The 72,089-nt window shown below is 37.7% G+C and overlaps 2 protein-coding genes across 4 annotated transcripts; both read left to right on the top strand.

The window, feature by feature from the left end:
* The first annotated feature begins 6,590 nt into the window (after nucleotides 1–6,590).
* On the top strand, nucleotides 6,591–8,215 carry LOC131538617 (uncharacterized). Of its 2 annotated transcripts, none has more exons than XM_058772558.1 (4): nucleotides 6,591–6,754; nucleotides 6,851–7,141; nucleotides 7,234–7,467; nucleotides 7,544–8,215. In XM_058772558.1, exons 1-4 carry the CDS (start codon nucleotides 6,721–6,723, stop codon nucleotides 7,552–7,554), a joined length of 570 nt encoding a protein of 189 aa, XP_058628541.1. In that variant the 5' UTR covers nucleotides 6,591–6,720; the 3' UTR covers nucleotides 7,555–8,215. The 2 variants fall into 2 exon arrangements, with proteins under 2 accessions (XP_058628541.1, XP_058628540.1); XM_058772557.1 differs by having other exon boundaries at nucleotides 6,833–7,141.
* Nucleotides 8,216–37,060: 28,845 nt separating this feature from the next.
* LOC131538593 (uncharacterized) lies at nucleotides 37,061–70,703 on the top strand. 2 transcript variants are annotated; one of them, XM_058772511.1, is made up of 9 exons: nucleotides 37,061–37,236; nucleotides 37,366–37,495; nucleotides 38,024–38,243; nucleotides 44,990–50,193; nucleotides 53,021–54,092; nucleotides 54,242–54,397; nucleotides 55,437–55,523; nucleotides 59,097–59,408; nucleotides 70,417–70,703. In XM_058772511.1, the coding sequence occupies exons 5-8, from the start codon at nucleotides 53,049–53,051 to the stop codon at nucleotides 59,394–59,396; spliced, it is 1,587 nt and encodes a 528-aa protein (XP_058628494.1). In that variant the 5' UTR covers nucleotides 37,061–37,236; nucleotides 37,366–37,495; nucleotides 38,024–38,243; nucleotides 44,990–50,193; nucleotides 53,021–53,048; the 3' UTR covers nucleotides 59,397–59,408; nucleotides 70,417–70,703. The 2 variants fall into 2 exon arrangements, with proteins under 2 accessions (XP_058628494.1, XP_058628493.1); XM_058772510.1 differs by having other exon boundaries at nucleotides 44,990–52,885.
* The last annotated feature ends 1,386 nt before the right edge of the window (nucleotides 70,704–72,089 follow it).

Genomic DNA, 72,089 nt, shown 5'->3' with positions numbered 1-72,089 from the left:
AGATGCAGTGTGCCTTTCTACCCAATAGATGGTTAGCTTCTTGCTGCTAAAATGCAGTCAGTGTAAGTTAAAAAAAAAAGAACTGAAAAGATATTAATGTTGTGAATCATCAGACAGATCGGGATCCATTTGCAGCTTTTTTATTAGAATAGTCAGACAGAACAGGGTAACTGACCAGCAATGGGAAAAGAGTAGGCAAGGCAGAGACGTGGTCGGGAGAACAGGCAGAATAATCAAGGCAGGCGGCTTACAATCAGAGTCCAGAGAAACAGTCCAAATCAGGGCAACCAGAGAGGGATAACAGAGTCGAGAATCAAGGCAGAGATAATAACAGTGAAGCAAACACGGGCAGAAACGCTCAGAAGTGACAGCCGGGGCAAATCAAGACTTCGCAAAGAGTGCATGGAAGTGTGCTGCTTAAGTATGGGTGTGTGAATGAGGTGCAGGTGTGGCAAGGTGATCAGGCCCAGGTATGAGGGAAACTGAGTCCGAATGGGAGTTAATATTCAGGGGATGGTTCCCTCTGGTGGCGGAGAGGGAGTGGTGCGGGAGCTTCGATTGTAACAATTAACTTATTCCAACATTTATTAAAATTTCTTTTTAAATACCCAGTAATTAAACACTCATTTTTCTCTAAAGCAAACAATTTCCAGTAAGCACAAATAAAATGACCTTACCTTTCTGTAAACAAGGTCTTTTAACTTTGAAATAAGGTAGGTAGTCTAGCTTATACAACAAAATGCTAAATAATTATCAAAATATAGAACATTCAGCAAACTGACATAGCTGATAAAGAACCTCACCTTCCTGCAGCTTATATTTTCTAAAAACATAAAATCACTGAATTATGTTCATAAACAACTGAAACTGTCATGACTGATAAGATAACCAGCTTTTAAAATATTGCACAGCACACATTCAAGTACAAATACTGTTAACATTTTCTTTGTGCAGTAAACGCTGCCAGTAAGTGGCATTACAAAATAATGATGGAGAACTTGTGGCTGGTATACATAGGTATTTGCGAGCAAGTTTGCTCAGACTTGGAAAGTTAACCATAGGTACCTTCCACCAAGCCAAGGGATCTTGCTCTCCATCAGTAGCAGGAGTCATGAGGTAGCTGTTCAGCTCAGCTTCCATGGTGTCCTCCAACTGCACAGATGAAGCAGGGGGAACTGCGGTACTCTTGATGAAGCTGCCCAATAACCGTTTCCCCTTCTTCACTGTGGATGTTGATGGTTCTGTCTCAGCTGCACTTTGATGCATGCCATCTGTGAATGTGAGAGGAAAGAGATTATCCTTCACTGCTAAGCAATAACTCTCTTGCACTCAAGGAACGTTAACTGTTGACGTCATTTTATATTTCAGTTAGCGCCATTTTAGCGCGCCCAGTAACGTTATCTGTGAGAATACATCGTGGCACAACTTCACTTCTGCGGATTCAGTATTTCATTTTGAGGTAGGCCTGACATTGATCCAGACTAAAAAGGTTTCTTTTACACTCGTTTTAGTTATTTTACCAAGATTGGCTATGTTTAGTTGCAGTTTCTGTGGTAAGTCAGTCAAATCATTAAGGGGGTATGTACTTCACTGCAAACTTCATCGAAATGAACCACGTTGTTTATTTAAGTGCTTTGCAACAGACTGCAAACAGACTTTCTGTACATATGCGTCATTTAAGGCTCATTTTTACCGAAAACATAACATAAATGCGCCTGTTAACGTTACTGTAGGGACAGCTGTTACCGTTGTTAGATGTGCAGTGGCGTTGTGTGAACGTCAGTGTCAAGATGCTAAAGCTCTAATATCACAATTGAAAGACCGTATTGTGGAAGGATGTGCCGTGAGTTGTCCAGTGAGAGGATGCACAGACGTTTTTATGGTCAAATCTTCATTTACCTCCCACATGTCACGGAAACACAGAGGTTTTACAGAAAGCAATATAAGTGACTTGTACAGAGACTCATCGGCTTATTTATCATCTGCTCCAACTGAATTACATGACTCTGGCCCTGAATTTGTTACGGCAGGTACAGATGAAGATGTTATGGACACAGCAGATGATTTCAATGATCTTTTTCTTAGAAATGTTTGTTTATTTTACTTAAAACTGCAGGGGCAGTTCTTACTACCTGCTTCGACCACACAGAACATTTTTGAGGAGATTCAAAATATCCATTAGTTGGGTCAGACATATACTTTAAGTAAACTTACTTCACTGCTAAAAAATGAAACGAGAGTCCGTCAGGGAATCTGATCTGTTCTCTGCATGTCATACAGGGCCAATAAGGACTGCACACTCAAGAGCTCAATGTTTAAAAAAAAACTATGTGGAGCCTAAGAAAGTGTTTTTAGGAAGAGATGAGAACAGAATTGATAGGTTTGCCTATTATGTGCCTATCAGAGAGACTTTTAAATGCTTTTTGCAATCTGATATGTGGCAGAAATGTGCAGCACTCTGCTGAGCCTCCGTCAGATGTTTTAAGTGATGTTAGTGATGGTTTTAGATTTTCAAATCCAATGACTTTTTTGTTCAAAATCCATCAAGTTTGAAGCTAGTACTATACCAGGATGCCTTTGAAGTTGTTAACCCTTTAGGCTCTGCAAAGACGAGACATAAAGTGTTAGCCGTTTATTTATCTGTTGCTAATTTGCCACTTCATGTACGGTCTGACACAAACCACATGTCACTTGTTTTATTGTGCAGAGAGAAAGATTTCAAAGGATTTGGGCATGCTAAATTGTTCTCTGATTTACTAGCAGACTTAAAGGAATTGGAGGAGAATGGGATTGCAGTATCAGATGAAACATCAGTCAAAGGAACCTTGTTTTGCATTGCTGGAGATAATCTAGGTTCACACTGCATTGGTGGCCTCTCTGAAAATTTCAGCCGTGCAAAACATTTCTGTCGATACTGTCTAATAACCCGATCTGAATTTCAGGGTGACGATCCTAATCTGTGTGGACCACCCCGCACCATCGAGAGCTACAATTCAGCTGTAGATCGCATCCAGACTGAAGATACACAAGAAGTGGAGGGAGTAAAATTCAAGTCAGTATTCAACTCGTTGAAATACTTTAATGTGTGTCAGCCAGGTTTGCCACCTTGTCTAGGACTTGACATCTGAGGGTGTTTTGTCTTATGATGTTGCACTGTATCTTAAGTATTTCATCAAAAAAAAAAAAGCATGGTTCACATACTCCACCTTAAATCGGCGCATTAAACAGTTCAAATACTGTGCCTCTGATGCTTCTGCTAAGCCATGTGAGGTCAACCCTGAAGCAGCTAAACTCACAGGAAATGCAATACAGAACTGGAATATAATTGGTAACATAATTGGTGACAGTGTAAAAGATACAGCAGATGATGTGTGGCAGTTGACTCTGCTGCTGAAAGACATTGTGGATTTGATATGTGCTCAGAAAATCTCTGTCGCTCAGGTTGCATATCTTGATGTTCTTATTCAAGAATATTTAGAGTTGAGAAAAGCTCTATTCCCAGAAAGTAACCTGAAACCAAAGCACCATTATTTACGTCATTACCCAGCACTGATCCTGAAATGTGGCCCCTTGATCAGACTATGGACCATGCGCTTCGAAAGTAAGCATAGTTATTTTAAAAGATGTGCAAGGGATTTGAGGAATTTCAAAAAACCTCAGACATCAGATGTTGCAGGCTTACCTTTCAGCAGGCTTAATGGATCAGGCTGTCTTGCAAGTTAAAGGTGGTTGTCCATTTTACTCAGCACTATACAGTAAAGCCATTCAAGATGTTGTCAGACAATTTGGCTTCACTGAGACCAACACAAAGGTCACAGTAGAAATGATGTATAAAGGAACATCATACAAAAAAAGGACATTTCCTTGTCACTGGGAACACTGATTTGGTGGAGTTTGGTGAACTTATGCTTATTTTCATAAAAAAAAAACAACACTGTTTATCTTCTGGTGTCAATGTACAAGGCAGAGTTACTTCCTCAGTACCATGTGTACTCGGTGAGGAAAGACAATGAAAAGATACAGTGTCTGAACATCAGTGACTTGTCTGATTTCTATCCGTTGGCTTCTTACTTGAAGGATGGACACCAAATGGTTCCATTGAAACACAGTGTGTTGTCACACTAATGAATCCCTTGCACTGTCATTGTTGTTAGTTGAGTTTTATTGTTTTTTTGTTTTTTTCCCCCTTACTCAGAAATGGATGATGTGGAGCCAAGCAACATAAGCAGTGCCATTATTAATGTGTTACCAGACCTCCCAACCTCAATTGTAAATATTGTATTAGAGACGCTATAGTCTTTGGGTGTGGAAAACACTGAAGATTTTCAGTACATCCAGGAAACTGATCTTCTTTCAGTACTGAGGCCGATTCAAGCTAGGAAACTGGTGGCTGCTTGGAAACAAACCAGTAAGTACATTATGCAGCAATGTATTTTTAAGTGTAACAAAGGAATTGTTCACCCAAAAATGAAAATGTGCTGTTCATTTACTCACCCTCAGACACTACAAGATGTATGTAACTTTTTCTTCAGTTGAAGAGTGTAGAACCTGGTCGAAAAGAACGCACACACCTAATCTTAATTTAGAACATTCCAAGGAGCTTACGCTCCATCGTAATAGTCGTAAAAGTTACAAATGACCAACACAATGCCCAAAGAATCTGACTAGCTTCCTGTCTGTTCTCCTTATCGTCTCATGAGACCCTTGAAGCTGGGAGGAGAACATCTGGCCATCCTTTGAAGAACAGAATTTTCAATGTTGTTCCTGACCAGTTTACCATAAATAAAGTCGAATAAACAGACAGTACAAAGCACGTGGGATCTGGACATGCTCCAGCACAGACCCTCCCTGAATCCCCTGACCGCTTTTGACCATAATTCAATGATGGTATCAACAAGGAAAGACAGATATACGTTGACCAGACCTCAACAAACCTACAGCACGGTCATCCCCATGACCTCATAACAAACCCCTTTTCTTCACTGCATTCCAGGAGAATGCCACCTCTTTTGCTCGTACAACAAAGAAACTCTAGTCACACAGAGGATCTTTAAAAGGACAATCAAGAAAAGACTGCTGCTATTAAAGCAATATACTCAAGAGACAATATATATATATGAATGTGGTATTTTATGTTTTTGTTATCTTGCTGTGGTTATTAGAACTTAGGATATTTTTAATCTATGACTTAACCTGTTTAGTAGATAAAATTATAGATATTCGATGTGACAACTATCTCATGTTTGGTATTGAATTGTATGTTACTTTTATTACAATAATGTGATAAGGATGAATGTTGACTTTTAGCATCATAAGGTATGATTATAACACCTTATAGAAATCTGCTAAGATATCTCCTCCATGTGACATTTATTAGCAGATGTTAGGTGTGTTCGACTTCATGCGGCGCCATGAAAACCGAACGGCGGCTGACTTGAAGAAGTGCATGCCGGTTAGAAAATTTGTCCGACTTGAACCGGCGCCGACGCCACGTCACTGTCACGTGTGGCATCAAAGTACCGCGAGAGTGTTTCGAGAGCAGCCGGCTCACTCAGCCAGCGCAGTTTCTCCAGAGCGGCTGCACAAAGTTCTGATGACGTCACAGTCATTTACGATTGGTCAGATCACGATGACGTGCATTTTATGTTAACGCCTGTAGTTCGCAAATACTCATGCATGGACTTTTAATGGTACAATTCACTTTTCATGCCGTTTTCATCTTATACATCATGTTTATAATGATGATTACAACTTTACTGTATTCCCTTTCTGGTTATTTCATTCATATTATTTATATAGGTGTTGTTTATAGGTTTATTTTGGTATTTCCTCTTCATACAGACCCTTTACAGTATTCAGCAGCACCTGAAATAAATATTGTTAAAAAACAACTCATATGTCAATCTGACAAAAGTTTTCATTTAATGTGGTCATAATAGTGTCCAACTTTACCTACTTGTGGTTAATAAACTGTTAACAATTTAAGCTGCACCTTCAACAGGACAACATTCTGCTTACTTTCATGGAGTTGGTATAAATCAAAACAGGAAGCCAACAGAATCAGGCTTTTCTTTAAATAAAAAATAATGGTGTTTTGTCTAAAAGATCTATGTTAAAAAAAAAAAAAAAGGTTTACCAGATATACCTATCTGGGAATAAGTTTATTATTAGATTATTTTTTATTATTTTGTAATTGCAGAAACACCCATGTAATTTATCAGACTGCTGAAGTTGTACATCCTCACATATGTTTATTTGATCTGTCTTCCAAAACTCTAGATATGCCTAAATATTTGACCTTAACTGACAGACTTCTGTAGCTATACACACCTCTTAAAGTTTGTTTAAACATAAACTTAAATAAGTAAAACACTATGGCAATCACTGCTAATTAAAAGTTGAACCAAATTGGAAGTTGAACTAAAAGAGTAATTTCCTTAATTGGTAACTCAGTAATAATGAATAGAACAGGTGTGGGCTGTGGCCCCATGGTTCCTTTGGCTATATAAAGAATGTGCATTACCCTGTGCAATACCAAACAAAATGGATAATGTTATAATTCATGTGAAAGACATCAAAGGTAATATTGTACCAAGGCAATTGCTGAAAGGATGAAAAGTGGTGAGTAAACTGCAGAACTGTGCAATAAGTCACCAATGATTTGAGCAAGTCTTCTAATAATTCTTTGCTTCTCCAGATCAAAAATTCCTTTCCTCTATCATGGAGAAAGTCACAGCCATAGAAACAAAACAAGGTACACATTTACTTGAGAGCACAATTACTTTTTATTATACAAGCACAAATATTTTTAAGTGACTGACCACATTTACAGCCTTACCTCTCCAAACAGCCCTCATCAGTTGCCCAGCTTCTACTGAAAAGGTCCCCCAACCTCCCACCCCATGTACCATTACCTCCACTGGGTCCCCTGTACCCTTAAATCTCTGTGTTGTGAAGCAGCCACCACCATCAACCAGCCAGTGCCATCTAACTACCACCAGGGTGCCTGTTCCACTTACCCCCAGTGCCAATGCCCCAGTGTCTGCCACTCTGCAACCAAGTGCAGCGAGTGGAAACCCTTCACAAGCCATTCAAACGTCATCCACCTCCATCCAGTCAGACAGTCATGAATCACAACAAGGTACTGCCTCCAAGGGTGTAAGGAAGATATGCTGTGGCGTTTTGTTTTGTTTTCTTTGTTGTGGCATTTATATTTATGCCCTCTTCCCACAGAAATGAATCACAAAATAACATTACTACTGGACCTTACAAAACTCCTCAGCAACTGTACTTCAGAAACAAACCAGCTTTCTATCGAAAACTACAGCGGGCATTCTCACAGAAGGGGTACAACCTGTCAACAGAAAAAATTAGAAAAAGTTAGCAAACATGTTAACAACTTACAAAAGAGTAAAGGACAGACGCCGTGCAACTGGGGAGGGGAAGAATGCCTGGGAGTACTATACAGTAAGTGTACGATGGAGTTGTTTTACATGACATGGGACATTTTCACTGTACACTGACATGCCTTTTTTCCCTATAGCAAATGGATGAGTTATTTGGGTCATCAGGGATTGGAACTGCACCACCTGGCACAATTTACTCTACACCTTTGTTTTGTGATGACTCATCCAAAACTAATCCAACAGCTTCATCTCTTCACCCTCAAGACCAGCCAGCGGGTGCTGCTGTGGATGAACAGCCTGGAACCTCAGCAATCCGAAACCCAACCAATCTCACCAACATGCAGAGACAAACACAATCCTCTCAGTTTCTGGAGGCATATGAAGTGCATGCAGAAAGAAGGACTACTGTGCTCGAGTCCCTGGTGAGGCCTGACTTTGAGAAATGGCGGCGACTAAAGGAGAGGCGTAGGTGCTCTTTTGAAAGGAAGCTGTTGACCAGCATGGGAACAATCGTGGAAGAGCTAAAAAAAATAAGCAAACAACAAGAGCAAATTATAAACTTGCTACAAAACCAACCTCAATAAAATGTCTTAAAGAAATAAACTTTGTATTTTGACTTTCTCTAAAATGTCTATTGCAAATCTATTCCTTCCACAATTTTAACTGTGGGACTTTTGTTATGACTAACAGCATCCAAGATAAAATTGTTATATTGTAGCATCTTCAAAGTTGCCACCCTTGACTAGAATTTACAAAATTGTTCCCTGGGCATTTGATCATCCAGTTGTTTTGAGGTAAACCGTATTGAAGGAATTCCCATCCATTCAGGGCTCTTATTGGCTGATTCTCTTTGCTTGCTTCATTATTTAGTCCAAGTCATCAATTTCAAATAGATTTTTAACTGAAATTTTAGTTTTCTAGTAATCAAAGTTGATATGTTAGAACAATTATATTTTTTTGATTAAAGTAAATTCAAACATTTAAGCATACAAAAAATGCTTTACTAAGTTTCAGTTAATAAGCTAATTTCTCAGTTTTTGGTGTGTTAGATCTGGTCACAAATGATGTCTCTATAATTGCTTGCAGTAGTGTTGTGGGGTTGCTGGGGAGGTGGTTCATCGTCATCACTATCATCTACTACAAAAACTTGGTCACCCAGCTCTAAACAAAGATTATGTAAAATGCAACATGCTGAGACTGCTGAACTAATATCTGGAATGCTTTTCATATGCAGGCATTGAAGCCTCCTAAATTTGGATTTTAGAATGCCAAATGCATGCTCAATGACCACACAAGCAGCATTGAGCTTCCGGTTAAAGCGCCTTTGCCTAGCTGTTAAATGGCCATTGTCTCTATAAGGCCTCATAAGTTGAGGCAACAGAGGGTAGGCTGAATCCCCAATAATATGCATTCCCTGTGGAACAAGGGAATGAGGATCTTCTTCAAGAACACGTCCAACCTCTGTTAGGTGAAATGCCCTAGCATCATGCCAACTCCCAGGGTGACCCACACTGATGTGACAAAAGCGCCGCTGACTGTCACAAAACCCAGTTAAATTTACTGAATAGAACTGTTTCCTATTCAAGTAGGCTAGGGGATTGTCACAATGGGGTCTCATTATAGGAATGTGACACCCATCCACTGCACATACAGTGTTGGGGAAGCCTGCTGCGTCAAACTCTAGCTTAGATGTCTGCAGCCTTTGGCCTCTGGGCCAGGAAATTTTGTGGGCCATGTGTGTATTAACAAGTGAACAAAAGTCATGGAGATGTTTGGAAATTGTGGATTTTGATGTATTGAATCTATCTGCCACGCCTCGATATGACTCCTGATTGGCCAATGTCCAAAGGCAGGCAAGAACACTGTTTGTGAGTGGCAGTTTGGTCTGTTGTACATTCATGTAATAAGGACCGAGGGTGGTAATGACATCCTGCAAGTTAAGAAATAGGTTATTGAGACAACTTGCTAATAATTTTAAAAGTTAAATGGCTTTATATTGTGTAGTACACACTTCCACCTGTTCCTTGTAAAGCCTGAAATGACCTTTAAATTCTGAGGGACTGTAGAGGGGGACCACATGCTCCACAAAATGCAGAATTTTCGGAACCATTCTAAGTAACAGAAAGAGGAATATACTCACTGAATACATGTAACTGAAGATGTGTAGTATCAATGTTTCTGTTGAACTGGGATTGTAGTCAAATATTTAGGGTTTACGGGAGTGTTAAGAATTGTTTTTACTCCATTATTATCTCTTTGTGTAAACAGAATATAATTAATTCCACGCATTCTTGGACACACATTATATACTACCATGAAAGCACTAGAAAGAATGTGATAATTGAAAGAAGATGTGGTCATATCATGTTAGGTAGTAACTACAAAATTGAATTTAAAAAAAAATGTTTTATATATATATATATAACCTTTTCCTCACCTTCGTTGCTCGTTGTGCTCCATTTCATGCAACAATAATGGGATTTCTATCGAGTCCAGTTCCTCTGCTATAAAGAACGCAAACACTGCCTGATCTGCCATGGCTGACGTAAATGCAGGAAACTACGGGAGCCACAGGATGTCCGACTTCACATCTCCGCTTTCAATTCCGCCCCCGACTGCAAGCGGCTATTCTCGCCGATAGGTCTGTGCGGCGCTGCATGAAGTCGAACACACCTAATGTATGCACGAAAAGAAGTCGTGCTGGGCGGGGCTCCGCCCTACAGAGACAATGTGATTGGACCAAACAGTGAATGGGATGGACTCAAATCAGTCTGATAAAAACAGACACCCAGCTTTGCATCCTGGGCGAAGGTAACAACTGGTGAAAAACTGCAAGGAAACTTGGCTGAAAGCCTGGGCGTTGCCCCCTGATCGCACTCCGAAGCATTCGCAGACTTAACATCTTGCTGGTCATCTCAAAGGACTTCAACACTCTGTCAACTTCAGACCAAACTTGCAAAGAACTTCAAAGCCTTGCCATTCGCGCGCTGCCAGGAAGCCACGAATCGTAGAGAGGATTCCCGAGTGACGTCACGCAACAACAACACATCAGCTCGAAAGTCGGGGATTCCCTCAAGAACAACAGCCTTCAACTCAACTCAAAGCAAGTAACAAACAAATCTCTAATTTGCTGAGCTGATCGAATGAATCGTTAAAAGATAACGATAGCCAAGTCTTCTGTTTGTGACGTCTCAAGGTCGTCTTTATTCTCAGGAAAGGAGAATAGCTTAACTTTCTTCAAACTGCTTTCATCTTGCCATAACGTGTATGTGTGTGTATGTGATTTGTTTGTTTTGTATGGTATCCTAGAATAGTAAATAAACTCTCGATTCATTTTTAATGAATAGTCTGGTGCCGTGATTTTCAAATCTTAAATTATTTGCCAAAGATCGTGTTACCTGTTGCTCATAAATTTCCCAACAATTCTTATTCTCGTATCCACGAGACAAATAGAATTGCTAAAATATACTGTATTAATACTCACTGGTCGAGTCGTTAATAAGGTATAAACTGTACATTTTGATTAATATCAATTAATCTATACATTTGTGATTAATATCAATTAATCCGATCAAAGTCGGATTTCTACGATTTGATTCCCTAAAGCAAAATTCAAATTAAAAGCTTCAATAAAGAGCTAAAATTATTACAAGAGTAAAAAAGTTTTTTAGTTGAATCCGCGGTCCTCTGTGATTCATATAATGGCAGTCCAAGGGAGCCATCTCTTTGAGACTAAAAAAATATATATACAGACATAACAAAATTAATACCCGTTGGTCATGATGATACATTGAGGTCTTATGATGCCAAACAATCAATTTGTGCAAGAAACTGAACATTATTTACAACATTTTTACCTCAAATTGGCAGCGTATGGAAACAGCCCTGAGAACAATAATTTATGTTGAACTGGTGAGTATTATGGCCAATCACAGACATGTTTGCAACTTCTGGCATGCAAATGGCCACATTTTTGAGCAACAGCCAATCACAGATTCAAATGGCCGATCAGAAATGCATCTAATTGGCCGTACGCACTCCAGAAGCAAAAACCATGTCTGTGATTTGATACAGTGTTCACCGGTTCAACGTAAACGATTGCTCTCAGGACAATATGCACACACAGTGAATTTGAGGTAAACAATGAATGAGGTCTTGCTTCATAAGACCTCAATGCATCGTCATGAGCAATGGGTATTAATTTTTTGTCTGAATATGTTTTTGGACTCTCAAAGAGGTGGCTCCCTTTGACTGCTATTATATGACTCACAGAGGGCCACAGTTTCAGCTAAAAATATTCTTTACTGTTCCACTGAAGAAAAAAAGTCACCTATATCTTGGGTGGCCTGAGGGTGAGTAAATGAATACCAAATGTTAATTTTTGGGTGAAATATTCCTTTAAGATAAATATCATTCAGTACATTAGAATTTCAATTAATTTTACAGCACAGACCACAGAATTCCATGGCCAGTCAACATTAACCTCTCCAGCATCCTCAGCATGCTCCTCAATCTCAATCTCACCCAGCCACCTAATTACTGCTGCAGATTGGGTTGACAGCTTCCAGGTTCCATGGGAGAAGCTTCCTGAAGTTTTGATGCAGTGTTTGGAGAGAGGGAAAAGGCCAAGCCCACGGTTACGTAGAGAAATGATCAGGATTGTCGCTTCTGAGATGATGCATGCCTGTGCTTCTCCCAATAGACAAGCCTCGACAGAAGTTGCCAAGAAAATGGTTGGAAAGTATCCTCAGTTACTGCAAGATGTCATAGAAGGTGATGTGATAGGACCAGGATATCACTCACTGGTCAAGCAGTTACAAGCTTGAATTGAAAATGTGAAGCGGTCTTCAGTACCACGGATATTGAAGCGCAAACGGGTGTCAGATGAGTATGATACTGATGAAATCCCAGCTGAACGAAGGGCAGCTGTTCAGGACACATATGGCTGCATACAGTGGGACATGAAATTCATGCCAGTGAGTGAGACACTGGAAAGTCAACAGGAGAAAAAAGATAAACTGAAGGTGCTCTGAACAGGCAATCATTAGTCCAGAGAACAGATCTGCAATCACTCATGGAAGAGTTGGCATGATGGTTCACTTTCATGACCTTACTGGTGTATCACTAAAAGAGACTTTCCTCAGTAATGTGGAGAAAAAAGGAAAAGGTGTTCTGGACTTCCTGAGAGGTGTTTGTGCAGACAAGAGCAAACAAGTTTTGCAGGCTGTCACAAAGCTAAAAATTGTGAACGACCAGATCCCCACCTTCATCACTGCTGTCTGCATGATGTTTGCAAGCTATTACTGCCTCAATATCCACTATCCTGTGGGTCTGGGCTCCACACTTGAGTTCCTTCAGAGGTAATGTTTTTTTCTCTTTTAGAACAAATTACTTTATCTAGTGGTTGATTTTGAATTCTTGCATTCAAAAAGGTGTTTCTTCAACATCAATCCATCAAAGAAGGGCACAAAAGTGGAAACGAAGAAAAACAACTGTCAGTGAATCCAAGAGTCCTCACCCTCATCGCTGATGTCTCTGATCATGGAGAGAGACATGTTAAATATGGACCTTCAGTTAACATCCATAACACTTAAACAGCACTAGTTGTATGGAACAGTATCTATTTTACTGTACCTACTGTTCTGTTAACCACTAACAGGTTTTGGGTTAATGTTACTGTTTTAATAAGCATTGTTTTGGTTTTGTTAAATTGACAAACTGCCTTATTATTAAAAGTTACTAATGTCTAATGATTACCTAAGGCCAATGTAATAGAATATTTTGTAAATTTTTGTTAGAGGCTGCGTTTGTTCAGTTAGGTCGAAACAAATTCTGAGAAAGACCAACTTTACTTGCATATTTCTGATTTTTGAACTACCTGTATATAATGCAATGTGTGTTTAATTTTGGCTTTTGAGAAGTTTGTCATTTGAAAATTTGAAGAGTCTGATACTAGTGGGGAGTTCAGAGTGTTTGGCTGTCCACATGCTGAGGTTAATTAAAGTTCTGGAAAACATATTCTGGACCTTTTTTAGTGATTTATGTGACCGTTCAGATTAGGTACATGGTTGATGTCATTGCTAAGATCTAAGAAACTACTTTAAAGTAAGTAAACTGAACACTATCAAATCCTTTATGTTAAAAGTATGTTGTCTTTATACAGACACTAGCTGAATAGACTTCTGTTGTGTAAGTTGTCTTGTCATAACAATTGTAAAAGTTGACTTTCACTTCTGTCACGTTTTAGGCAGCGCTTTCAAACTCATGAGTGGTTGTTTACTTGGAGGAAACAACTTGCTTGGACCTTTGTGACACCAAAGAAAGTGGTGAGATTGTAATCTATTTCAATATTTTATTATTTATTTATTTATTATTATTATTTTACTTTTAAGGATGTATTTTTTGTGGAATCAAACTTTAGTCGCTGCAATATGTGTTGTGTTCTACCAGGTGAGCCATTTGTGAGGCAAAGCTGTTTATTTTTCACTGAATATAGCCATGTATTTATTACATGTAATTTACAAACTGCATTTAGAAGATTGAAAGACATGCTTAAAACAAATTTGCCTTATTTAGGACAATGTATTTTGTTTTATCTCTTTTTCTTACGTCTACAAGAGGTTGCACGTGACATGGTCCTCATCAATCTCTTTTTCCTGCAAGTCTCCTTTTGGATTAGATGTCTTTATAAATAGCGGTAAGTTGTACTATTCAGCATACATTAATGACTTCCTTACTAAACAAGTTTTAAGTACTACTAAATCATTTAACCCTTTCCTTAACAAAGTCTCTAATTTTTCCTAAGCTTTATCAGCACTGAGCTTCATAGAGTACATTTGATTTATATGATTTAAACTGGAACTGCCCTGCATCAATAATTGTCAGATCGTACATGTTAACTTTTGGTCACTTGCTCATCTATTGTAACTCTATTGTCATTGATATGGACAAAATTGCTATACTACAATTTTCAGTCTTTCATTGCAATCACAGTCTTTTCATAATCTTCCAAATTATATTTACACAGTCTCATGTTGTCGTGGGTCAAGCACGCATTTGCGTGTTTACAACAGTATGTGATGTAAAACTATTTATCATGAGGAAACATTGTGTGCATTATTTAGTAAAACAAGGGAACAATGTGAGACTGACTGGCCGATCACCGGTCCAGTTGAAGCACGCTGAAAATTGTCTGATTCTGGTCCCTAGCCGGTCAGTTGGTGCATTTCTTATTATTACCGTTATAATTTTTTTATTGTTTTTTTTTTGGCTTGCAGAGAAGATCATGTCATCATGTCAAAGCACAATCTGTTGGCAATTTATGATTCTTCAAGAAGAAACAATGACAACACCTGCTCAAAATTCCAGTTTTCAGAACAGTGCTACCTGTCTGAAAGAGCCTCTGTCCCACCTCTCTTCAGTAAAGTCTGGAGCCAGTAATTCAGACACCAGTCTCAAGGATAATTATTGGTAAGTCCTGGTAGTTCAGTAAATTTTCACCACCTTTATGTATTTGGCTAGTCACTGATCTCGTCTGATGATTTGTAACACATACAGGTGCATCTCAGTAAATTAGAATGTCGTGAAAATGCTTACAATTTTTTCTTGTAAGTTATTTCAAAAAGTGAAAGTTTCATATATTTTAGATTCATTGCATGTAAAGTAAAACATTTAAAAAAAAAAATTGTTTTAATTTTGATGATTAGAGCTTACAGCTCATGAAAGTCAAAAATCAGTATCTCAAAATATTAGAATATTTACATTTGAGTTTCAATTAATGACCATCCCTACAGTATAAATTCCAGGTATCTCTTGTTCTTTGAAACCACAATAATGGGGAAGACTGCTGACTTGGCAATGATCCAGAAGACGAATATTGACGCCCTCCACAAAGAGGGTAAGTCACAGAGGGTCATTACTGAAAGGTGTGGCTGTTTACAGAGTGCTGTATCAAAGCATATTAAATGCAAAGTTGACTGGAAGGAAGAATTTGGGTAGGAAAAGGTGCACAAGCAACAGGGATGACTGCAAGCTTGAGAATACAGTCAAGCAAAGCTGATTCAAACACTTGTGAGAGCTTCACAAGGAGTGAACTGAAGCTGGAGTCAGTGCATCAAGAGTCAGACGCTCAGACGTCTTCAGTAAAAGGGCTACCAAGCCACTTCTGAAACAGAAACATGGTCAGAAGCGTCTTACCTGGGCTGTGGAGAAAAAGAACTGGACTGTTGCTCAGTGGTCCAGAGTCCTCTTTTCAGATGAAAGTAAATTTTACATTTCATTTGGAAATCAAGGTCCCAGAGTCTGGAGGAAGAGTGGAGAGGCACATAATCCATGTTGCTTGAAGTCCAGTGTAAAATTTCCACAGTCTGTGATGATTTGGGCTGCCATGTCATCTGCTGGTGTTGGTCCACTGTGTTTTCTGAGATCCACAGTCAATGCAGCCATCTACCAGGAAACTTTAGAGCACTTCATGCTTCCTTCTTCTGACAAGCTTTATGAAGATGCTGATTTCATTTTCTAGCAGTACTTGGCACCTGCCCACACTGCCAAAGGTACCAAAAGCTGGTTCAATGACCATGGTGTTACTGTGCTTGATTGGCCAGCAAACTCGCCTGACCTGAACCCCATACAGAATCTATGGGGTATTGTCAAGAGGAAGATGAGAGACACCAGACCCAACAACGCAGATGAGCTGAAGGCCACTGTCAAAGAAACCTGGGCTTCCATACCACCTCAGCAGTGTCACAAACTGATCACCTCCATGCCACGCCGAATTGAGGCAGTAATTAAAGCAAAAGGAGCCCCTACCAAGTATTGAGTACATATACAGCAAATGAACATACTTTCCAGAAGGCCAGCAATTCACTATAAATGTTTTTTTTTATTGGTCTTATGAAGTATTCTAATTTGTTGAGATTTTGAATTGGTGGGTTTTTGTTAAACGTGAGCCTAAATCATCACAATTAAAAGAACCAAAGACTTAAACTACTTCAGTCTGTGTGCACTGAATTTATTTAATACACGAGTTTCACAATTTGAGTTGAATTACTGAAATAAATGAACTTTTCCACGACATTCTAATTTATTGAGATGCACCTGTATGATGATTGTCGGATTGCTTGAGTGGAGGCAACTGTGTATTTAGGCTGCAAGCTGACAGATGTGAAACAAATGCTTGTGATTAGCTAGGTGCTGAGTTGTGTCTTTGCCCTGATACTCTATTGATTGTCAGAGTGGCCAGAGTGTTGTTCGCTTTTGTGTAGTTCATTGGAATTCAGTTTAACAAAAGAAGACTTATGTCTTTGTAGGCATAATGCTCATGGACTGTATCAATCTAATTTGTCTTTGTGTCTGTTTCCTGCAGAGAGATCATGCCGGTCCACAGGGACTACATGCGAGTCCTCAGGTAGTACACGTGACAATGCAAGCTTTACGTTGCCAGTTTTTCAAACCAACTCAGTCCCATATCTTCAGTCAATTGAGGACTTGTTACTATTGTTCAACAAGAGCAAGTTGCTCTGATTGATGTTTATTCCATCATTGGTTATCCTTAATTTATTGTGGACACATGCAGTTTTTCCAAGATCAACATGTTGGTGAGTATACTGGACAAGTTATTGGATCAAACTATTATAACAGTGTCTGTATATAAAAAAACTCTTTCTTTAAAGTCTATTAATGATAGTCTGTGCCTTGATTTACAATGGGTGGCATTTAATAATTCATTTAGTAATTTAAAATAACCTGACTGACTGTTGACTTAAAATCTATGGCAACTAACTGTAATGCCTTATGTGTTATACTGTAATTTTTGCGGTGAAATTCTGGCAACCACAGCTGCCGGTAATTTTCTGTAAAATTGAACTTTACAGTAAAATACTATAATATTTCATACAGTTGTATTGTATTTATTACAGAGATAGACTGTATGTAGGTTTAAAGTATATTTGTTATTTGTTAAAGTAGTTTACCATAAAACAATTTAACATTTACAGCTGCAATTTTTAAAGTAAATTATTGTAAACAGGTTTACATTTTATCTGTTTTATTTAAGAGTAATGTACCGTAAACAACAAACAATTCTCAACTGTAAAATTTACAGTTGCCATAAAGCATTCTGTAAAGTGTTACACATTGTCACATTGTCAAAAATTGTCATTTTTTACGGTGAAATTCTGGCAACCACAGCTGCTGGTATTTTACCGTATTTTACACAATTTTTTTTTTTACAGTGTAGGGCAGCATTGATAGACTCAAGGACCTCTGTGTCTTGCCAGGTGGGAACTAAGTGACGTGTCTTCCTGTCTTCAGACAGAACCTGAGACAAGGCCTGACTATGCTACAAGACCCTCGCAATCATCTTCTGTCTAGAGCCCCATCTTGTTGGACACTCTGTGATTAAGGAATGCTCTGGCAGATTCAGATGTTTTTGTGCCTCACTCAGTGCGTTTTTCTTTTTCCAGCTGTGTGAGAAATGGCTAACCAGCTGCTTACAAAGTCATGTTGCCCGATTTACCCTTGCATCAGCCTTCAAAGCATTTTCTAAAAAAGAAAAGAAATATTGTGTAGTTTTGCATTTTCCAGACTTGTAAACAAGACTTAACAAGTGCAAAGTGCTTCACAGAAAGCAATGCAATTAACAATATGTGAAATATAAATCATAAAGCAAGAAAATTAAGTTATACAAACAATTCGTCTCAAAGTGATTTAGATGTTGTTGTTTTTTTTTTTAAATATAAAGACAAAAGCAATGCTTAAAGATAATAAACATATTGCAACTATCTACAAACCTATATGGAGAGGCCTACTTACCAATGGCAAGATGCAGCCTGTGGCCAAAACATTGAAGTCCGGTGAAAAACACTTCCACACGTGCTAAACTTGCAATGAAACATTTTCAGAAAAGACTAAGAGAGATTAAAAGAGAAAAGGTGGGTCCACACTGTTCCTATGCAGAGACTGTTAAGGGCACACGGCTGGCTAACCTAGCTGGCTAGCTAACACACCACATGGTGGTTAGAAAGCGTTATAGAACACCAAAATATTATTTATGTATTTACATACGCTGTACAATTGATAAATGACAGCAACCCACCAGGGAAGACAGATGGTTAAGTTTATCTGTTTGCTAACTTAGCTAATTGTAATACTACTGATAATTTGCCACCTTCTCCAAAGATAAAGAAAGCCTTTGAACAGAACCTGGGCTCTGAACCCTCTCAGAGGAAAGAGGAGAAAAAGAAGAAAGAAAAAAAAAAATTTATTACGACGCTGGTTGGTTTAAATTGCGCATGCGCAGTTTATTTAGAAACAGACAGCTTACATGACACACGCTCTGCTCTTCCTCCCGGGTTCGCCAAGTAACGTTATAACATCTGCTCACAGTTATGGCTAACTTACAGAATTAAATGAAGATACCAGCACTGATGTTTAAGTAAAACCCATATTTAAACTGACGTTTGCTTGTGTTCATTCAGTGACCGTACCATCTACAAACTACGTTACTGCCAATTAGTGTGTAAACCATGACTTCAAGACCCCCGATTAAAAGACAGCAAAACAGAAGTCATAATAACGTTACAATAGCCTGTACGGCAGCATGTGTAATGCAATAATTACCTGAGCTAAGGAAGCTGACCGGACTGATGCTTATTTTTACAGTTTATGGGTTAATGATGCTAACGTTATTTGAGCTGTCGTCATTGAGGTGGTTTTGCATGTGGTAACGGTACCTTTTTCCGTTTCATCTCCGTCGAGGTTCCAAGCGAGTAGAGGCGAGCCGAGGAGATGATGTTTAGATATAATCAACAACAACTTCACCGCGGTCAGTTCAAGAGAAATCTGAAAATATACCAAACGAAACAATCAGCACTCACTCAGATCACCGGTATTAATATATCCATAGACTTATGAAATAGATTTTACGTTACATACCTGAGACGCGTTCCTTCTTCCAAAAATGGCACCATTGGCCGCATAATTTCAAAATTCAAACAGCAGCGATCCCACAAAGCTATGCGGTGGCTGTAAAATAATGCTTCTACGGTGTAGTTACAATAATATTACAGGACTGTCCGTAAACTTCCCATCATGCATTTGCATTTACAGTAAAAACATGAATACAATGCGTTGTTGTTAAATTTATTGTAAAAATTACATCAATTGCTAACATTGTAACATCTATTTCCACAAATTACTTGAAAAACGTCCCAATTTACCTTCTCCAATTTCCATCTAGGACTTCTCTTTTCTTTTTCATAACATATCTTTGTATCAACTGTAGTACTACAGGATAATAGTCACTCTGTATTGTAGTATGTTTGATCACACTCCATGTACTGATCCCTGCTATTACAGTAGATACAAATGTCAGGTCAAGTGCCGTTTCTGTATTTTGTATACTGTTATATCGTGTTCCCTCTCCATTATTAATACACACCAAATAATTATCATCAATAAATTCTTCAATAAGTTGGCCGTTCACATCAGTATTATTACTTCACCACACCATACTACATTGTCATATAAAAGGACCCACAACAGTTTCTAAAATGATTTGACTTCATTTTTCACATGGATTATAGTAAACATTTGTCTAACCATTGTCACATTCCCAGGAACCTTCTTTGCTGCTTCTGCATAACTGATTCTCTGTTCAACCTTGAGACGTTGCACTTTGGCCTGCCTCTTACTAACCTCACAGCCTCTGTAAGCAGAACTGTGTTCCTCACCACAATTACAACACTTCAGCTTTGTACCCTCTTGGCATTTTCTATACTCATGTTCACCACCACATTTACCACATCTTTGCTTCCCCTTGCACACCGCCACTACATGTCCAAATCTCTGACATTTAAAGCACCTAAGTGGAAGGGGTATACACAATCTCACGTCGTAACACATGAATCCAATATACACTTTTTCTTTTTTTTTTTCTTTTTTTTATTTATTTATTTATTTTATTTTTGATGTAGCAGCATAATGAACAGTACATTGTTTCAAACAAATATAGTTACAATTTTCTCTGCCATTCAATTTCTTTTTTTTTAAAACATAATATAAACAAATTAACAAACAAAATAAAATAAAATAAAATAATATTATTAATAACAATAAACATTTTAATGGTTCGGGGGAGGTCAAATATATATTTAATAGTCAAATTCTATATTAAATAATGTTAAATGTTTGTTCTTGGTCTGTGGTAGAGACTGTGGGAGAAAGTCCCTTAGTTTCTGATGTGAAAAGGATATGTAAGGGAGATCACAATAACATTTCCCATTCAGAAGGGAAGGGTCATTTGTTTTATACCACCACAAAGTCTGGCCGTAATGGCCTTACATATTCGATCCACTTGGACCAAACTTTTGTGAATACATTCTTCTGAAGACGAAGGCAAAAAGTGATTCTTTCCATAACATAAATATCATTTACAATATCCATCCATTCTTGTATTGTGAGGGGTTCAGGAAGCAACCAATGCCTTGTAAGTGCTTTTTTACCAGCAATTGTTAAAATGCCAAATAGGTATCTTTCAGGCCATCTTGCCTGGAGATTCGTATTTCCTAAATATAATGTGGAAAAGTGCAAAGGCAGTGTAGTGTTAAAAATGCCTTCCACTGCTTTATGAAGCTCCGCCCAAAAGGGTTTTATCACTGGGCATTCCCAGAATATATGCCAGTGATTGGCTTCCCAAAACCCACACTGTCTCCAACATTTGGTGTCCCCTCCATCAATATGTGTTTTCTGTTTTGGTGTAATAAAAAATCTGATAAGACATTTCCACCCAAATTCCCGCCATATGTGAGAATTAGTACATTTCCACGTGAATTTACATATATCAAGCCATTCCTCACTTGATATTAAAAAATTACCTTCTTTTTCCCATTTTTCTTTAATATATTCTGTGGTGTGAGTTTTTTTTATCCTAAGACCTTTATAGAATTTAGAGATGACACCTTTATTTAAATCACCTTGGTAAGCACCTGTAAATATCTTCAATATTGGGTCATCAAAGTCTGTTTTATTTTTGATGTTATTTTCAAAATGATTGCGTAGCTGGAGATATCTATAAAAATCAGATTTCTCAAGGCAGTATTCTTTCTTCAAACTTTCAAAGTCTTTCAACTCTCCCTTTTCCGTAAGAGAATAGAATGTTGTTATTCCTTTTGAGACCCAAAATTTGAATCTATAATCCATTCTATTTGGCTTAAATTCAGGGTCATAGGCACACCATTGAATTATTTGTAATGTACGATCTAATTTATATTCTTCCTTTATTGTATTCCAGATTTTTAGTTGGGCTTTAATCCATGGGTTTTGGACTTTTTCTATAAATCTTCCTAAACTCTTATGTACCAATAATGCTTGAATTGGGGGGTCATTCATTATGGAGAGTTCGATATCTTTCCACCTAGCTTGGTATGTTGGATTACATATGTTAATTAAAGATTTAGTCTGGGTTGCATAGAAATAATCCCTAAAATTGGGTAATGCCATACCTCCTTCCTCCATTGGGAGCTGTAATGTTTTGAATTTGATCCTGGGTTTTTTCCCTTGCCAAATAAATCTGGAAATGATCTTATTTAATTCAGGCCAGTTTTTCAGGGGAATTTCTACCGGTAGTGCTTGAAATAGATAGAGATATCGTGGAAGAATGTTCATCTTTATTGAGTCAATTCTATGACTAAGGCCAAGAAAGAGACGGTATTCCACCTATGTATGTCATCTTTAATTTTTATTAAAAGTGGGTTAAAATTTGCCTCTGCTAGTGTCGAAGTTTCTTTCGTTAAGTATATTCCTAAATATTTCAGCGAATCCTGATTCCAATTAAGGTCAAATTTATCTTTAATATATTTTGGTGGTATATAATTAAAAGTCAAAATTTGCGTTTTTTGTATGTTTAACTTGTATCCTGCATATCTACCAAATTTTTCTAGAAGATTCATTAATTCAAAGAATGTATTAGTGGGATTACTTAAATAAATCAAGATATCATCGGCATATAATGCCAATTTGTGATCTTCTCCATTTATAGAGATGCCTTTGATGTTTTCAGTCTGCCTTATCCACTGTGCGAGAGGTTCTATATAGAGTGCAAAAAGCAGTGGTGAAATTGGACACCCTTGTCTTGATCCACGTTCTAATATAATGGTATCTGAAAGATACCCATTTATTTTTATCCGGGCGGATGGTTTATTGTATAGCGTACGGATGCCCCTAACAAAGATTTCGTGCATGCCAAATCTTTCAAGGGCTTTATATAAGAAAGGCCAGCTTATGGAATCAAAAGCCTTTTCCGCATCTAAACTAATTAAAAGAGCTTCAAGTTTGTTCTGTTGAATTCGGCTTAATATATGTAGAGATCGTTTAATATTATCATGTGTTTGTCTTTGAGAGATAAACCCAGTTTGATCGTTATGTATTAGTTGGGGGAGAATCTTTTCCAGTCTTTTGGCAAGGATGCTAGTATATAATTTGTAATCAACATTCAAGATCGAAATTGGTCTGTATGAACTACATTCTAATTTATCTTTTCCCTCTTTTGGGATAACTGAGATCACCGCCTCACTCCATGATGAAGGCATTTTGGCCTCCATTAATGATGTACTGCAAGCCCGAAGAAGACTCGGTATTAATTCAGATCGAAGAGTCTTATACCACTCTGACGAAAAGCCGTCAGGGCCGGGAGATTTATTCGTCTTGAGCCCATTTTCACTAAGGTGAAAACAAAAGTTTTTCATGTTCTTCTGGAGTGAGATGTGTCTCTTGTAGGAGCGCAATCTCTGCATTTTCCCTTTTCATTTTTAATAGTATTTGACTTCTCTTGGCTGGATTCAAAATCCCATTCACATTAAATGTAGTAACTTTAAGGTTGTGCTTATTCATATTCTTCTTTGTTGGTTAACAGACTTAACCTCTCCAGCAGTGCCTCTATTATTGTTCAATTTGTACATTAACAGTACTTCTCCCAAATTGCAAACATTAAACAAGAACCAAAATAGAACAATTATAAACAACAACATGCCACCGTAACAAATAAGAACAGTTGTTTCCGGTATTGAGGCTCGTTTCAAAAGAGAAGCCTCTGTAAGGGAAAGTCCCACTTAGTGTCTCAAGTGGGGCCCTATTATATATAGCTGTACGTTAGTCCAAATAAACTTGTAAATGATTTAACGAAAACAAAACAAAAATAAATCTCGGATAACTCGCCACTTAACAAGTCCCGACTTCAATTATTTACAAAGTAAAACCGTAGGATTTAAGTTACACAACTGAATAAACACCCATGGTAGTCAGAATATAAAGTATAACTGTGAGAGTCATTTGAAACTTATCTGTATTTATGAGTCACACGTAAACCTTTCATGGGTGATCATTTCCTGAATCTCTGGAGTTTTTCTTTGTATTGTGGGTGAGGAGTTTTCTTGGATTGTGTGCAACCATCCACTGTTCCAGATTCCAGATCTCCGCCCCGGTTTCGTCTTCTCCCCGCCAGTTGCCAAGTAGATAGTTGCGTGATTTCCTCCTGGTCCGTAGTAGTAGGTGGCCTCACCACGGTAACGGGGAATCCTCGTGAAACCATGTCTCTCGTTGCCTCCGCAGCATCCTGGTACGTTCGAGTGCCATCATCATAAAGTACACGCATCCTTGCCGGGTACGGTGTCTGGAACTTTATTTGTTTTTCTTTTAACACTTTCTTGACCTCGGCGTACTCCCCTCGTTTCTTAAGCACTTCAGGAGGGAAATCATGATCAACGAAGAAGCGAGAGTCATTGCAAAACACTTCTTTTTTCTGCCAAGCTCTCCGGAGCACCTCCTCCTTTGTCCGGTAACTGCCGAATTTTACTACTATAGACCGTGGCTTTGCGTGCGGATTGTTGGATTTCGGTACTAATGCCCGGTGTGCTCGTTCAATCCCGAGTTCTCTGTCCTGGGGAAAGTCTAATGCACTTTTCAACAAGTTATCTAGAAAGTCAACCATGTCCGTACCTTCTTTATCTTCGGGTATTCCGTAAATCCTTAAATTGTCTCTACGAGCTCGGCCCTCCTGATCTATGAGTCTGGCTTCCAGATTAGCTTGGCGCTGTGTTAGCCGCTTAATTAGCGTTGACGCAGCTTGAAGCGTGGTCTCAGTTTCCTCAATTCTTTCCTCTACCTCCTCCAGTCTATCGTTTGTTCTTTTCAGTTCTTGTTTAATGTCGGAAAGCTGAACCTTGTTATCCTTTCTGAATTCTTGGAGTTCGTTGAGGATGCATCGCAGGCTAACTTCAGAACTATCTTCGCCTACTTCTGCTACCTTGCCTTGTTTCAGGGTCATTTTCTACTACATTTGCCATAGTCCTACTTCTAGTAGTGACCCCTTTCTCCATTGTTGTATAAAATATTTACCAAGTTTCACATAAACTGATTTTTGGGGGTTATTTTAGAAAACCATCGGGGAGCTCGAAAATTAGGCTGTCATCCTCTTGGTGGCGTAACCGGAAACCCCCAATATACACTTTTTCCTGGAGTTTTTCCTGATCAAAATTGATCCTGTGGCTAATTTTACACAAATTACACAAACTTCATTTTCCAAAAGATTTCTATTTAATGAAAAATTAGCCTTAATTTTACACTGTGGCTAATTTTACACAATGATTGCAAAATTGGTTTCATTTTCCAAAAGATTTCTATTTAATGAAAAATTAGCCTTAATAAATGAACTATTATTCATGAGGTTGTATTTTTTTGTTTTTTGTTTTCCTTCTGGGGCCTGAAATAGAGGAATTTTGGTCAATATTGACAATTAAACAATATTTTTCTGAGTGTTTTTGTGCTGGCACCTTGACTGGTTTAGGTCTGTCATTGATTAATAAATATGAAAATAAAACCGCCAGTAGGTGGCAGCAAGTCCCTGTTTTAATAAATGACTTACTGAATCGTTCAAATCAAATGACTGGCTCACTCGATTTGTTCAAAAACTGATTCATTCATGGAACGAAACACCATGCTGCTATGCACTGTTGTATAAAACTAAGTACATTAAATTTTGTGCTCACGGCCTCGCGCACGTGCTGATATAAAGAAAAGTACATTGCTTGTACAATGAATATAAAAATGTAAAAACTCATACATGGGTATTTTTTGTTTCATTGCTGGAATTATAAGAGCATTCTAACTGTATTCTAAAGGGCTTCATCGCGCAGTCCCGCATCTCTGAGTCCCTCACAGTCACACATACATTATGTCAGGAGAACGTCTTTAAATTCTAATCAAGGAAAAATCATAGCTTCTGTTGTCTTCTTTTAAAAGAATTTCAAAAGTTGACGAAATTGCTTCCGCTTGTGCGCAGCTTGTTACAGTACCAAGTTCTGATTGGCCAATTGTCGTTATTTAGTTCATAAATGATCATAAGTAGAGAATTTTAACATTTTACGTGCATGATAAGTTTTACTTAATACACAAAATTGATAATCCAAAGGGGATGGTAAGGGGGGGATGGTGGTTTTACAGAGGGGATGCTTTTTATCATTTTTTTTGACCAGGGGGATGCCATCCCCTCACATCCCCCCTCAATTCGAGTCCTGGTTATTTTGTTGTTTGATATTTTGTATGGTTTGAATTTTGTTATGCAATTTATTGGTTGTTGAACTTATATTTCTTCATTCATATTTTGTTATTTAAGTTTCCAAACCAGTCTGATACACCTGTGCAAATGACTCATGTACTGGCATTGGTGAGAATAAAACTTGAAAATGAACGTGGTCTCAAGGTGTTTTAACTGACACTCCATTGTGATACTCCCCCCACGAGTCAGCAGCATCCTAAGAGTCTACTACACACGCGCCTAATGTACGACTCCTGTATCGCCTTTACTTCAGTTTCAATCATCATCCATCAAAACTTGAATATAGTTTAATTTTAAGCTATTTTGCGGGTGGCCAACGTCGGTCCTAGAGCACCACAGTCCTGCAGAGTTTTGCTCCAACCTTGATTAAAAACTCACCTGCCTGTAGCTTTCTAGTAACCCTTATGCTGCCTTCACGTGCTACCAGAATTATTGTAAATATGAGTTTCCTAATCAGAAATTTACTACTGGGAAATTCTGAAATAATTCTGATACCAGAGTTTCCGAGTTGGGCGGGTCATAAACTTTAAACATGGTGGAGGGAACAACTATTTCTTCAGATCAGCTTTTCCACAATCTTCCCTGATAGTGAAATTGCAAAGAGTGTTTCATGTGGCCAGACAAAGTATGCCTGGATATGCACTTATGGTACGGCTCTCTGTTTCAAAGGTCTGCTCACCAACAAACTTTAATTATTTTAATTATTAATTTAATGATTATGAACACAAATTAAGCATGACAAACCAAACTCCTATTAACTAATATGTCATAAGGCAAACCAAAAGGCTTCTTACAAAAAGTCCTTACAAAATAAAGTAATTATGATTGTTCTGTTTTTATTAATGTTGTTTTCTAAAGTAGGGTACATGTAAGATGAAAGTAGCACATTTGTGCAGGACTGCATGGGCACATATTACCGTATGTATTACAGAAATGTTTGTTGCTATGACTCTCCTGCTTTCCAGTAATTTCAGATTACTTTTGAGAATTTAAAATAAATTCTGCAGAAGTTACCCTACACATTTAGTTAGAGTTTCTGTTTCGTCTTAATTGACTTTTAGTTTGTCTGTTCCCCTTATGTTTTGTCTTCGTTCCTGTTTGTCTTGGTTGACCAAGGCTGTGTCTGAAATCGCCCTCTATACCCTTAAATAGGCACTATATGAGATGACAGCTATTTGTAGTGGTGTCTGAAATTGTAGTGGACGTTATCGAGTGCACTCGTTCAATCCCATAATGCACTGCAATAACAAGTGTACAACTGATGTACACTTAACTGCTCGAGAATATCGATAATGCACTTAATCCACATTAAGAGTGGTTTGCATTTCTCCTGTAACTTGATTTTGTATTTAATAAGACTATATATTTCAGAATGCCCTGTTAATCTTTATCGTCGTGCATGTTGGCATTCACACCATAACACCCTGTGTCTTCAGATGTTTTTTTTTTTTTAAATAATACATTGTGGAAAACTGTTTCACATGCATAAAATCTAAATATATGAAATTTGTGTAATTTACCTAATACACACTTTATTGGGATGGGAACAACGTGAGGGTGAGTGATTGATGACAGAATTTTGTTAAGTGTACTATCCCTTTAAAAGCACAGAAAGCAAGGGTCCAAAAACACCTTTTCTGTACCTCCTTTATATTGACTGTAAACAGTGATAGTGATGTCTACTTTTTAAACTAAAACTATGCTGTCATTGTAATATCTGTTTACTGAATTAATCAGGGCTTACTTACATCTCTGCAGTTTTACATGTTCCAATTTCACTAATACAATCTTTTTTCTCTCTGTTTTTCCTCACCCTCAGAAAACACCATACAGCTGCTCAGTCTGGATGGAAATGTGTTGTTAAGCTGACAGTGACAAAAGCTGTAACAGAATGAAGGGGTGCAAAATTAAAGCCTAACCAAAGTCACCAACACAAACTGCCTAACACAGTATACATCATAAAACAAACAAACAAACAAATGATTTCTGAAAGTTTGGGCCAAGAGAGCCATTTCACTGGCCCAACAATCCCCCTAATCGATTCTATAGAGAGAAATAATGCCTCATCGGCACGTGATGAGACAGACCCATTCACCAGGAGAGGATATGTGACCCTAAAATGGGTAACTTTGATAGTGACGAGGGCCATCATTTGTTCTCCTTTATATCAAGGGGCCAGATTACTAATCCACGTCCACACACCTTCACACCGTCTTACTCAATTTCCTTTTTATTGAAGGAAATTAATGCATAATTAATGTCATTTGTTTTTTCAATATTTTATTAACTATGAAACTTGTGCGGTTAAGCTAATTCAGAATGGAAACTTTGTTGTCAGTTAACAGCAATATTACCTCAACAAGCCAATGTAAACCTCTTAAAGGCACTGTCTGTAAATTTGCAATAAGCAAATGTAGAGGTCGTTTTTTTTTATTAGTGGCCTACAGAACATTATCAAAACAACAAGAGGACAGTTAAAAAGGGCTTATTATATAAAATCAAATTTAAGATATTTAAAGACCTTTTTAAGACCTGCACTTCACATTTCAGCCTCTAAACATTTTTTTAAGAAAAGGGATGAGTCAGAAGTATTAATTATTATATTAATTTAAACAATTATTATCAATCAATTATTATATTATATAACAAATATATCTTAGTGTCTTAATTGTTTAGATTTTTATCATGCATTAGATCTTGTCGATCCATCGGCTCACATTTAACGAACATGTAGCAAAAATAGCAGACAGGCTTATTGAAAATGCAAATTCATTCTCTGCCAGCAGGTTTCACTCAGAACAGCAGAAATATAGTGGTTTCCCCGGTAACAGCATTTCACAAAGCAGCAGCGCCTGACTTTGAAACTGCAGTGCTCATATTTATTCAGTAAAGTCATAGCCTTTTTAAGTTTAATCGCATTATTAATCTATATAGCAATTCTTGTCTTTCCGTCCCCAAATTTAGGACCTCTTATAATTAAGACCTTTTCTACCAAGAGTTTTCATGGCCTTAAATTTAAACAATTAAACGGAAGACTTTTTAAGGACCCGCTGAAACCCTAAGAACATAGTTCAGTGCAAACATTTCTATCATACATTTAGCAAAAAGGTTTTGTTGACTATGCAATTTACCTTTCAAATCTGAGGCAAGTGCAACTCTGCCATCCTCGCTGTTTGTGAGCAGTAAATTTTTATTTTTAAATAAAAATACAGATTTCCAAACATATGGGAATCCCCTTGAACTTGGTAAAAAGATAATCTGTGTACCATCTTGACTGAAAAATACTGTTTTCCTTGTCAGTTTTTCATTTATTTTTTGCTAATGTTAGTGAATGTTTACATTAGAGTGCACGTCCTACTGCGCTGAAATTAATACGGGGAGCGGCTGGAAATAGCGATCTCTGGATGGAGATAGTATTAACATCATAAACTGAAAGCGATCTTTACGTGACTATTCCAAATGTTTTAAAATGTATCACCCGAGTCTAATATGATCCAGCGGGCCGTACTAAAAGACAATGCGGGCCGCCAGTTGCCCATCCCTGGCATAGATGGTAAGGCACATGCTTTTTGACGCGATCGACCCGAGTTCAAACCCGCCATTTGCCTAACTTTTTTTTGAATGAGAATGAGAAACAATGAGAGAATGAGAATGAGCTTTATTGCCAGGTATGTTTCAAGGTCAAGGTCAAAATTTATTTATATAGCACCTTAAAACAACATGAATGTTGACCAAAGTGCTTCACAAGCAAAGCAAATACAACAAATAAAACGGAACCAAAAAGTATTCAATACGAAAACTTAAAAAGATGATAAAAACTAAAATTTATAATGGTCAAAAAAAGTCATAGCCGGCTATATCCCAAAAAACTACTACCCCTAGCATTTAAGAGATGCATAAACAATAAAACCAAGTTATGAGTAAGCCTGAGAAAAAAGGTAAGTTTTAATTGATGCTTTAAAAAGGCAGCCCCCTGCGCAAATCCTCCCAGCACGACATCAGCAGCAGGAACAACCAGGCAGCGCCGAAGGCCCTGCGTTCCGACACAAGGCGAACCAGGACAGTCGTGCTTCGATCCAATGTAAGTCGACAGTAGCAGCTCTTTATGTAAATCTTCTTAGCGCAGTAACAATGGAAATAACAAAACTTCGCCGATCTGTGACCAAGTGATTTAACTCAAGCAGGTTTTTTATCATCCAGGCATAGTCGTCCTTCGCATAAAATAACTTTTTTTTTAATAAACACATCATAATAAAACTATGTAAAATAAAAGTATTTTGATTCAATTAAAGGTTAACCGGAGAGCAGCGGCAGACAAAATCCACAGTGTGCACTCAACGGGAACCGGAACCGGAACACTAGTTCCACATGTTTACACAAACGAGGAATTTGTTATAGTGACAGAAGCTTCACAGTGCAACAGAATGACAGCGACAAGACCAGACACAGATAATAAAAAGAATAATATAAAAATATACAAAATAGACAATGTACAAAATAGCAAAAACACAATATATAATATAGACAGTTATGTATGTACAGGTATGATATGTGCAAATTTGAAATGTAAATAAGTATGTGTGGTGAATAAATAATGTATAGTAGTGTTGTGTGTTCCACATTATTATCAGGTGTTCATGAGATGGATTGTCTGAGGGAAGAAACTGTTCCTGTGCTGGTTGTTCTGGTGCTCAGAGCTCTGTAGCGTCGACCAGACGGCAGCAGTTCAAAGAGGGAGTGTGCTAGATGTGAGGGTCCAGAGTGATTTCAGCCCTTTTGTTCACTCTGGATGAGTACAGTTCTTGGAGAGCGGGGAGGGTGTACCAATGATTAGCTCAGCAGTCTGGACTACCCTCCGTAGTCTTCAGAGGTCAGATTTGGTAGCTGAGCTGAACCAGACAGTTATTGAAGTGCAGAGGACGGATTCAATGATGGTGGAGTAGAACTGTTTCAGTAGCTCCTGTGGCAGGTTGAACTTCCTCAGCTGACGAAGGAAGTACAACCTCTGCTGGGCCTTTTTCACAATGGAGTTAATGTGATTGTCCCACTCCACTGCAGTCACAGTCCTGTTCATGATGGAGAGTGGGGGGTGAGGGGAGAGGAGGGGGGTTTCTCCTGAGGTCCACGATCATCTCCACAGTTTTGAGCGTGTTGAGCTCCAGGTTGTTAAGACTGCACCAGACAGCCAGCACCTTAACCTCCTGTCTGTTAGCAGACTCGTCACCGTCCTGAATGAGGCCAATCAGTGTGGTGTCGTCTGCAAACTTCAGGAGTTTGACAGAGAGGTCTTTAGAGGTGCAGTCATTCGTGTAGATGGAGAAGAGCAGTGGGGAGAGAACGCAGCCCTGAGGAGCTCCAGTGCTGATCGTACGGGTGCTGGATGTGTATTTTCCCAGCCTCACTAGCTGCTGCCTGTCTGTCAGGAAGCTGGTGATCCACTGACAGATGGAGGTGGGACGGAGAGCTGAGTTAGTTTATTCTGGAGGGTGTCCGGGATGATGGTGTTAAAAGCGGAGCTGAAGTCTACAAACAGGATCCTCACATAAGTCCCTGGTCTGTCCAGATGCTGCAGGGTGAAGTGCAGTCCCATATTGACTGCATCATCCACAGACCTGTTTGCTCTGTAGGCAAACTGAAGAGGATCCAGTAAGGGTCCAGTGATGTCCTTCAGATAAGCCAAAACCAGTCTTTCAAATGACTTTACAGACCTGTGGCTCTAACATCTGTAGTCATTAAGTCCAGTTATTTTGGGTTTCTTTGGGACGGGGATGATGGCGGAGCGTTTGAAACCTAACCAATTTCTAAAAATGTTCTCCCTTTTCAAATCTCATATTGCATCGGAAAGGCATTTACTGTCAATAAAAATGAAGAAAATAATCAAAAAGTTGAAAATAAAGTATCAAGTAGGATTAGGGTAGGTGTAAGGAGGGCTTTATTGTCCCAATAAGGTGGCATCCATTTAATAATTTGAATTAAAATGATAATTTACACTCAATACAATATTATTGTGTACTGTTTTATAATGTACTACAATACTGAGGTGCAGATAATTGCAACTATTTGCAATAAGTAGTTTAAATGGCAGAAAATCTTGCTATAAATAGCAAGATTTTCTGCTATTGAATCTATAGCTATTTGCACTTAGTGTAAATAGAATCCATTGCAAATAGCCGCTGCCAAATAAATCTTAGTAATATGTAAATCCACTCTTGTTGTTGCTTTATGACAGCTTTAAGTAATCTAAATGCAAATTATGAGAAGATATCTGACAGTCAGTAAGTCAAAAAAAAACAACAACAGGGTCCCTGCAGGTCCATAAGAAGTCAAATCAAAAGTCTTACAATCAGTTTAATCAAATTTAAATCCTTGAAAAGACTTATACAGTATATACTAAATAGCATAAGAAAAGTTTAATTATCATATATTTAATATAGAGGTCTTATATGGGGATAAAAAAACAAATCCGATATGGATTATTGTGATTGATTATTAAACTTCAAAAGGCGATAACTCCATTAAATGTGAGCACTGCACATTTCAAAGTAGAAACAAGACACTGCTGTTCAACAGGCCAGGTTTTTCAGTAGTACAAATGTATATCTGAAGGGAAATGAATATCTTTAGAAAAGGTTTGATGGCGTTTACATTTCATCTTACCTTTCATTTTCTCGATTGCTAACACAATTCATCAAACAATTCACAATTTTCTCTCAGCTATGAATACCATTTCAAAACTACACATGAACTTGTACGAATGTCAAACTTCCACGTCAAAATCAAATATTTTACTCAAAAACATATCCTCACAATCAAATTTTAGCCTCATATGACATATGCAACAAGACTATCCCGTCTCAGTTCTGTAAAAATACAGGATATGAAAGAAGTACTTCTTTAGTGTTTTCTTTTAACCGTAGTTTCACGTCTCAAGTGCAGCTGCATACTGCGTGAGCTACCGATCAAACCTACTGAATATGAAAACCCATACACATGAAGCTGGATATGTGATGCTAACGTCCAAAAGTATCAGTTTTTAAATCTCGCAGCATGTTTAAAGTGTGATTGAGTAGATATGGTAGATAACTTCATTCAGCAAAAGGAGCGAATCCTTTTCCAAATCGCTTCATTCATTTTGTTGAGTTAAGATCAAATGTTAAAAATTGTAACAAAATTCCCCCAACATTTCAATCTGTGATCATAAACTTCTTTTGAAATGTGACAGCTGCATGGACTATGATTAGGGGGGAAAATACATAATAGTTTAGTTTTTTTATTTTAGCAGTGTCTTCTACCGCTGCTTTGTCAACATAAGCTTTCAGGAGCAGTGTTGCTCCAATAGTGTCTGCTGGACTTTGGTTTGGTGCAAGAAAAACAGAAATGTAGCCCGTAACCTTAAACTTCTGCAGAAAACTGTAATGAGTTCTTTATGGCTTTCTGCTCCTGACCTACAAACCTGAGGCTTATGTATGTGAAAATATATCTAAAATATTTTATGATACTAAACTATAAATGTTAAAAAGTACAGTTTGAATTATAGAACAAGACAAAGCAGGAATAAAACACTACTCAGAAGAAAAAAAGCTGCAGATCAGAGCGTTGTGAGGACTTTACATGCATGGATGAACTTTCTGAAGAGACCAAAAAGAGCTTCATTTACATTCATTTAAAAAAAAAAAAAAAGTTTTATTGCATTTTATTTTATGTTGTAGTGTATCTTCTTGTATTGAACTCTATGTGAACTCTCTAAAAATCTTGAACTCTCGGTTTGAGAGCTTCTCTTCTTTATCTTCCTGTTTTCTGTAAATGCTGTTATTACATGCAAATGCGAAAACAGACGTTTCCTGTTTACTCCTGGGAAAAGAGGAAGTTCTAAACATTAGCAAAGTGAGGTTTATCTGATAAAATGTGTAACAAAAAAATAAAATAAAAAAAGTAAAAAATCTGTGAAATTTACTGTAAAATACCGGCAGCTGTGTTTGCCAGAGCTTCACTGTAAAAAATGTGGTAGCAATATTTTAGGTTTTACAGACCTAACTTAAATTCATGGTAATAAAACATATTTCGTTAACTGATATAACCTGATGTTCTAAGTACTAATATCTGTCTTGAACCATTGTAACACACTGATAACCACCAAAAAACAGGTGGTGATGAGATACTTTCAAAACAAAAATTAAAATAGAAAAAATATGCAATATGAAAGTAATTTGTGTTATAAAAAAATTTGAGAAAAAAATGTGTTTTACAGAGAGCAAAAAAAAACAAAACAAGATTTGGTTTTCCAAAAGCCTTTTTCCAAAAGGTACATCTGGAAAAAGGGGGTTGTCTTATAATCAGGGTCGTCTTATATTCGGGTCAATACGGTATATTAGGGCTGTCACGATATTAGATTTTTCATATCATGGTTATTGTGGCCATAAGAATTCAAAATATCGATATATCGCGATATATAGAAACCTGGGGGTGCATTAGTTCACAGTGCATTAATGTTTACAAACACAACTTGTGATTTTAATAATGCATTAGTAAATGCTGAAATTAACATGAACTAAGATTACATGGTTATCATCAATACCGGTATAATCGCGACACCCCTACGGTGTGTGTGTGTGTATATATATATATAAATAAAAGTGCTGTCAAACAATTAAATCACATCCAAAATAAAAGTTTTTAAGGTCAGATTTTTATGTCACCTGTGATAAAATTTACTCTTGGTTTCTTGTTAGGTATATAGCGTATGAAAACTGATTAAAACAAGATATTATATCTTATATTAATTTCTCTATGAAACAGTCTTAAGCTCAGCCCCCTTCTGTCGTCTCATGCTGACGGCTGGTTTATAAAGAGCAGCAGACTTCACTCTTCTCACAGTCACGGACTTCTCTGTGCAGGAATAAAATCAGGTTCTTTTTACTTTAGTTATTAATACCATTCCAGTTGTTGTTTTTCTAATCTTACCTTTTCTCGATTGCTAACACAATTCATCAAACAATTCACAATTTTCTCTCAGCTATGAATACCATTTCAAAACTACACATGAACTTGTACGAATGTCAAACTTCCACGTCAAAATCAAATATTTTACTCAAAAACATATCCTCACAATCAAATTTTAGCCTCATATGACATATGCAACAAGACTATCCGTCTCAGTTCTGCAAAAATACAGGATATGAAAGAAGTACTTCTTTAGTGTTTTCTTTTAACCGTAGTTTCACGTCTCAAGTGCAGCTGCATACTGCGTGAGCTACCGATCAAACCTACTGAATATGAAAACCCATACATATGAAGCTGGATATGTGACGCTAACGTTAAAAAAATATCAGTTTTCAAATCTCGCAGCATGTTTAAAGTGTGATGGAGTAGATATGATAGATAACTTCGTTCAGCAAAAGGAGCGAATCCTTTTCCAAATCGCTTCATTCATTTTGTTAAGTTAAGATCAAATGTTAAAAACTGTAACAAAATTCCCCCAACATTTCAATCTGTGATCATAATCTTCTTTTGAAATGCGACAACTGCATGGACTATGATTAGGGGGGAAAATACATAATAGTTTAGTTTTTTAATTTTAGCTGTATCTTCTACCGCTTCTTTGTCAACATAAGCTTTCAGGAGCAGTGTTGCTCCAATATTGTCTGCTGGACTTTGGTTTGGTGCAAGAAAAACAGAAATGTAGCCCATAACCTAAACTTCTGCAGTGCTTTATGGCTTTCTGCTCCTGACCTACAAACCTGAGGCTTATATATGTGAAAATATATCTAAAATATTATATGATACTTAACTTTAAATGTTAAAAAGTACAGTTTGAATTATAAAACAAGACAAAGCAGGAATAAAGCACTACTCAGAAGAAAAAAAGCTGCAGATCAGAGCGTTGTGAGGACTTTACATGCATGGATGAACTTTCTGAAGAGACCAAAAAGAGCTTCATTTACATTCATTTAAAAAAAAAAAAAAAGTTTTATTGCATTTTATTTTATGTTGTAGTGTATCTTCTTGTATTGAACTCTATGTGAACTCTCTAAAAATCTTGAACTCTCGGTTTGAGAGCTTCTCTTCTTTATCTTCCTGTTTTCTGTAAATTCTGTTATTACATGCAAATGCGAAAACAGACGTTTCCTGTTTACTCCTGGGAAAAGAGGAAGTTCTAAACATTAGCAAAGTGAGGTTTATCTGATAAAATGTGTAACAAAAAAAATAATAATAAAAAAGTAAAAAATCTGTGAAATTTACGGTAAAATACCGGCAGCTGTGTTTGCCAGAGCTTCACTGTAAAAAATGTGGTAGCAATATTTTAGGTTTTACAGACCTAACTTAAATTCATGGTAATAAAACATATTTCGTTAACTGATATAACCTGATGTTCTAAGTACTAATATCTGTCTTGAACCATTGTAACACACTGATAACCACCAAAAAACAGGTGGTGATGAGATACTTTCAAAACAAAAATTAAAATAGAAAAAATATGCAATATGAAAGTAATTTGTGTTATAAAAAAATTAGAGAAAAAAATGTGTTTTACAGAGAGCAAAAAAAAACAAAACAAGATTTGGTTTTCAAAAAGCCTTTTTCCAAAAGGTACATCTGGAAAAAGGGGGGTTGTCTTATAATCAGGGTCGTCTTATATTCGGGTCAATACGGTATATTAGGGCTGTCACGATATTAGATTTTTCATATCATGGTTATTGTGGCCATAAGAATTCAAAATATCGATATATCGCGATATATAGAAACCTGGGGGGGGGGGGGGTGCATTAGTTCACAGTGCATTAATGTTTACAAACACAACTTGTGATTTTAATAATGCATTAGTAATCGCTGAAATTAACATGAACTAAGATTACATAGTTATCATCAATACCGGTATAATCGCGACACCCCTACGGTGTGTGTGTGTGTGTGTGTATTATATATATATATATATATATAAATAAAAGTGCTGTCAAACAATTAAATCACATCCAAAATAAAAGTTTTTTAAGGTCAGATTTTTTATGTCACCTGTGATAAAATTTACTCTTGGTTTCTTGTTAGGTATATAGCGTATGAAAACTGATTAAAACAAGATATTATATCTTATATTAATTTCTCTATGAAACAGTCTTAAGCTCAGCCCCCTTCTGTCGTCTCATGCTGACGGCTGGTTTATAAAGAGCAGCAGACTTCACTCTTCTCACAGTCACGGACTTCTCTGTGCAGGAATAAAATCAGGTTCTTTTTACTTTAGTTATTAATACCATTCCAGTTGTTGTTTTTCTAATCTTACCTTTTTCTTAACTTTCTTATTTATCTTCCATCACTATTAAATACTGACGAAAGTTTAATGTTTTAATGTTATAGAGTATCCAGAACTATGGGTAGCTGGTGGTCTTCACCCGCCAAGGATTCAGACGTCAAGGTTTCACCCATCAATGTTAGAGTCGTCAATGAGACTCCTAAAACCTTGTCCTTTTCCACTCAAGACAGAGGGGTAAGGACTTTTCATTCTTCATGGTTCATTTTTTTCCTTGTTAGCATGTCCTATAATTAGCCAGACAATAACTGAGAGAATAACATAATATTTCACAACAATATGTGACCTTGAACCACAAAACCAGTCATGAGGGTCAATTTTTCGAAATTGAGATTTATACATCATCTGAAAGCAGAATAAATAATCTTTCCATTGATGTATGGTTTGTTAGGGTCGGATAATATTTGGCTGAGATACAACTATTTGAAAATCTGGAATCTGAGGGTGCAAAAAAAAAAAATTCAAAACAAGTTTTTAGCAATGCATATTACTAATCAAAAATTAAGTTTTGATATATTTACAGTAGGAAATTTACAAAATATTTTCAGGGAACATGATCTTTACTTAATGTCCTAATGATTTTTGGCATAAAAGAAAAATCAGTTTTGACCCATACAATGTATTTTGTGACTTCGTTTATATTTACATGTCATTTTTCACTGCCTTTCTGATGAAAAAAAATGGATGTAAAATTCTGCTCCCCAGTACACACAGATCGACTCTGGCCGCAGCACATCCTATAAAGAGGATCAGGCAGACGCACACATCCGCATCAGACCTAAAAATCACTCGGGGGATAGTTTTTCATACAAATTTGACACCAAGAAAGGCGACACGTCTTTTATCTTAAGAGAAAACAAGGACCGTTCCCAGATTCAGATACACTGCACCTCTACGAACAAAGATTGTTTCTGTCCCAACCCCGGTAAGTTCCTGCAAACATGTCATTTCTGGACTACACTATACCGCCAAAAGTATGCACACCCCAACCATCACAGCAATGTGTGCTTGTTCAACATCTCATTCAAAATTAATTTTGCCTTTGCTGTTATAAAAACAAAGAAAAATCCTGCAACATTTGTGGTGAAGAAAAGTTATATTACATGTGAAACCCCCCACACGGTTTTCATCTTTTAATTTTCAAGATAAATCAACCAATCAGAATACACCTTATCAAATTGGCATGTCCTACGTAAGGGAGACAATCAGTTATCATCAAGGTAACAACTTATATTTAAAAAAAACACATGAGCCATAAAATTAATTATTTGGAAACATTTTGGAAATAAACTGTTCAAATTAAAGACCCAAAAAGGCTTCTCTCATTGTTACTACCCCTTGTACTCGGTTTTCTCCGTTCAATACCAAGAAAAAAGGAAGATATTTTATGATTACACTCACACAAATGTATTACAACATGACTCATGAAATCCTTTCTCATTAAGTCATTATATATAAATAATTAAATTACGTAACTCCGTTACATGTAACTAGCTACTCTCCAACACTGTATTTCATGTCTGTGTGTGTGTGTGGGCTCAAAGATGTAACATAAAGGGAGACGACACGGCGGAATAACTTCTAGCATAATATTTATGACAAAAAAAAAATAACAATCACAAAGTCAGTATCAGTAACATCAATCAGTATGAAATGCAGGTGAATGGATGCACAAAGTGAAGTGTGGTCAGTGTTGCCAGATTGGGCGGTTTTGAATTTGATTGTGCGGGTAAATGTTGGCTTGGGCGGGTGGACAAAATTTGGGCTGGTTTTTGGTCAGTTTGGCGGTTTTCAAAAGATAAATTGTACAGGCTAATTGGTTAACAAACAAGCCCAAGTGTGCATATATAGCCTACTGCATGCATCAGTCATCACAACGTTACTGAACACACACACACACACTGCAAAGAGACTGGAGCTGATGTTGATGTCGCGGCCGCACTTTTAGCCAATCACTAGAATCAGCAGACAGACATGATGATTCATGAGCGACGGGTTTTTAGCGCGATAACGGATCTGATTTTGAATGTATAACTGTAAGTGATCATAACGCCTATATATATATATATATTTGATGGTAAAGAGTGGAGAGTGTTTCAATTAATATCCCTGGAGCTTCATGAGTTCCGCTACTTCTGTGACTGGATATGTGGATTTTTTGTGTGAGGGATGAAAAAGACATCATGTGTTTAGTGCTAATGGCCAATCCAATTATTAACTGGTAATTTTTATTTTATTTTTTATAATTTTTTTATAAGTATTGGTTCAGTTTTTTATAAGTAAGGCACCGGTACCGTTTTAAAAGTATTGAATTCAAAGGGTTGCTCTGCTGGAAGTATTGGATACAGTGGAGCCTGTTTCAGTGGCTGATTAGGTTTTCCGGTCACTTGGCATGTATAACATATTTTAGTAAACAGCAAGATATCTTTTTTCAACAGCATCCAATAAAAATGCTGCAAAACACCTTTTTTTACACCTAAGTGCCCGGCTATATCGCCGTGAGCCAATCGGAGTACAACATCTCTGAATTTCTCAGGTACAACAACTTCTCTTTGAGCAAGCCACTTGCGCAATAACACCGCATCATGTATAAAGTATCCAGTCGCGGCACTCTCCACATCTTCCGGTGGGAGAACAGCAGCAAACAAACTTTTCAACCCAGGATCATCCCTCTGGGCGATGACGAGTTCTGCACGAGAAATTCATGTACAGGACATTCATTCTTCCAGTGTCCGACTTCCAGACAATAACGACACACAGAATCAGATTTCACCCTCTGAGAAGGTGAACTTTGATCACTTCGTTGCGAAGATTTGAAGATTTCCATTACCCTGATTCCCATAACTACATCGATTCTTGTGAGTCAGAACGAAATCATCTGCTAATGATGCAGCTTCAATAGCAGTGCGAGGTTTATTTTTGTTAATATACACTATACAATGCATTTTGCGTAACTCACTAAATGACTGTACGTTAGTTGTTGTACACCAGCGGTCAAAATGATTACTTAACTCTCGTGTAACCTCCACATGTGTTTGTCTCTCACTTTTCCTCCAAGTAGGAAAACGTTGGCAATAAGCTTCTGGGACCAGTTCAAAAGCTTTTAACACAGCAGATTTGACACCATCATACTTCTTTCTTTGCTCTACTGAAAGAGCAGTATACGCCTCCTGAGCTTTCCCCACTGAAACAGATTGAAGCATACCTGTACAGTCAGTCTCAGGCCATCCCTGTTCGTCTGCTCTGCTTTCAAATAATGAGAAATCTCTCATTGATCGCTGGCAACAATTTCAATTTATTAATTATACCAAAACAACAGTCTGCGTGATCACTAGATGATCTGCTCTCACCTCGAAGTCTCAAGCTCTCAAACTTTAACTAAAACTCTTGATTTTGTCGTTCTGCAGCTAATTTTTGCTCGTGTTTCATTTTTTTCAAAGTCCGTCTCACGCTATTTCATCAAATCATCCAGTTTATGTTTCATCTCATGATCACGCATCTCCTTTTTATGCAACTATTGCATTTTAATAAGCTCTTTCTGCTGCTCAAATGACGAACCAACGAATGAAAGCTGCAGGATTAACCCCAGCTGATACTTGTTTAAGCGTAAATGGTCAAATCTGAAGATCACTCAATGTGTTTCTTATTATTTCTCTGGCCTCATCTTTTCTCAATCGCTTATCAACGCCACTTAATTCATATCGTTCCACAATTTCCCACAGCTGTTTTTTCGAACACAGATTTAATAGCTCATCTGAAGGAGCTTTACAAATTATTCAATTGATGTCATAATGGAACAATCCGAAATCGAAATTTCACAAATTAATCCAACAAATAATTCAGCCTACCTCTACTTCTAATTACAATTCAGAAAATATTTGAAAATATTTTTCTCTAATACACATTGACCACAATTAATCATACCCTTTATTCAATACTTTTTGTAACCTGCTTTTCCCAAGATAACAGCTCTGAGTTTTCTCCTGTAATTCCTGATGAGTAACACCTGACAAGAGATCAGAGACCATTCCTTCATCCAGAATCACTCCAGACCCTTTAGATTCACAGCTCCATGTTGCTGCTTCTTCTCTTCAGTTCACTCATCTTCTACAGGGTTCAGGTCAGAGGACTGGAATGGCCAGCAGAAGCTTGGTTTTGTGCTCAGTGACCCATTAAAATTTTTTATCTGTTGGTATTTGATCAAATCCACAATGCTATCGTTCTGAAACAAAATTTCCAGAATCTCTGGCAGAAAAATAGACCCACAACATAAAAGATAAAAAAAAGTGCCATTTGAAGTTCCAGTCATGGCTAGCAAATTAATATGCTGGAGTTTGTTTTTGGATGAGAGTGTTTTTTTTCTAGACTTTTCTTGAAACCCTTCCAAACAACATTGTGTGATGTAGGGGCTTTGATCATTTTTTTAGGCTTTCTGACCCGAGATTCAACTATTTTCTGCAGTTCTCCAGCTGTGATCTTGCTCTGAGACTTTTGCCACTCAGACTCTCCTCACCACGCAAAAAAAAACAAAAAACACACAAATCTTCCAGGCAGATTTGTAACATCTTTAGTTGATTGGAATCTTAATTATTTCCCTGATGGTGGAAATGGGAATTTTCAATGCTTTAGCTCTTTTCTTACAGCCACGTTCTACTTTGTGAAATTCAACAATCTTTTGCCGCACATCAGAAATATATTCTTTGATTTTACTCATTGTGATCAATGATTAAGGGAATTTGGCCTTTGTGTTCCTCATATTTATATTCCTTTGAAACAGAATCAGAGTCAGAATGAGATTTATTGCCAGTTATGATTACACATACGAGGAATTTGTTTTCGTGACAGAAGCTTCCACAGTGCGACAGAATGACAGCGACAGGACAAAAACACCGATAATAAAAGAATAAAAATAGAACAAGTAAATAAGGAATAACAATATACAAATTGACAATTGTATGCATATTTCAATAGACAGTTTTGTATGTACAGGTATGATATGTGCAAATTTTAAATGTAAATAATTGTGTTAAATAAGGCAGCGGCTTTTTGCACTAAGTGTAAATAGAATCTATTTTAAAATAGCAAGATTTTCTGCTATTTAAACTACTTATTGCAAATAGTGGCAATTATCTGCACCTCAGTATTGTAGTACATGATAAAACAGTACACAATAGTAACGTATTGAGTGTAAATTATAGTTTTAATTCAAATTATTTAATGGCTGCTACCTTATTGGGACAATAAAGCCCTCCCTACACCTGCCCTAACCCTACCCGATACTTTTATTTTCAACTTTTTTATTATTTCCTTCATTTTTATTTAAAATAAATGCCTTTCTGATGCAATGTGAGATTTGAAAAGGGAGAAAAAAAGTTCAGTAAAGGGCAGGTTCGAACTCGAGTCGATCGTGTCAAAAGGCATTCGTCTTACCATCTACACCACTGAAATTGATGCTGAATTAGCGTCTTTTCCTCAGCTGACGAAGGAAGTACAGCCTCTGCTGGGCCTTTTTAACAATGGAGTCTATGTGAGTGTCCCACTTCAGGTCCTGAGAGATGAACCTGAATGACTCCACTGCAGTCACAGTGCTGTTCATGATGGTGAGTGGGGAGAGCAGGGGGTTTCTCCTGAAGTCCACTATCATCTCCACAGTTTTGAGTTTGTTAAGCTCCAGGTTGTTAAGACTGCACCAGACAGCCAGCTCCTTAACCTCCTGTCTGTTAGCAGACTCGTCACCGTCCTGGATGAGGCCGATCAGTGTAAACAGGAAGCCATGGCTGGATAATTTCATGTTCCTAGTCACCCTGGTGTGATTTAAAAAAAAATGGAAATATGAATGGAAATATACTTTCAGAGATATTTTAATCAAATGAATTTCTAGGTGCACCAGTAATTGTGGCCATTGTGTATTAGAGAAAAATATTTATTTCATAATAGGATTTCCCCCCACTTTCACTTTTTTTTTTTTTTTTTTTAATTTTTGAACGAAAGATCAAATGAATAAACAATGCAGACTTATGCTGCCTTTGATCATATTCACCAAGGGTATGAATAATTTTTAGCACAGCTGCATGCATACATATATATATATAAATAAAATAGTGGTGGAGAGTAGCTAGCTGCATGTAACGGAGTAACAATTTAATTACAAAATAAATGTTACTGTAATCTGTTACAGTTACTGAGAAAAAATATAATTACAGTTACTTATGGAAATGTTACCGATCATAAAGGGGGTTACATCTAAATATTTTCACACACATACAAATTTGATTGCTTTCTTTCCCAAATTGTATTGACTGCTATGCAATATGAGACACCAGTGTTTCAGGAGTATTGGACACCTGCTGATAACGGTTTTATTTCCTATTTGGGTTTGTGTATATGCTTTGTTTTTTTTTATTTTGTTTTTCTCAAAGACATTGTTAGATGCTAGTATTTCCTGTCAAAGCTATGCAAATATTTGATTTCAAAAACAGTATAGTAACTATTAAACTGTATCTTATGATTTTAAATCTATCTGTGGTGGCTGTGCTTTAAAGTTCAATTATAATCTTAATCAACAAGTACATGTTCCTGGATCGACATCCTTGTTAATCCTGGAACAATATTACAATCAACCAATCAGAATTGAGATAGAACTTTTCAGGAAATATTTGTTTTAGGCTTACGATCAGGGTTACGTGCTTCTACACCCTTGTTAATCAGCATTTCCCACTGATTTTAGGAATATATTATGGGTAGGGTTAGGTTTAGGGGTTGGGACTGGGTTAAGTCTATATTTTTGGACAGTAATGTTGATCCAGGAACATGTCTTATTTGGCAAAATCACGGCAACCGTGCTAAATAACTTCTGGTAGTTTTACTGAGATTTCTTATACTGTGTAAATTGGCCATTAATATTACATACGTCCTGTGGTAAATTAACATTAATCCAACTACCCTTGTAAAACTAATCCTGTCCAAATAGGGCAATAGACAGAAACATGGAAATTGTATCATATAAATTATGTTTTTAAGTCTTACATGTTATAAAACTTGTAGTGAATATACGATTCTTCTTTTCATACTGATTAAAAATGTCACGAATCCAGTCTGAACTGGATGAACTTCAGTTCACTCACCACCAGAGGTCACCCGCTCACCACATGGACTCTTGCACTACATTAACTGTTGCACTTCACCCCGGACTACAGTTCCCATCATCCATTGCACTGATTACACACACACAGCTAATTCCAATCAGACATGCTACATAAGACTTCATACATGGATTCCTCTTTCTCACTGCCGAGTATTGTTTATCTTCTGTCACTGTGATAGTTACTTTACGGAGCTTGTCTTAAGTTTTCTTAGTCTAGTCAAAGTCTTACCTTCACATGTCAAGAATGTAATGTCTGTACATGTTTTTAAAGTACAGCTAAAGATTATTTGTTTGGCATGGCATATCCTTCTTGTTGATCATTTTTTATTATTGTTGTTTTAGGTGATGTTTCTTTTTTTATTGTATTGAGATGATGTAAAGCACTTTGGTCAACATGTGTTGTTTTAATAGTGCTATATAAATAAACTTTACATTACATTACATTACATTACATTGCCTGTTTTCCCTTGTTTTTGATTGACGTCTGTGTTTTGTATTCCCCGTTTGCCTGGCCCTGTTTGCCCCAGCCCGGACTATTGCTCATGTTTACGGATTACCTCTTTTGTCAAGCCCTCTGGATATTGTCAGCCGTCGATCGATCACACACGTTTTGGATCATTCTCTTGCCTTGCCCTCAATATACCTGTTTGCCATTGTCATAACCTTACCTGTTTTACGACCATGTCTCTGAATAAAGCTCTGAAGATGGATTTGCACACTTCCTTCCGTAACAAAAATGTATGTATGTATGTACATGATTGTGTTTTTGAGAAAATAATGTTTATGTGTGGTTAGTGAAAAACTATATTTTTTAAGTCACTGAAATAAGGCCATAAAACACATACAGAATATTTGTTTGCACAAGACTGTGCAAATTAAATAACACAAAATTAAAAAAATTTAATTTAGGAAGAGATGAGAGGAGATAAGAAGTCTGCGACGTGAGTAAACAAGATTTTTTCTCCAACATAATCCCTATTCAGATGGGATTAGTTTTACATGGAGTGGTGGGGTAAAGTAATTAATTACTACGAACAATGACAGTAAAGATTATGGCAACTTTTACCTTCTGTAAAAAGGCCCAGGATAATTGCCTCCGGTAATACTGATCCCGTGCGAATAGACCAGCTGTAAATATGCAAGTAATTATTCCATCTTTTCCTGTTCAAAAGTGTTCCATGATTTTTCAGGCGTTTAAAGAAGCATTCAGTTGCATTGTAAGTCTATGGCAAACCTCAAATGTTTTCCACATATGACACTGCATACCATTCAGATCAAAAAGTAGGTCGAAAGCACTTGTTAGAAACATACTCGGTTACTGATGTTACCTCGGTTTCCTGAGATACAGGAACGAGTACCGAGTCTGCTAAGACGATATGGGGAAAACTCCTTTTTCTCCGATAACTGAAGCCTTTTTCAACCACACAGTGAAACTGCACAGCCATTGGTTCGTGCAGTGTATTAAAAATGAACAAATGGCTCAGCAGCGGAGCTGCATGAGCCTATGGCAACAGAGACTGCCAGAATGGGCGGGGCCATCTGGCTATATAAGCGGGCATTTCACCCTAGGATCCTCAGGTTTACTTCGACTGAAGTGACGATGCTGAGTTGTGCAGCTGTATAGCATGGCCAAGTATGCAGTAATCGTTCCCGTATATCAGGGAACCGAGGCTAAGTTAGTAACTGGGTATGTTCCCCATCGATACTTCACTAGTAGTGCATCTGCTAAGATGCTATGTGGAACCAGTACAATCCCGCCGTGCTATGCTAGAGGAATGACTCATCCTAGAACTTGCCTTAAGCACCACCAGGGGCCCAGAGGGACCCAAGTATTTGCAGGGAAAAACCCAGCAGGAGGCAATAGGGCCAGACTCGCAGAGGTCCGCCTGGCTTTGAGTATCATTCCAAGAAGAACTCTGTACCGTCTCAGCACTCAGTGAGTGCCATGATTGTACAAGAAAGAGGCAAAAGCCTGAGCACTTGTAGTGCTTGCTCTTATGGCAAATAATTAGTAGATATTATAATGCCAATCTATGGACCAGTGTCTCAGAAGAATAGATTCGCTGCTGAGAAAGATGCCACAACAACAGTGAACAGAACAGACTGAAGATTTGCTTTAACTTAAGATTTGTATTTTGAAAGCACACAGCTGGTAAGTTGCTTCAATTAATAGAGAACAAATGAAAATTAAAAAACCCCAATGTTTTCACAAACTGAGTTGTGGTTACTCAACTTTGTGTTGTCTTTGTTTCTTTAGGCCTCGTAATCTTTCCCTTAGTTTTCAACAAGGTAAGTTCTTCACACTTCACAATATTTTATGTACTCCAAAAATACTGAATAAGCAATTAAATTTCTGTTGTCACTATTTGTTCTTTTAAATCAATCAGTGTTCAATTATAAAACAAAAAAAACAACATACAACCCCAGTTGTAAATCAAAATAGAAAACCAACCATTCTCAATTAAATATAATAGATAACCTTCGATTTCAACACTGAATTGAATTGTTCAATCTTTCAAGAAAAACTGTCCTTTGAATGGTCCACAGTGTAAGGATTTTATTAGCTCATTTTATTAATTTTAGCTCTTATTTATCCTTTTGGGGAATCATTTATTAACGATTCGATATTGAATTGATATTAATCCAAAAACTTATTTATACCTTATTAACGCCTCGTCCAGTGAGCGTTAAAATCAGTATATCCTAACAATTATGTTTATATTATTACGTGGCCAACGAGAACACAAACAAAACGCTAGTAGTTTATTAAATTTCGAGCAAGGTAACAAGGATCAGGGCAAAGGTTGACTCAAAAATTACACAACACAAGACAAGAATTCTTTATAAATGAAACAAGAGTTTATTTGCTATTCTACTAATCTAGGATACATGATAAACTAAATAAAACAAAACACACAGGCAAGATGATTGCAATTTGAAGAAAGTTTAAGGTTCTAATGCTCTTTTCCAAGAGTTCTGTAAATTCAGCCTGAGGAAGTCATAACCAGAGAATTTTACTATCTTTTCTGTAAGTCTTTTCGTCTGTAAGTGGTTGGCTTCCTGGCCGCGTGCGAGTGCAATGCTTTGAAGTTCTTGTGCGGTTTCAGGCTTCGAAAGTTTCTTTGGTCAGAAGTTTGAAGTCTTGGATGATCGACCTGATGATAAGTCTGTAGGCGCTTCACAGCGCGACCAGTGAGGCGAGACCAAAGTTTTCAAGCAGCGAGCGAGCCTTGTGTCACAGAGTTTTAACAGGCTGGATTCTGTCCACCCACTAGAGGCTTCTTCCAATCAGATTGTCTCTACAGGGCAGAGCCCCGCCCCACATGGTTCTTCTCCATACATAGATTAACATAATGCTTCATCCATGCTGTGAGAAGTATTTCTAATAACTTCTTATAAAAGTATTCATCACTCATCATACGAGGCTGTAAATCGACATATAATTCATTTCAACTTCCAGCATTTGAAATAAGCTTTAACACGATACTACACACGGCTATCTATTCAAAAGAAAGTTATATGGCAAAGATCAAAATAAAGCACACCACGCATAACATAAAACACCAAGCATATATGTAAGACATCAAACATGTTATTTGTTGATACACTTGCTCTAATAGCAATGGAAATACATAAAGACAATCTCTAAAGACAATCGTGTAAGTTTGTGTTTCTTTTGTTGTAAGAGAAGAGATAAAGGCGTGTTGTCTCGGAATGCAGGAGAAGGGAGATGTCTGAGGGGTCATGAGAATGTCACGTTGTGTAGATCTGGTGATTTTCTTAGCTCAGACGTCTGACGTCTTCCCTTGTTGATACCATCATTGAATTATGCGTTAAACGGCCAGGAGGTTCTGGGAGTGTCTGTGCTGGAGCGTGTCCACATACAAGTTCTCTGTACCGCTGTTTAGTCGAATTATGTTTACGTGATAAGAAGGAACAGTGAGGTCCTGTTCTTAAACCCATCCAGATGTCTTCCTCAAACCTATCATCATTTTAATAGGGCTCATGAGATGATAAGGAACACATGGCAGGATGCTGGTCAAACACTTGGGCGTGGTGCTGATCATTCATTAATTTGACGACCACGGCGTGGCCGAAGAGAAGGCTCCTTAGATTCTGCTAAGGAATGTGCACTGTAAAAAATTACTCTGGAGGGTGTTAAATACAACCCATGAAAATTAGTTATAGTTTACTTAAGTATATGAGTTAGCAAGTAAAATACAAAATAATGGGTACATTCTACCTACACTATCTATTTTTTAACAGTAATAACTGCAACACTAAAAAATTAAGTAAAATATACCCCGAAATATTAGCTTTGGCACCGCAAAGTGCGCATGCGTCAACATCTAGGCGGGAATCGCGGCATTCACCATTTTGGCGGCAGCAACGGCACTGCGATTTGTTGAGCTACGGGTAAGTTTTTATTTAACTTGTTGATATATCATCATGAATGCAAATGTTATGTTGTCTACCAGAAGATTAGTAATTTGCGCGCTTCTCTGTTGTCGGCACCACAGTCTGGTGACAGATGGGTTAGAATTTGATTTTGTGGTCAGTCAAGTTAGCGTTGAAAGCGGAATACATTGTCCAGTACTTGCACCTGCGAATGCGAGTAATCATCTACATTTATAATTAAAATATGTTAGCTTCCATATTGTTATGTACATGGCTGAAACTCGTGAACAGCGAAGCTGCTGCACATGAGTGGTTGAACTTGAGCCTCTGACTAGAGAGAGAGAGATGGAGAACAACGGTTGATGTACTAAGAACAGGGAAGGTGATCGGAGCAGAAAACCAGCAGTAAAGCTGTCAATGTGGTATGATAATTACTGTTAAAGTTTTATTGCATTTATCTTTTGATATATTGAGTTTTGTGTTAGAAGGGATCAATTTATAAAGACATTTTATTGGTATCATTTACGGATTTATAATTAAAGTTTGCCTTTCCATGGGCGTTTTTAATTTTAATGGCTGTTAAAAAGTGTTTCGGGGTTTATAAGAGGCATTATTTTACAGATTAGTAATTTTTTTTTAAATTTATTGTTAAGTAATTAGCCTAGCCATGTTTGAAAATAGGTGTTTGTGTAACATTAAGTGTGTGCGTCTTCCAATTCCTGTATTGGCGGGATGTGCTTCATTCGTGATAAATTTTCTCCTTTACAAGTACTTTAAGTGCAAAAATGTCAAACTTTTGATACTGTGTCATAAACAAGACTATACTACTGTGTGTTGGTGTTTATGTGTGCTTATTAAGTGTTACTTTTATAAACTTGACATTATAGCTAATCAGCCTCTGAGCACATGGTTAGCATTAATGTACAGCGATTAGCGTGTGCTCTGTTATCGACAAAAAGCAAAAGATAGAAAACATGCAATGTTTTTTATGTTCCTTATGTGATCTTTAACATAACAGTTGTATGTTTTGATGTTTTATATTTTGTGCCACTTTGTTTGAGTCAACTCAGATTTGCAGATACATTGCACAAGTACAGTTGGTGTAATAATTTTACAAAATATGTTTTAAACATTGAGGAAATTTAAACTTATAACATTTGCATTCATGTAAATGCAACATAAATGAATATGAATATAAATTCATTTTACAGGAGTGCAGAAATATAATAATTTAAAAATCCTGTTTCTGACATTCTTTTTCTTCTACAGAGAGATATAGGAAGAAGAATTCAATAAGTATTCGTAGCAGTTTGCAAGACAAGTAAAACTTCAGGTACCCGAACTGAACACTAAGTCAATGGGTGTTCTACCTTATTGCAAATGAATTGGCTGTGCAAAATATGTAACTTTACATCATCGAAACGATTGGAACTATTAAAACACTACAGATTACAACATGGGCATCATAGTCGAAACCAATCCATACCCTGTCTCCATTCGGATTGCCCTTGCACCTTTAGGACATGGGGTGCGTTACGGACACATTTGTCCAGGTTTCATGCACAGACAACTAGGCCAGGCCAGCTGCTTTCCTTCACATGCATAGTGTGTAAATCATGCTATTTCCACACAGAAAGACAATATTTTGAGCACCTGGGTGGTCATCTTAAAAAACATGAAACTGTGCCTTGTGTTTTCCATGACTGTGATTACAAAACAAATGTATATACAACATTTCACAGTCATAAGAGCAGGAAACATAGCCCCCATTCAGTGGAAGATTTTAAGACCATTGTTTTTCAAGAACACCAAAGCCAGATTCACGAAGAAAGCGATTCTGTTGAAAGTGAAAACTACTGTGACTCTGTCCTTAAGGAGGATGAAGACTTGAGCGAAGCAATTGTCAGGAGACTGGGCTTGCTCCTCCTTAAATTGGAGTGCATATTTAATGTGTCTAATACATGCATAGATGAGCTAGTAGAGGAACTTAATTTCCTTACATCATCTGCATCTGGGCCTGTTATTAAAAACATTATACTGAGCACTCTAAAGAAGCATGGCTGCATTTTTGAAGATTCTGTGATTTCAGAACTGGTGAAAGATCTTTGCCAGCTTAACCCTTTCTGTGCTGCTTTAGGATTGGATGAGCCTTTAAGCACACACTACAGGAGACAACAATTTATAAAGGAGCATCTTTCACTGACTGAGCCAATTGAGTACATACTTGATAGTAGCAAGAATGCAGCCTTCCAGTATGTTCCTATTCTCCCATTATTGTCTCAACTTTTGAACAATGTGCACATTCAGGACACAATATTACAGAACAAAAGGCCATGTAATGTTTCTTCTGAATGTGGATCATTGCATGATGGATCTTTCTACAGAGAAAACAGCTTTTTGTCTGGAGATGAACTTAAACTCCCATTGATTCTTTACATAGATGACTTCGAAATATGCAACCCTCTGGGAACGTCACGCAAGAAGCATAAAGTCACTGGTGTGTACTGGGTGCTTGCAGACATCCCTGCTACCCTGTGATCTACTCTAAGTTCCATTTATCTAGCCATTCTTTGTAAGGTAGATGATGTCAAGCAATATGGATACCCAAAAGTTTTGGAGCCACTGCTTAAAGATTTGAAATGCTTGGAGGATGATGGTATATTTGTACCAAGTCTGGGCAAAGTGGTGGAGGGCACTGTATTTGCCGTAGCAGCTGATAATCTTGGCGCTCACTCCATCGGTGGGTTTGTTGAAAGCTTTTCTTCTTCACATTTTTGTCGCTTTTGCACTGGAGAGCGTTCACAGATCCAGGAGCATGAAGTAAGAGCAGGAATGTTTCCTCTACGAACTAAGTCCAGCCATACCCTCCATGTCGAATCAGCGTTGTCTGACACTGCTAAAGCTCATCATTGTGGAGTTAAAAGACAGTGTCCCATCTCTGACAAACTGAGTTACTTTCATGCCACATCAGGTTATCCCCCTGATGCTTTGCATGATTTGCTTGAAGGGATTGTACCTTTTGAACTGGCACTGTGTCTTGATGTGTTTATAAAGAAGAAATACTTCTCTCTTCTTGAACTTAACTCTTAAATCCATCGATTTCCCTACAAATGGAATGACAAAGTCAACTGTCCACAAGCTATCCCCCTGACTTTTGCATCACGTAAAAGTATAGGAGCCAATGCACACGAAAACTGGTGCTTGTTACGGATGCTACCTTTTATGATTGGCGACAAAGTGCCAGAAGAGGACACAGCATGGCAGGTTTTGATGACCTTGAAAGATATTGTTGAGCTTGTCATGGCTCCTGTTCACACAGATGAGACGCTAGGATACATGGAAAGCAAGATTAGTGAACACCGTTATAGGTATTTGGATGTGTTCCCAGAGGAGAAATTGAGACCGAAACATCACTTCCTGGAGCATTATCCTTGGCTTACAACTGCTTTTGGACCACTTGTGTTTCTCTGGACCATGAGATTCGAAGCCAAACACCGATTTTTTAAAAGGATTGTGAGGCAGACCGGGTCGTTCAGAAACATTCTCAAGACAATGGCAAGAAAACACCAATCAATGATTGCATGTCACATCCATGATGCTAACATTCTAAGGCCAAAACTCTCTGTGTCAAGAATGACTCAAGTAGCGGTGGAGGTTCTAAAGGATAGCATTAAGGAGTCATTTGTAAAGACGTTTCCCAGAGCAGCAGTTGTGAGTATGACAAACAAAGTCACCATTTTAGGCACTGACTATTGTGTTGGAATGCTGCTGCCTTTTGGATCAACAGGAGGATTGCCTGACTTCGGAGAAATACTCAAAATAATCATTGTGCATGAAAGTCCTGTCTTTGTTCTGAAGTTGCTAAGTGGGTGGTACCATGAGCACTTGAGGAGCTTCAAAGTAGAGCCCACAGGAGAGATCAAAGTCCTGCAGCATTCGGAAATGAAAGATGCATACCCTTTGGCAGCATATAATACACTACATGGTCGAATGATGTCTCTGAAACACTTTGTTTGCATATCAGAGTAGGTTTTACACTTCAGTTTAATTATGCATGCCTTATCAATCATGTGTATTATTCATGCCTTATCAATCCTGCCAAGTATACTAAAATAGAATTTAAAAAAAATGCAATCTCTTCGTTTTCTGTCTCCCTACAGTTGAAGACAACACATACTCCAGAGGAAAATGTCAGTCCAGTTGCGAGTCATCATAGAAGAAAACAATATCCGAAAGTTGACGCTTCCAACAGGATTTCCTAATAAGGTGGAAGATCTTGTCTCAGAAATCATTCAGACATTCCAGATACATGGTGAATTTGGACTACTCTATGAGGACAAAGACTTTGGGAACCAATTTTTCACTCTAACTTCAACTGCCGACCTGGAAGACAAGGCCACTGTGAAATTGGTAATAAACGAGCCCTTGATAATCCTTGACTTGCATCCATTAGATGAATCAGGACTGTCCATTACACAGAGTAGCTTGGAGACCTACCCTGTGGATGATGGTGAAGCGTACACCTCTCTTGCAGATGACGTTGAACTGTCAAGTTCACAAGACACCGTTCTTCTCCCTGAGTCATGTCGTTCTGCTCCATGGCCAGTGCCGTTTCAAGTGCCGACATTTTCCCGTGACATTGAACTTATCCTTGCAGAGGCTAATAAGTCATATCTTGCCTCTGGAATGCATTTCCATGATGCAAGTGTTAAATCTGCAATAATGCATGACCTTGCCAAAGCTATATTTTTTTACACGGCCTACCCTTCAAGTATGCAGATATCTTCAGTGGCTGAAGCCCTTCTTAAAAAGTTTCCATGCCTAAAGGAGGCTGGGTCTTTTGCAGGAATGTATGGCTGGCAGCAACGCCTCAAGTACAAGATGCACAATTTCCGTGCCAAGCTGAAATCACAAAAATATACATATCCAGAATTAGAAGTAAACACACTGAAGAGGAAGCTACCAACCGATGCAGCACCAGCTAAAAATGTGAAAAGACCAAAGAAAGCGGAAGTGAATTATCTCCCTCCACATCCTGTTGGAGAAAATCAGGACACGTTGGAAAAGGAGAGGCTTGAGTTAGTCGATGAAATGAAGAAGAAGAACAACGCAAAAGTAATTGAAGAAAAAATGTCAAAAACCTTTTCAATTAGAAGACTGGAGGTTGTGACCACCAGCCCCGCTGTCAGTGTCTTAAGAGAGAGGTGGCCGGGATTGTTCTGTAAGGCTCAGGTAAGGATGTTTGTTAGTTTATTATTTTTTTCCACCAAGAACAGTTCATCCCATTTGTTTAATTAAACTTGGTTTCAGGCCTTTATAATTGGTGACTATCATTGAGAAAATTGTTGTATTTTTGTGTTATCCCTTTACTGATTTGCTAGATCAAAGAGGAGTTCCGACGTATAACAACAATCTCCTTGGAAGAGACATTTATGCTGAATCTTGATAGGTACACACCACGTCTTCTGCAGCTGATGCATGCCAAAGGAGGAGCATTTAGAACCAAGATGCATCCTCTCCTGAACACTGTCAATGAGGTATCTTTCTGTTTTTTCTCATTTCAGAAAAAAATTAAAACTCAACACTGAACTTAAAAAAAAAAAACCATGTAAATAGAAAAAAATGTTCGAATAAAGTATACCGTCGCTCAGTCTTTTCAAACTTATTTTTGCCCCCAAACGAAGAACGAAAACGAACTTCGTTTGAAGTATATCGGGGCCTTTAGGGTGCTTTCAATCTTGGCTCGATTGCCTGGTCCAAAACAGCAAACGTTTCCAAACAATGTTTAGCATTTGTGTCCACTGAATACACTTTTGTTGTCATTTTCTGAAATGTAGCATTTGTTGTCAGACTAATGAAGTTTTCTTAATTTGCTTGTTATTTGTTTATTTGCATGTTTTCTTAAGTTGACTACGTTTACATGGACATCAATACTCCGATTTTAATTCGATTAAGACAATACTCTGATTAAGAGTCTACCATGTAAACAGAGATTTTTGATTACCTTAATCCGGCTAAAGTCATAATCAAAGTAAACACAAATCAAATTAAGACATGTGGAGTATTCCTATTTTAGTCGCATTATTGAAGTGCAGTACAGACATGTAAACACCTTAATCAAACTATTACCGTCGTGTAGGACTTTTCGCCGCATTTTGCGACAGGATACACACACGGCAGTGAACTGTTTGACGGCAAATAAAAGAGCTTCAACACTGCCATATTCTGTTTGCACGTGCAAATAATTAACTGCACTTGAAGCTTTCATAAAATTAAAAATGAAACACCCAAAACTGTATATGGCATAATCACAAAGACGAACTATGTTTATGCGTGAAATTCTGGAGGAGATGTCAGATGGCGTCACGTGGTGACGTAATGACGCATGCCATTAATCGATCTATGTAGTATAACATGTAAAACGGGAACATGAAAGGATTATTCTAAAAGCAACTCATGTAAACACCTTAATCATAATACTGTGTTATTCAGAATAAGTTAAATAATTAGATTACTGATGTCCATGTAAACGTAGTCACTGTATTGTCACTAAAATGCATGTCTTTGCAATTCCAGAGTATTGAGAGAAAAAGGGATGCATGTATCCGTTGCCTCATTGAGTACCTTGGGGAAAATCAAGAAGAGCTGTTCCAAGACTGTCAGGTATGTTATTACATGATTCATCATTTCATGGTATTCAAATGGATACACATTGTTTCATTTCCCTTATTGATCACTGTGATTTAGCCAATACGATACCAAGCCTTTGACAAATAGGTAAGGTAGTGCATTTTAAAAATATATATTGTATTGTAAGTACTAGGGATGGGGCACAGTTTGAATAGTCGATTAGTTGATGTAATTATAGAATATCGAATAGGTTGTGTGATTATTTACATTTACATTTATGCATTTAGCAGATGCTTTTATCCAAAGCGACTTACAGTGCATTCAGGCTATACATTTCTTTTATCAGTATGTGTCACGGGGTCAACGAGACGTGAGGCGTGCGGATCCATTTGCAAGCTTTTATTTCTCAACAGAGACATGGTCATGACAGGCAGGGTCAAACAAATGGCAAACAGGTATATTGAGGTCAAGACAGATGAGTACTCAAGTGAACGGGCGTGGTCTCCGATCGGCGAACAATATCCAGAGGGCTAGACGAGAGGTGTAATCCAGGTACACGAGCAATATTCCGGGAAGGGGCGAACAGAGTCCGAGACAGCAGGCAAAGGGTTAATCCAAGATACAATGGCAGAAATCAGTACACGAGGAAACAGGCAAGGCAAGACTAAGACAACCAAGTAGACTAGACTAAGACAACTAAGTGGGCTCCGTAGAGTAGCTATCACTGGGGGAGCGATAAACGCTAGACAATACAGAAACTAAACAAACACAGAATGGCTCGGTAAAGCAGCTATCACTAGGAGAGGGATATATGCAGAGCTAAACAGAAACACAGAGCTAAACAGAAACACAGAGCTGATGAACTTTTATCATAGTTTATGGTTATATGGTAACGAAAGTGTTCAACATTCAACCTGTTCTTTTTCATTTAGTATTATTTGTGATTTAAATTTTGTGAACTGGTGTTCCTTTTTTAGTGCGCTTTCACTTTCAAATTCATGAGCTTGGTGTCACGTTTTACAAGAAAAGATAATTGTCTGTTTTGCTTATCTATACACCTTTCACTTTTTAAGACTAAAACAAAAGATGGATTCATTGTTATTCTTAAATAAAAAGCACAACAACAATAAAACAGTAGGCTACAATGACAAACTAGCTTGCATAACATTTATTAGCAAAAACAAATAAGACGAGGCATGGCATAAGATACATCACATGCTGTATTATATACGATTAATAAATTTCAGAATGTTTAGCAAACACTGAGGAATCAAATAAATAATATTAATATAAAAATTAAGGAAAGCCTCCATAGTGTAACGTGAGGTCTGGCTGTGCCTGACAGGACTTGCATGTTTTGTTTTGTTTTTCTACAAGAATACCAACATGTTCACCTTCTCTGGTTTGAGAAGCGGCCTTTTACTTTAGCTTGAAAATCAAATCCTCCGTTGCGTTCCATCCGTGGCGCACACCTTCGCTCGTGTTGATGCAGCGAAACCAGGCTCTACACCTGAAGCGCTCGTGCTGAAAGCGCCTCTCTTCACGTGATCAGTGAAATCTGACTCCTGCTACAATGTGCCGCAGAGCGCATTGTATGAAGCAGATGCTTTGGAGCTGCACAAACCATGCACTCGCACACGTGCGACCACGTCAAATTTTTACTCGCACGTTCTCAAAAAATAGTCGCAGTCTAGAACCCTGAACTGTATTATTTCTTTATTTATTTTAGTGTTTTGCAGGCTGAGTGTTCACTGACACAAGTGCTAAATTAAACACGCACATTTGTTAATAGATGATTGAGACTCATTTATTTATTTTTGCGTTTCAGAATTATATATATATAAATATACACAACACCGCACCACTGGCGGTAGTTGGTCCATTACCACCGCGGTGGTAAAAATCTGTCACCGTCACAGCCGTAATTACATATTTAATATGAATGAATATAAACATGAATATGAATTAATAAATTGTATACATATAAGCTGCATATTTTTGGTTATTGTTGGATTGTAAAGAATAATTTTATTGTCAATTAACTCTGTTAAACTATAATTACTATAACTAAAACTGAAACTAAAATATATAAAAACTAAATAGAAATGTGTTCACAAAATAAAAACTAAACTAAAACTAATAAAATTGTTCATGAAACTAACTAAAACTAAACTGAAATTATAGGAAATTTGAAAACGATATTAAAATAAAAACTAATTTAAAAATTCAAACCTATAATATCCTTGGTGCTACACGTAGAACAATACAGATTGTGTGATAGTTCTCAGGTGTGAGCGTGTGGTTGAGGCAGCTGTGTGTACTACAATGAATGATGGGAAATGTAGTCTGGTGAAGTGCAACAATAGTGTGGTGCAAGAGTGCATGTGATGAGCGAGTGACCTCTGGTGGTGAGTGAACAGAAGACCATAACCCAGATTCGTGACAGTATGTGTGTTCCCTGGGAATTGAACCCACGACCTTTTGCGCAATGCTTTACCCCTGAGCAACAGGAACACAGGATTATTGTCTTAAAAAAATTTCCCCATGTTTTCCGTGCTGATGTGGTGGTGACACGTTTAATTATGGGGGACATTTAATTATGAAAATTTTAAAGGTTCACCCATATTGTCAGGTAGTGGCAGCTCTGTTATTCCTTTGTTCTTTGGTGACATTTCTTTCCTGAAGGGGGTGATCTGTTCCGGCGTAAAAATATACTTAAAGGGATAGTTCACCCAAAAATGAAAATGTGATGTTTATCTGCTTACCCCCAGGGCATCCAAAATGTAGGTGACTTTGTTTCTTCAGTAGAACACAAATGAAGATTTTTAACTCAAACTGTTGTAGTCTGTTAGTCCTATAATGCCAGTCAATGGGCACACAATCTTTGAGAGAGAAAAAAACATGCACAGACAAATCCAAATTAAACCTTGCAGCTCGTGACGATACATTGATGTCCTAAGAAACGAAACAATCGGTTTGTACGAGAAACTGAACGGTATTTATGTAATTTTTTTACCTCTGATACACCACAATCTCCAATCATCCTGAGTGGACATTGCAGTGTATCAGAGGTAAAAAATGGTATAAATACTGTTCAGTTTCTCGCACAAAACGATCGTTTCGTGTCTTAGGACATCAATGTATCGTCACGAGCCGCAAGGTTTAATTTGGATTTGTCTGTGCATGTTTTTTCTCTCAAAGATTGTGACAGACAGACTGATATGACTGACAGACTGCAACGGTTTGAGTTAAAAATCTTCGTATGTGTTCTACTGAAGAAACAAAGTCACCTACATCTTGGATGCCCTGGGGGTAAGCAGATAAACATCACATTTTCATTTTTGGGTGAACTATCCCTTTAAAAGCATGACAAGCTATTTCCATCCACAGCAAGGGGTTACATTGATAATTGTGTCATTATGGGATACTGGGGTGAAGAATTTTGGTTTTAATTTTTATTTGTTACCTGTTTATATTGAAGTGCTGATTAATACAGAAATCCTGCTTGTGTTCAAACAATTGGCATGAACCCAGAAAACTTTAATCGAACAGCATGATAATTTGCTTGAACTAACAAAATGTATTTGCTTTTATTATTTTCAACAGGAGGATGAACTTGAAGGCCACACAACTGAAATAATGAAGTTGGTGGTGATTCACAATCCCACAGTTGAGGAGAACCCAGCAGATGTGTGTGTGGTTATAGAGGGCACCAAAGTGCTGACCGGTTGTGGAAACAGAACCACAGCGTGCATACTGTTGATGGGATTGATCTATGCCTTCAACCTTGAGTATCCCAAAACCCTGAAGTACACCTTTGAAGTGTTCCAGAAACTTTTTTTGGAACTTGACGGAGCAAAACTGGTGAAGAAGGTCCTAAGCCTCAAGCATAAACTATTGGAATGAGCTGTCTGTACTGTAAGTTCAGGCTCTGATTGTTAGCTTCATCCAGTGAAGACATTGTTTTATTTTCAAATAGTAAATGTTCAAGAAGTTATACAGTGTGTGCAGAATTATTAGGCAAGTTGATATTCTGGTCATATTTTTTTTTCCAAGAACATTTTACCAATTCCAAACCACATCAATCTTAATAACTACTATTGATTTTGTATTTAATCATTTATAAGTGATATATAATTGTCCATGAAGGCTGATAGTCAGAAACTTCTTATTTCAGGTGTGCAGAATTATTAGGCAGGTTTTCCTTTACAGATAAAATGAGCCAAAAAAGAGATTGAACTCAAGAATAAAAGTAAAAAAAAAATAATTAAATGCCCATGAGAAGGATGCAATACTAATGCAATAATAGAATTAGCAAAGTGAAGGCATGACCATTGGGCAGCGAAATGCTCATTGGGTCAGCAAGTTCAGAAAAAACAGGTGGAGAGGAAAAGACACGTTAACTGCAAAAGAATTAAGAATTAAGGTGAAGAATTAGGTGAGAAACCATCATGTAGCATCAGAACGAGTCAGACAAAACTAAGATTCGATCAGGACATCGAAACATGAGGAGCCGAAATTCCAGGAGAACATGACAACGTCGTAAAGATGCCTATCTCCAACCTCTGGAGCAAGCCTAACCAACAAGCCTCTTCCAGAACAGTTTGCAACATTAAGACAAAAGAACACTTATTGATAAGTCCAACGAGGAAGGAGATCGTCAAATTTGGGGTAAATAATCAAGATTAATGGTCAAAGAGATGGCCATCACATGTGTTCCACGAGAAATCACAAGCTTCTTTAGATTGACTTTTCCCCACACATAGAAGACAAAAGAACCAGACTGAAATTCCTTCTGTCCAAAGAACATGTCTTTTGGTCTCCACAGAACTATACAGAGACTTTCTTTTTCATATGCATATAAAATCATCCTAAAAGGAACTTTTCTAGGCATAACACTATATTATGTATGTAACCACACATTAGACTATCATGTTTTAAGCACATATTATGTATGTCTTTCTAATAACTATTGAATGACTTTAAGGTTAGTCGTGTTTGGTATGTATGAGTTTGACATTTCTAGCTTGAAACGTTTCTTCCAACTGATTCTTTGTCAAATGAATCATATTCTGGTTATAGAAATCACATCCAAAATTATACTTTGCAAGAGTGTGTAAAATTCAGACCATGTGACCAGATAACAAACTGATTTATGATGGAAGGAACAACCCTAGCTAAGATAATAGCCTATCTAATTGGTCAAGACACCAGATGGGATGTGTCCAAAAAGCAGAGTTAAAACCTCAGGACAGCATCAAATCTGCCCTTCTCCCCTTCTTCCCTTCTTCCCTTCTCCTCTTCTTCTTCTCGCCACGCGTTTTGACGCTGTTTTAGCGCTCTTTGAGCGTGCTCTGGCCTACAGGCCAGTTGCTACTTAACACCACGATGAGAAGAAAAACCACCTAGTCTCGTTACTCATTTTATTCTTTTACTTTAGTTTCTTTTCTTTCCGTTGAGTCTCGTGTTCAAAAGTTAAGTTTGCCGCAAAGTCCAGCTCCGACTGCACCCGCTTCAAACTTCAACCAGCAACGGACTCCAAGACCATCCTCAGCCAACGCCCAACCATTGGCTTCCCAAGACATCACTTCAAAGACTACTGAACTTCCAGCCAATCACCAACTCGGAAAACCCTTTCCTGCAACGACGACGACAGAAAGGAATCCCTGTAACAAGGCAACGCAAGTAAAACAACTCCAGATCCTAACTGAACTGGTGCATTTAATATAAATTTTAGCCTCATTGAGAAACTCAATGCGAGGGTTAATTAAGTGATTGATGGTTGTTCAGGTCTATGCGATAGCACATATTGCTATAAACTTGGGATTTCACATTCTCATTCTCTAAACTCATCCTTTCTCTCTTTCTGCAACGTGTGAATGCGTGTGTTCATGTTAGATTAGTTTGTCTTAGGTTTATATAAATAAAGTCTTATTTATATTCAAAAGAGAAGTATCTTGTGTTTTGTGCTTACAAGTTAATGTCTTAATCTGCCAATCTTGTTACTGTGCTTATTAATAGTGTTTTCACTATATTTTGGATTTTAATATCCAGTGCAGAGTTGATGTTATACAGCTCGTTCAGTGAATCGCTGCCGACTCAGTGATCAGCCGCAAAACAGTGATTCTGTTCAAATTACCTATAAAATCATAAATGATTCCCTTTGAGCTAAATTAAAATTATATTTATGTATCAAACCCTACATAATAATATGGTGGAGAATGCGGGCAGATTAATCTAAATTGTAAGCATAAACCAAGTTATTTAATCTTTTCCATTGCTGTGGATGAAAGATGAGACGCTTCTGAGCGAGACTAGGGTGTGTGTGTGTGACGTCAGCAGCGCGCCTGCTTGAATGAATGAATGAACGCAGAGAAGGCTGTAACCCGAGTCCGCCTCTCCATTGTTCAACTCCAGTAAGTGAACTTAAAGTTATCTGAGATTGTACAATAAGGTTGAAATTGAGCGTGTTCCTCTTTTCTGTAATGCCTTGTTTTATAGCTGAATTGATGTCTTGAGTTCCAGGTCATTCAATAGCTATACTCCTGAATCTCAGTTACTGTTAGTAGAACGGAGCGAAACTGCAATAATTAAAAGGAAATAAATCGGTGGATAAAATTAGTTTTGAGCGTGTTCCTCAATTCTATTTGATCAAAGCCTTATTATTCATAGTTTGATTTTCAGTGCGTGTTCCATTGTCAGATCATCTATGCTATAAGCTTGATAAAGTTAAAGTTAACTTTGTGCCAACAGCGAAGCAAACCTGTTGTTTATGTGTCCAGAGAAACTGGCACAGGCTTTTATGATCTGATCCCTGTTTTCCTCGAATGCAGCACGAAGCGGCGATTCGAATAAAGTTTAATCAAACTCTGAACGAACTGAGTTTAAGCGCCACATCGCAGAACCAACTAAAAGCGGTGTTGTTATTTGTACAGTGTTGAAATGCGCCGACATTTCATGTAACATGCTTAACTGTAATTGCAGTGCAACATTCACGTGCTAGTCCACTAGAGTTTGTTTTGGTTGCCACAGTTACGATCGTGACACGGAAGTCTTAACCTACTTCCGGAGCAACTCTGAACTGCGCACGCGCAGCACATCGAAGCTATTGTAAACAAACTCCATACTGTTGCTAAGCTAACGAAACGGTTGTGTTTACATTGAAGCCTATGCTAAAGCCATTAGCCTCAAAGGTTAGAAGTTAGCATTAGTATCCAGTGGTTGAATACAGTGTGTGTGTGTTTGAAAAGCTAAAGTGGTTTAACCCTTTAAACATCTAAACTAATACACTTGTTGGTCTTTCTCTTTCTTATTTATCTAATTTCTCACTTCTTACCACTTATTTGCATTTTACTAGAGAGGGAAATACTAGTTCACAATTATTAATTGTGTCAAATTCAAATTTGATTAAAACATTAAATTTATTTGGAATCATTCAAATTTCTCTTCAGATCATTTCATATGATCATTACTCCTAGTATTCTCGTTTGGGCCTAATCATTTTAGGTACAAATAAGCCTTGAACTTTGAAAGTTTTAAACTTATTCTACCTAATTGATTTATTACCCATATCAATAGATTCTATTTAGACTTATACTCATTACTTTATTGCGTTTTACCCTCTTTCTTCCTGTTTTGGTTATAGACTTAGCCACTATTTTTAGTTACTAAAACTAAAGAGTTCATCCTTTATTTAATTTCATTTTTTGCTTATTTTACCCATTTATTACTTTTCAAGTTTACTTTGTCTTACCATTTTCTTTCCTCTGTGTATCCTAGCTTGGGAACGACAAACCTGAGCCTTAATAGGAGACATTGTTATCCCTCACTACGAGTTCAAATAAATTAGAGAGACAAATCTCTTTCACCCGAAATTTATTTATTTGTTATTAGTTGTGCAGCAACTGAAAATAACGCTCCACTCGTAGTCGGGCATAACAACTTGCTAGTGGACCCGATCCACTTAATCTACTGTCTCCTTCCCTTCTGCTTTCTTTCCTCTTCACTTTTCACATTTGTAGGGACCTGTAAGAACCATCAATCGATTCTAAGTGAATGAAATACACAATCCTGGCAAAAGGCGAATCATCTTTAAGAATTTGATTGTAATCAAACACTCTTTCGTTCTTCCTAGCCTCCCCACATTTGAAAACGCAATCCAAATTTTAACATCTCATCTAACGCTGAGATCAATTTAATAGAGAGAAGTTTTGGGCAACCGTTGCCTCGCAGCCTCCCTGGTGAGCGGTCCAACTGTAAGGTGTATGTTGTCAATCCTGTCAGACTAAGAAAGAGATATCATAATTATTATTATATTCGTTTGTCTAAAACAGAGATTTAATAATATTGTTTGCCTCCTTGATAACATTTAATTGAAAAAAAAAAGAATTTTCCTCATTTGAAAAAAAAAAGGAATTGATTCTTTAATTGAATTTGTTTTTCACCTTTTTCTCTCTTTTCCCTCTTCCTCATTAGAAGTGACGAAGTCTTCACATCTCTAGTCTACCTAGATACCCTGAGACCAACACAGTCATCACCACACTACACTAGTGGTTCAAAATCACTGACAAAACACTTAGTTGTCCCACCACACATAGGCTTCTACTCCACACAGATCTGTGTCAGTCTCTCCTCTCCCCAGCGTGCTAACATGCCGCAGACTGCAGACCCCTTTGCCCAAGGGGAAGATGGGAACACTTGGCTGAGAGGCACGACAGACAGCCTCACCCCCAAGACCCTTGAACTGTTATTATTTTTAATAATAATCCTAATTCTGAGAAGATTCCTGACACAAGATTCGAGCCAGAACACCAACCACGAGGAGCTAGTCAAAATCACCAGCTCCCTAAGCTATGCCTTCACGACCCAGCTGAAGCTCAACGACAAGCACATCACCCATCTTCAAGAGGAGCTGACATGTGCTCAACGCCACATAGACAAGCTGGAAGTGAAAGTTCAAGATCAACCCAAAGCACCCAACGAGAGGGAGCAGGAAACTACGGAACAAGTTAAGGAGCTCCAAGCAGCCCTGAGAGCAGCTCAGCTTGACCAACAACATGCAAAAGCTGCCCAGAAAGACCTGGTGAACAGACTCCAGTATGCCGAACAGCTACTAGAGAAAGCCAAGAATGACATCAGTAACAAGAATGCTGAAATCAGTACCCTGAAAGACCACCTTGAAAGGTATGGAACTGAAATGGACAATCTGACCCAACAACTAGACGATACCAACTATGAGCTCTATATGGTCAGAAAAGAACTCAAACATGCTTATGAGCAGAAACAAGAGCCAAGGCAAGAGAAACATCTCTCAGCCTCACCACTGCTGAGCAGAGCCGAGTCCCACGTCCAAGAACTGGTACGCAACGAAGAAGCGAAGGGCCACAACCCAAAACCTCACCTGCCTTCGCCACAGAACTCTTTCCTGTCAACGAAAGAAAACCTCCCATCCAAGCAGACCTTGAGCTGCACTTGGGATGACCGTCAAAGACCTCGACAAGCTGTCTAAAACATCAGCAAGTTCAACCCGAACTCCACAGAGGGCCACACCATCGAGGCTCATCTGCAAGATATCGGCTTTTATCTAGAAATGAGACCTCATGTGACTAACAGAGACAGGTTATACCTCCTTAGAGCCACGTCCAGTCCCGAGGTACGAAACTTCCTAGATCGACAGCCCAGTCGAACGAAGTCAGACTACCAGCTGCTTTGTGAGGTCCTGATTAGAGAATTTACAGACCCAGAGTCGGAAAACGGACTGTTAACTGCCTTGGAAACCAAACAAGGTCGACAAGAGACTCCACAAGCTTACTACAACCGACTCCGACAAGCTTACTTTGGTGCACACAACGAACCTGACCTTGAAGAGGATGTGAACTTCAAAAGCCTCTTCCTAAAAAATCTGCACCCTGGAGTCAGTCACCATCTAGGCGTCATGGCCTGTCCACGCTCCATGACCATCCAACAGTTGCGTGATCTAACACAGAAAGCCTACAACAAGCAGAAGATGGCCTCAAAGAAAGGTAACAAAACCTCCACACTCTTGAACTCTGTCACCAAAGACTCTAGCCTTGCACTGTACGACACCCAGTTGCATCACAACACCAGAGTTTTCCATCAAGAGCACGGAGAACATGACCCCATGTCCATGACAGCTATCAGCCCAACCACTGAAAAATCCATGGGACAAGCCACGCTTCTCAAGAAACCCAAAAGATCAGACATCCAAAAGTAATCGCCTGACTCATCCAAGAGCAACTCGTGTGGGTAAGCAACAACGAAACCCACCTCAGCACCACTCAGACATGCACAGCGCTGAGTATGCACAAGAACAAGACAGCTTACCATCAGAAGACATGGAACAAGTCATGAGACGACTGAAAGAGTTCCTTCAAGATAAGCTGAACACGGATGACTACAAAATTGAGTCATGCTCGCTGTGACCAGCGACAGAACGGAAGGCCGGTGATCACATGGTACACCACCATATCAGAGATGACAAACACCTGTTCAACAACCACCCAGAACGAGCAAGTCTCTCACGGCCAACTGTTGATGAAAACTGAGGTACCAGAGAACATCACCTCAGTCACCCATCACTCAATAACAAACTGGTAAATGAACTCCAACTCCAAGAACCACATTCCTGTCTGTGCAACAGCAACCACCAAAGCACAGAAGGTCAGAAAGTCTGTCACATCCAGAAGGCAGCACAAGAGGAATGCAACATAGGAGAAGAAGTTTGCATCCCAGCTTCACACAGCCATGCCAAACTACCTCCGACTGTCTGCTAAAGAACTTCCTGCCTTTCTGGACTGACCCCATTAGATCATGGACACGCCTCATCCAAGCCAAGGATGCAGAGAGCCCGTCTTCACTGACATACCCGAAAGGGGAGACAACACAGACTGAAACAGATCTGACCACACCTACACTATACCAGTAACACACACAACATTACCTACACCCAGAGGTACCACATCCACTGATAACACATTTAACAAACATATTCTTCCCACAAGTAGAATATCCAAATTTTAGCGTAACATAAAGTTACATACACCACCATGAAGGAACATGCAGCTACCCTCACCATAGTTAGAACATCTGACACTAAGTTAAGGTACATGACTTCCTAGCTGCACATGACATCCTAGCTCAACAGTAGTTGCAAACCATGCTAGGAAAACCCACAGCAGCTTTGTTTTGTTTTGTTCTTCTTTACCTATCCTTTTCCTTCCCTCTTTCTTTAGTAGGTGAAAACCTAGACACCCTTCAAGGGTCAAAGGTCTGATATTAGGATTGACTCACTACACCTAATATCCATGCACGATAGGTCAAGTCATTTTACTACAAATGATGTCACCAGAAACTAAAGGTGAACACTCTTAAGTTAAGACAACTTAGAAGAAACAAACAAATCTAATCACAAAATTTGATCGAAGAATCAACATACTAAACTAAATTAGAACAACAATTTCCAAAATTGAACTAAAACTATTCAGTTTACCGAACTAAATTGACCAATTGAATATAACCGCCTGTACCCGAATAACCTGATGCCCTGCACCAGTACAGTAACTGTCATGGAGGTGTTGTCTTGTTGTTTGCAGTGTTTGTGTCTGCTTCTTCTGCCTCTGATTATCCAGTGCTTGCCGATGTCTCCAACTCGACACATCGCCAATCAAGGGGGGTATGTAGCATCAGAACGAGTCAGACAAAACTAAGATTCGATCAGGACATCGAAACATGAGGAGCCGAAATTCCAGGAGAACATGACAACGTCGTAAAGATGCCTATCTCCAACCTCTGGAGCAAGCCTAACCAACAAGCCTCTTCCAGAACAGTTTGCAACATTAAGACAAAAGAACACTTATTGATAAGTGTTCAACGCAGGAAGGAGATCGTCAAATTTGGGGTAAATAATCAAGATTAATGGTCAAAGAGATGGCCATCACATGTGTTCCACGAGAGAAATCACAAGCTTCTTTAGATTGACTCTTTCCCCCACACATAGAAGACAAAGAACCAGAGGGAAATCCTTCTGTCCAAAGAACATGTCTTTTGGTCCCCACAGATCTACACAGAGACTTTCTTTTCATATGCATATAAAATCATCCTAAAAGGAACTTTTCTAGGCATAACACTATATTATGTATGTAACCACACATTAGACTATCATGTTTTAAGCACATATTATGTATGTCTTTCTAATAACTATTGAATGACTTTAAGGTTTATTCGTGTTTGGTATGTATGAGTTTGACAATTCTAGCTTGAAACGTTTCTTCCAACTGATTCTTTGTCAAATGTATCATATTCTGGTTATAGAAATCACATCCAAAATTATACTTTGCAAGAGTGTGTAAAATTCAGACCATGTGACCAGATAACATGCTGATTTATGATGGAAGGAACAACCCTAGCTAAGATAATAGCCTATCTAATTGGTCAAGACACCAGATGGGATGTGTCCAAAAAGCAGAGTTTAAAACCTCAGGACAGCATCAAATCTGCCCTTCTCCTTCTTCCCTTCTTCCTTCTCCTCTTCTTCTTCTCGCCACGCGTTTTGACGCTGTTTTAGCGCTCTTTGAGCGTGCTCTGGCCTACAGGCCAGTTGCTATAACACCACGATGAGAAGAAAAACCACCTAGTCTCGTTACTCATTTTATTCTTTTACTTTAGTTTCTTTTCTTTCCGTTGAGTCTCGTGTTCAAAAGTTAAGTTTGCCGCAAAGTCCAGCTCCGACTGCACCCGCTTCAAACTTCAACCAGCAACGGACTCAAGACCATCCTCAGCCAACGCCCAACCATTGGCTTCCCAAGACATCACTTCAAAGACTACTGAACTTCCAGCCAATCACCAACTCGGAAAACCCCTTTCCTGCAACGACGACGACAGAAAGGAATCCCTGTAACAAGGCAACGCAAGTAAAACAACTCCAGATCCTAACTGAACTGGTGCATTTAATATAAATTTTAGCCTCATTGAGAAACTCAATGCGAGGGTTAATTAAGTGATTGATGGTTGTTCAGGTCTATGCGATAGCACATATTGCTATAAACTTGGGATTTCACATTCTCATTCTCTAAACTCATCCTTTCTCTCTTTCTGCAACGTGTGAATGCGTGTGTTCATGTTAGATTAGTTTATGTCTTAGGTTTATATAAATAAAGTCTTATTTATATTCAAAAGAGAAGTATCTTGTGTTTTGTGCTTACAAGTTAATGTCTTAATCTGCCAATCTTGTTACTGTGCTTATTAATAGTGTTTTCACTATATTTTGGATTTTAATATCCAGTGCAGAGTTGATGTTATACAGCTCGTTCAGTGAATCGCGGAAGACTCAGTGATCAGCCGCAAAACAGTGATTCTGTTCAAATTACCTATAAAATCATAAATGATTCCCTTTGAGCTAAATTAAAATTATATTTATGTATCAAACCCTACAATCAGGAACCATTTAGTCTCCAGCGCCATCAAAATCAGTCTTTGTGTATTTCACAACACTTCAGCATGTTATTCTTATTAAGTGAGAGTAATTTAAAAATATTTTTTTACCCAAGCAAAGTCTCTGAGAACCTGACACATTGTAATTCTGGAGACTCCAGGAAGGTTGCAGTTCTGGAAAATGATGGTGCTGGAGACTAAATTATTCCTGATGGTTTCTCAGCTAATTCTTCACCTTAATTCTTAATTCTTTTGCAGTTAACGTGTCTTTTCTTCTCCACCTGTTTTTTCTGACCGTGCTGACCCAATGAGCATTTCGCTGCCTTAACTTTGCTAATTCTATTATTGCATTAGTATTGCATCCTTCTCATGGGCATTTAATTATTGTTTTTCTTTTATTCTTGAGTTCAATCTCATTTTTGGCTCATTTTATCTGTAAAAGAAAACCTGCCTAATAATTCTGCACACCTGAAATAAGGAGTTTTTAAACTTTCAGCCTTCATGGACAATTATATATCACTTATAAATGATTAAATACAAAATTGATAGTAGTTACTAAGATTGATGTGGTTTGGAATTGGTAAAATGTTCTTGGAAAAAAAATATGACCAGAATATCAACTTGCCTAATAATTCTGCACACAGTGTATATATTGTGAGTTATATGTAATATGAAGTTGAATATCACTTAAAATTGAATGCAAGTACGTTCTTTTGCACCTAATTAGTGTTAAATATTTTAGTTTCAAATAGTAAATGTTCAAGAAGTTACATGTAGTGTGAGTTATATGTAATATATATTTTTGTATCCATATAGTATGACAGTCTATTGAGGTAAATGAGATCAGTTTCTCCTCTCTTTCAGTGTCTCCTTTCATTTTCTAGTGCTGCAAGTATTGTAGCCACACATTAAATCTAAACACACATTGTTTGAAATAACGTGAAGAAACTTTATTTAGGAATCTTGCTTCTAATGTATATTTTGACATCTCATGAAGACTTTGGTTTACTTTTGAATGGAATACGTTCAAGAAGCTTTGTTATATTATGATATGTTGTATTTCACGTGAATTGTATTGTAAGGGGTTATTTTGTACCTATATTAATTAGTTTTAAATGTTTTTAAAAAATAAAATGTTATTTGGTCAATAAAAAAGCAATTGATGCAATCTCCTGCGTCTGACCATTTTTAAGTAAATTCAACCTTCCCTGAATAAGTAATGTGTAATTATTTATATTGGCTAATCATTATTAATAATAATTTAGTAGATGAACTGTTGCCTACTAACAATAGAGTTAATGTTACTCAATTTTTATAAGTAATTAGTTATGTAATTTAATGGGAAATATTAGATAGACATTACCAATCTATCCAAACAAAGTGAGTGCAAATTGTTACCTCAATTTTATTGAGTAGATTCTATAGGTTGTTTTTTACAGTGTGCTGTCCTGCAATTATTTTGTGTCTGTTCACTAAGGTTCTACAACAGAGGATCTGGGCCAACACTATGTTGCTCTCTGGGGTGGCTCGCCAGTCCAAACCCTCCTCAGAACCACTGGAAGGCTGGGACAAATCCAGAACGCAGGCTCCAGAACATTGCATCAGACAGATGGCATCAACATGGAAAAGGGCAGAACCACACACACACAAAAAAAAACTGACCTTGAACAGACAAGGTCACAAAACAACATAGAATAAAGTTTTAACTCATGAAAATAAACTATCACTGTACATCAGACATTTTACACAAAACTTGAAAATTTGTATATGCATTCTTCAAATAAAGAATATTTTCTTCATACATGCAATGTCTGTGACTGTTTTATTTTTCACATAACACACTCATTTACATATGACTGACCATTTCTCATCACGTAGCTGGTCACACAGCTGTTATTTCCCAAATACAGCTTTACACATTTTTTTTTTAAACATAAATCAACTCACAGATTTAATTTATCTTGTTTTACCTCTTAAACTACAGTAACAATTTGATTTGTAACTATTAGCAATATGGAAGCATATGTGTAGCAAAATTCAATTTGCAATGCAATGTTCAAAATGGCAATATATTTCTGTATTTAAATTTACATTTTCCATTACCCCACATGTGCAAAGTTTGGTGCAGAAGGAAAATGAAATTATAGTATTTACATTTGCCATTTCCAACAGTAGTCTTAATATGTAAAGTGCATACCATTTTAACGCTTTATAAGTAGCGAAATTAAAATGAAAATATATAACCCGAATTGATTTGATATGTGTAACATGTCCAAGAAGAAATGGTAGCAAAATGATCATTTAAATGTTATTTGTCCTAAATGCATTTAGACTAACAGTTAGGACACTTACGATACTTACGATTGCATTTTCATCATAACGTCGTGGGATATTTGTAGCAAAATTCAATGCGGCTTTGAAAATGCATTCCGAGCTAACCACGCCCACCCTCCGTCAATCATTGCGTCAAGGTGGGGATTGGCGGAAGCGTGTTACGTTTAGATCGCTCGAAACATGGCGGCTGGAGATCTGATAAGATCGTTGAATTCACTGGCAGATGAAGTGGAGCGTGAACAGAGAAATAGTGGTGTTTCAGAAGATTTTTACGCGTATGTAGGTGACAGAACTAGATCAATATTGAAGCGTCTTGCAGAATTGTCGGCTTTAACAGGCCTCGACGATCATTTCACTCACATAAATCCATCGACAATTCATCTAAGAGGTGGTTTCTTGGTTTCTTTCTTTCTTTTTCCTGGAGCGTCAACGAACACCGTGCTCATCAGGAATCCGTGCACGAGAGAGAGATGCTTCAGACTCGCGTGTATGAACCTCGTGCTAAACCCCCAAAATCAATTGAGTTGAAAAATGGCTCACTATTGGCCACATTAATAACCAAACAAAACTGTAAATTCATGTAAAATTAATATTTTCTTTTATAAACTTTCTTGTTTTGAATAGTTTTCAATAATGTTTATGTTATTAAGTTAATAACCAGGGGTGCACATTTTCAGCCTGGTTCTCATATGAGAACCTGGAGATTTGGTATGGTCCTCACACGGGCATGTAGTGTGACCCATAAAATATAACTATAAAAAAAAAAAAATTAATAATAGTGATAATAATATTATTGCACTTTATTTCTTTTTTTAA

Source organism: Onychostoma macrolepis, chromosome 04 (genome assembly GCF_012432095.1).
Source record: "Onychostoma macrolepis isolate SWU-2019 chromosome 04, ASM1243209v1, whole genome shotgun sequence".
NCBI classification, from domain to species: Eukaryota; Metazoa; Chordata; class Actinopteri; order Cypriniformes; family Cyprinidae; genus Onychostoma; species Onychostoma macrolepis.
This window is presented reverse-complemented; position numbering and strand designations above follow the sequence as displayed.

Bases quoted from the DNA above. Each gene is read 5' to 3' on its own strand.
- LOC131538617 (XM_058772557.1), top strand. From the start codon at position 6,721: ATGGAGAAAGTCACAGCCATAGAAACAAAACAAG. The intron at 6,755-6,832 runs GTACACATTTAC...CCACATTTACAG, and splicing joins AGCCATAGAAACAAAACAAG to CCTTACCTCTCCAAACAGCC. The intron at 7,142-7,233 runs GTACTGCCTCCA...CTCTTCCCACAG, and splicing joins CAGTCATGAATCACAACAAG to AAATGAATCACAAAATAACA.
- LOC131538593 (XM_058772511.1), top strand. From the start codon at position 53,049: ATGTCAGTCCAGTTGCGAGTCATCATAGAAGAAAACAATATCCGAAAG. The intron at 54,093-54,241 runs GTAAGGATGTTT...CTGATTTGCTAG, and splicing joins GATTGTTCTGTAAGGCTCAG to ATCAAAGAGGAGTTCCGACG. The intron at 55,524-59,096 runs GTATGTTATTAC...TATTTTCAACAG, and splicing joins AGCTGTTCCAAGACTGTCAG to GAGGATGAACTTGAAGGCCA.